The 71712-nt window shown below is 46.4% G+C and overlaps 1 protein-coding gene across 4 annotated transcripts; it reads right to left on the bottom strand.

The window, feature by feature from the left end:
- Positions 1-41942: 41942 nt before the first annotated feature.
- Positions 41943-69407, bottom strand: AXIN2 (axin 2). Of its 4 annotated transcripts, none has more exons than XM_090059552.1 (11): positions 69250-69406; positions 67932-68873; positions 61867-62007; positions 54249-54351; positions 52113-52253; positions 51331-51827; positions 50896-51078; positions 50354-50584; positions 49620-49718; positions 48064-48231; positions 41943-43699 (listed from the first exon to the last, which is right to left on the bottom strand). In XM_090059552.1, exons 2-11 carry the CDS (start codon positions 68753-68755, stop codon positions 43573-43575), a joined length of 2514 nt encoding a protein of 837 aa, XP_089915678.1. In that variant the 5' UTR covers positions 68756-68873; positions 69250-69406; the 3' UTR covers positions 41943-43572. The 4 variants fall into 4 exon arrangements, 3 of the variants coding, with proteins under 3 accessions (XP_089915678.1, XP_089915679.1, XP_089915680.1); XM_090059553.1 differs by having other exon boundaries at positions 50896-51075; XR_016443776.1 differs by having other exon boundaries at positions 43562-43699; positions 49620-49710; positions 69250-69407.
- Between the last annotated feature and the right edge of the window lie 2305 nt (positions 69408-71712).

Below are 71712 nucleotides of genomic sequence, written 5' to 3'. Positions count from 1 at the left end.
AGTGGTGCAGGCTCCTACCCTGGGGGTGTCTAAGAGGAGGTTAGATGAACATCTTGCTGGGGTCCTTTGACCCCAGTACTCTTTCCTGCCATGGCAGGGGGTCGGACTAGATAATCTGCTCAGGTCCCTTCCGACCCTAGAAACTATGAAACTATGAAACTAAGATGCCTATTGTTATACCCATCTGGATATAAAGCTACAGGTGGGGGAAAGTACAAATTAGGCTAGAAATTGTAAGGTCATTTCTAAACATTCAAGAAGTAAAGTTTTAGGACAATCTTATTTGTCCCTACAACCATAGTAGTGTGGAGCAAAAAATCCTCCTAGTTTCTAAGATGTTTCTTGATCAGTTTAGGAAAGGTTGCCTCTGATCACAGGCAACTGGACTCTGACTCAGTCCTGTTTTCCATCTAAAATAATAATAATCATAATACCTTGAAAACTTTCTTTAATTCCTACAATGAATGCATCTGCCTTTAAAGCCACGGGCTGTCATGGGATGTGATGCTTGTAAAACATCTTTAAATTCCAGCCGAAAAGACTATTTGATTATGGCTTCTCAAAAATATGTTAGACTAATCCAGTAACACAGGCCATTTTATAAATAGTAGCGATGTTTTATAATGAACATATAGCACACAGCAACAAATAGGGCATCTTAGACATCTCTAATAATTTACAGTGGTTCAGAGTCATCAGTAATAGACTTCAGGAAATAATGGCATTGCTGTATCAGCTCTCTTAATTCATGCTGTCAGATCCTATAAATCATAGAAAGGGGCTGAGACTGCTCAAGAAAGGCACTAGTATACAGTATGGCCAAGTCCCAGGATAGCTGATGCTTTTCTTAAAAATCCAGCTCCTGGAGTCATGTGATTAGGTTTTGTTGAAAAACTAACGTAAATGTCTAGCCTGTTGTCATGAACGATATTGTTTAGAGACACTCCCGAATTTAAAAGAGTTGGGAATTGGGGATTGTCTCTCAGCTTGGTAGTAGCTGGTTAGGTAGTTAGGGACAAAGGGTCGATAGAAGTTTTCCAGTGCTCCACTAATAAAGTGTATTGTTTAGTTCTTCTCATACTCATACTTGCTACGGGGGACGACCTAATCGGCGACCTAGTGATCGATGGGAAGCTGGGTGACAGCGACCACGAGCTGATCACCTTCACCATCCACCGTAAAGCTGGCAAGTCAGTCAGCAACACAGAAGTCCTTGACTTCAGAAAAGCCAACTTTGACAAGCTCAAGAGGCTTGTCGGTCAGGCCCTTAGGGACCATGACCCCAGGGAGATGGGAGTTCAAGAAGAGCGGTTGCTTCTCAAGGAAGTGATCCTCAATGCACAAGCTAAATCTATTCCAACACGGAGGAAAGGCAGCAAAAAGGCACAGCAGCCCTCCTGGCTCTCCAGGGACCTAGCGGACCTCCTACGGCTAAAAAGGAAAGCCTACAAAGGATGGAGGACGGGATTCACCTCCAAGGAGGATTATTCTGCGCTGGTCCAGTCCTGCAGGGAGCAAACCAGGAAAGCCAAGGCTGCAACTGAACTCCAACTAGCTTCAAGCATCAAGGACAACAAAAAGTCCTTTTTCAGATATGTGGGGAGCAGGAGGAAAAGCAAGGGCAACGTTGGACCCCTGCTAAACCAGATGGGGCAACTGACAACTGACGCCCAGGAAAAAGCCAACCTATTAAATAGGTACTTTGCGTCAGTCTTTCATCAGTCCCATGGGATGCCCACGCCTGCTATGGGACAGCGAGATCTGGGTGAGGGGGATCCCCTACCCTCCATCAATGCTGACCTCGTGAAGGAACACCTTGAGAAGCTGGATACCTTCAAGTCAGCTGGCCCTGACAACCTGCACCCCAGGGCACTCAAGGAGCTGGCGAGCGTCATAGCCCAGCCCCTGGCACGGGTCTTTGAAAACTCCTGGTGCTCTGGTGTAGTGCCCGAAGACTGGAAGAAGGCCAATGTGGTGCCAATCTTCAAGAAAGGGAGGAGAGTGGATCCGGCTAACTACAGGCCCATTAGCCTGACTTCTGTCCTGGGGAAGATCTTAGAAAAGTTTATTAAGGAGGCCATCCTTGATGGACTGGCCCAGGCTAACAGCCTAAGGGATAGCCAGCACGGGTTTGTTGCGGGTAGGTCTTGTTTGACCAATCTCATTTCCTTCTATGACCAGGTGACCTATCACCTGGACAAGGGAGAAGAGATTGATGTCATATATCTTGACTTCAAAAAAGCCTTTGATCTGGTATCCCACGATCACCTCTTGGCCAAACTGGCCAGTTGCAGCCTTGGCTCCACCACGATCTGCTGGCTGGGAAACTGGCTCCGTGGTCAGACCCAGAGGGTTGTAATAGATGGCAGTCACTCATCATGGTGCCCTGTGACCAGTGGGGTCCCTCAAGGCTCTGTCCTGGGACCCATACTGTTCAACATCTTCATTAATGATGTGGACATTGGAGTCAGGAGTGGACTGGCCAAGTTCGCCGATGACACCAAACTCTGGGGCAAAGCATCCACGCCAGAAGACAGGCGGGTGATCCAGGCTGACCTGGACAAGCTCAGCAAATGGGCAGACGAGAACCTGATGGTGTTTAACACCGAAAAATGCAAGGTTCTCCACCTTGGGAGGAAAAACCTGCAGCATCCTTATAGGCTCAGCAGTGCTATGTTGGATAGCACTACGGAAGAAAGAGACTTGGCAGTCATCATTGACCACAAGATGAACATGAGCCTCCAATGCGATGCTGTGGCTAGTAAAGCGACCAAAACGCTGGCTTGCATCCATAGATGCTTCTCGAGCAAATCCCGGGACGTCATTCTCCCCTTGTACTCGGCCTTGGTGAGGCCGCAGCTGGAGTACTGCGTCCAGTTTTGGGCTCCACAATTCAGGAAGGAAGTGGAGAAGCTTGAGAGAGTCCAGAGGAGAGCCACGCGCATGATCAGAGGTCAGGAAAACAGACCTTACGACGACAGGCTGAGAGCCATGGGACTCTTTAGCCTGGAAAAGCGCAGGCTCAGGGGTGATCTGATGGCCACCTATAAGTTTATCAGGGGTGACCACCAGGATCTGGGGGAACGTGTGTTCACCAGAGCGCCCCAAGGGATGACGAGGTCGAACGGTCACAAACTCCTGCAAGACCGTTTCAGGCTGGACATAAGGAAGAATTTCTTTACTGTCCGAGCCCCCAAGGTCTGGAACAGCCTGCCAGCGGAGGTGGTTCAAGCACCTACATTGAACACCTTCAAGAGTAAATTGGATGCTTATCTTGCTGGGATCCTATGACCCCAGCTGACTTCCTGCCCTTTGGGCAGGGGGACTTGACGATCTCTCGAGGTCCCTTCCAGCCCTGATGTCTATGAAATCTATGAAATCTATTTATATATGCCTGGATTTATTAAACCCAGTGACCACTTCATGGCCCTTAAGACTGGAGAGCAGTGCTTAAGAACGTGACCCAAAAGCTCGGAAACCAGAAATCAGAACAAATGATTGCAGTTTGTTTTTATTCTCGTGATTTGGGATGTTCCCCTTACGACCATCTGAATGCTTATCACTGATATTGCTACTTTGGCCCACTAATACCCTTCTCACTGGCTGACTTAACTGGGGAGTGGCATTACTCCAGCAGCAAAGGAGTTGCAGGGCAAAGATCTCACCCTCTGCGGTTGATGTTCTCTATAATTTTGTCTCCTTTTATTTCCTTCTCCTTATGGTTTCCTCCCCCCTGTTCTCTTGTTTTATCATTTTAGCCTTTTCCCCTTTTCCTTCCACTCCCTCCATGTCTCTCTCCTCCCCTGCCCTGCCACCCCTTTCCTTCTATTACTTCCTCTGTTGGTCCCCAGCCTCGGTTTTATCTGCCACCACTATAGAAAGTTGCAGTCTGCTGCTTCTTCTATTTAATACAATCAGGACTGGGCCCACAGTGCGACATAGAGATGCATAAACACACAGATTAATTCCATTGAATAATTTGAGGTGAATGCTACTAGGAAGCCTCATAAGCCTGCAATCTGGTTTGTGCCTTTTGCTTACCCATAGTACTTCCAAGCTCAGCTCTCTAGTAAAAGATGCTGTTAATGGTATGTGTTGAGTTCTAAGAAAGAAAGGATCTCAGTCTGCTCCTAGCTATGTGCCAGCACAGGGCATCTTTCTTGGACATCTCACTGCTTGTGTACTCCCAGTCAGCGACCTGATTTCAGCCCAGTTGCTATCTGTCCTTGGTTTGCTTTGGTTTGGTTTGGTTTGGTTCTCTTGTCTATCATACCAGGTCTTTGGAGGCAATGATGAGACAGTTTTCTGGAGCTCATAGCTCATGAAAGACACTGACCTTCCAGTTGTGCACAGTGAACACGTTCAAAATAAGTCCCTCTGAAATTCAGAATGAGCTCATCAACATTAATGCTGCATGAATTTGCAAGCAGATGGCTGGAAACATTCAGCTAGCTGGAATGTGCTCTATAATGGTAGACCATACTTGCATGTGGCAGACAGCTGAGCTTTGGCCTGAGGTAGGGTATACCACTCCCAACTTAACAGCCCATGAAGACTGTATTTACAGTCATGGCTATTACCAAACATGAGGGTACATTTAATATTAACATCTAATAATAAATACAGTATTTTACAACCATGCATAATAGCGTCGTTCATCTTAAAGGGCCCCAAATACTGTTACAATCTGTCTTGCTATATATAGTTTTATATTATAGTACACAGAGTATTATGGAGAAGTGCTTGTCATGCTTAGATAGGGTTGCAACCAGTTTCTGTGATCTAAAATAATCTAAGTCTCATCTCTCCTACTCTCCTACCTATAAGAATGCATTGGGAAACCAGGAAAGTGGGAAATTGTCATTTCTTCACTAAGAGAGAAGACCATTTTTACTTCAAAATTTAGGCAAATCTGTCAAGCCATTTTTAAGTTATTAGTCATTTTAGAAGTAATCTGATTTCAGTTGTTCACTATTATCTATTACTTAGTGTCTGTTTGTTTCCTTCTGGCTCAAAAATGACCTTTTCCCCTTCAAACTTCATGTACAATTAATTTTTTCATATAACTGTGTATTCAGAAAAAATAGGTTACAAATAAGTACAGTTGTGTAATGGTTTTTGTTGTGGGTGGTTTCGATGTCATTATGCTGAAACATTTGTTTACTTGTACTTGATAAAAATAATGTGTTTGTATTTATTATGGAGCCAGCACATCCTAACATCGCTTTTTTAAGTACTTGGGTTTTGTAAATCATCTATGAGGTAAATATATTGTTGCTTTTCAGTTGCTTTTTGCATTGATGGTGTTTGCTTTTGGAACGTATGTATATATGGTGAATTCCTCCCTGGTACCTACATGCAGGTAGATATATAGGTAGAGGGCAATATACAACTCTTACGTACCACTAATTGAAACCTTAATTGGATTAAGTCTTATTGAAAGTTAACTTGGATTTAAGTATTGGATAAAACTTACATATGGGTGAAGGTTGCCCGTACTGTATTCATTTGAACCTGACCAAGTAAACTCATGCAGAAGTGTAGTCACATCTAGGGATGAGCAGAACAACTATTTCTGCACAGCAGTTTAGGGCAGTGATGCTGCCTAAAGATGATTGTCCTGTTCTATGAAAACTGCTGCGGGAGCTGCCGACAGCGAGTTACTGCAGAGAGTTATCGTCATTTAACATTATATTATGGGACACACGGAGGCCTTGGCCAGGTGGGGTTCCCTTACGGTAGGCACTGTGCTTGCACAGCCATCTAATGCACTCCCATCTAATGCAGAACTGATCCTGCAATCTTTGATGGCAGAGAATATCTAGATAGTTGCTTTAGACGATCTAATTTTGAGCGCCAGCCAGCAGACTAGCTAGGGAGGAGCACAAATGGAGGACCCTTACCTACTGCACTGAATCCCTGACACCACTTTCCCTGGCCACCCATGGGATTGCATGGAAGTCTCCTATTCTCATGCCAGACAGGCATAAGGGCAGCTGCTCTAGGGAGAATGAGGTTAGGGACCTGCCTGGCTGATGCATAGCAACTGGAGAAGAGGAGCATGAGGCTGCATCTCCTTTGCTAGCCATCCCCTCCTTCACAGGGGACCTGAGGCTCATTTCCTTCTGTCAGCAAACTCCTCCACAAGTTCACTGTTAACCTCCCCTAAAAAACTGACAACTTGTCCATGCTTAGCCCCGTCACCCCCCTGCTTGACCCGTCTATATCAAACACATTCCAACCATGCCTGTCTACTTGTACAAAGAAGACCAGCTTAATAATTAATAGCATGGGGGCTTTGCAGTAATTAGCCACCAGGATGCTTGCAGTACATAAGGAGGCCCAAAAGCAGCTTCGGTGGGTCCCCACAGCTCCTCCCGGGTGGTCAGATACAACGGTAGTGGAAAGATCAAGGTGGAGCAGAGTAGCTACAGAAAGCGGCACGCCGGGGCCACAACCAACATGTGAATGCATTATAGAGGAATACAAGAGGGGCACAAGGATGTACCTCCGTTATTTCCTATCTCAAACCCAGCAGTAATTGGACCAGCTAGCTCCAGCCATGGCCCAGATTTTATTTCCAGTTTGGGCAGGGGGATTCCACTCCCCACAGTTCCCTCCCAGGCTCTGCAAGGCCTAGTACTTGGCAGTGCTTTGCCACCACAAGACTGTGTGCTATATTCTTATTCTTAATAGTAGTAACAGTATTTGTTGATTGTTTATGATGCCAGGTTTAGCACCCTACAGCTCTCAGCAAGTCATTTCCTGAGCCCAAATGCTTTTACTCCCACTGGCTAAAAACCAGGGATCCATGTTTTCTGTTTTCCACAGGAAAACATGGATATCCCCTTTTAACTGAGAAAAACATGGCTTTCTCATTTTAACAGAGAAATACATGGATTTTCCACTTCTGCAAAGAGCTCGCTGCAAGTTGGCAGAGTTTCAGCCTGCAAGGGGCTGGGGGGAGCAGGAGGAGGGGAGTCAGGCAGGGGTGACATGTACATGCACATGGCCCCAGACAGCCTGGAGAGCAGCTCCCATACATAAGTCTGGCGGTGGGGAAGGCATTAAAGCCCTGTAGGGAGAGAGGGAGCTAGGTGGTGCATGGGGCTTGGGGCCCAGGGCCAGACTGCGTGGCTCCAGGGCCCCAACAAGGAGCAAAATGTGGCTGCAGGTGACTCATCCTGGGGGTGGAGGGGACTGGCTCCCCACCACTGTGCATGCTTCTGGTGGATGCAGGGGGGGCACATGCCCCAGATCTGTGCGCAAGGCAGGGGAGGATGTGGGCTGCTCCCTGCGGGATCGGGCTTCCTGCCCTGCTGCAATAATATAGCTACATATGATCTCCCAGGACAGCAACCAGCTTCCCCACCCAGCCCCTCTCTGTTCTGTCCAAAGCTTCCAAATTGCATTAAAATTGTAAATATATCAGTAAAATATTGTGTTCAGTTGATACCTATATATATAGTGGCATTTCCTTTTAATTGTGGATTGGGGGTTTTTTAATCAGAGAATTTGTGATTTATAAATAGAGAAAACCAGGATCTCTGCTAATAACCAGGCAGACTTCATGTTTTGTTTTAAATCATTCTTGCAATAATTACCGTTACAGTGGGAGAAGAGCCCCAGATGCCATCAGCACAAGGCTCCTCTGACCAAAATCAGGACAAAAAATGGGGTTGCCAAGGAATCCTTACTTCAGACCTTAGCCTGTTTGAATCTGGCTGTGTGCATTTTCTCCATTGCTGTGTGCAGGTCCTCACCTGCTCTCTCTCAGATACAGTTGCACAGTGCACCCTCCACCCGCTATCCTATAAAACAAGAGAGCTAATCTCAGATCTCCATCAGCACTGAATAAGCACTGCATGGGAAACAGATGTACATATAAAGGAATTGCTCAGCCAGCTTCCTGTGATCTCAGTACCATATCGTATTCTTAAAATGGAATGCTCCATGTGGCTCTTAGAAGTAAATTCTCCATAGTGATTCTCTACCTGAGGACCTCCATGCATTTTGCAAGCACTCATTAATTAAGACTCACTACACTATTGGGAGGCAGGTAAATAATATACATGCATTTTATGTATGAGGAAGCTGAGAGATTTCATGATCTACTAAAGGAAACATAAGCATGTCTACAACCCAGGTACAGGGTTCTGGGCTTTCTAGGCAATATTGCATCTGAGAAAATGGATGCCCAGAAAAATCAGGGGCAAAATAAAACCAAAAACACCCCCAAAGCCAGGGAAGCCTCAGAGAAGGGAAAATAAAGTTTCAGAAAGCTGCACATTGAAGCAATTTTGAATAAAGCATTTGGAAACAAAGCACAGCACTTAGTTTAAAATTAAAATCTTCTGGCAGGGATGTGAAGACTAAGTTCTGGGGCCTGAAGTCTTAAACTAGGGTCAATGCTAGATTTAAAAAAAACCAGAAGGATTTTCAATGCAAAATGTAGTCACCGTACCTGGGATTAGACTGGAGAAAACATGGTAGAGGAGGAGGTGGGAAAAGGTCAACTGGAAAGACTGTCAACCTGTGGATTCCAAAATTGAATGCAGAATTTGTGGAAGGCTGAGACTCCGCCAGCCTTGCCTGGAAAACAGGCTTGGTTTAGTTAAGGCCAAACTGCAAGCAATCTCGAAGCTTCATAATATCACTAGCCCTATGCTGAGCTGTGAATAAGTCACTGCTGTGCCTGGCAAGGGTGATGTCTATGTTTCTGACTTTTAAGAAGCAAACAGTGAATCTAGCTTCAGTAAATGAATTCAGGCAGCATAGGCTTGGGCCAAGGCCATAAACACACCATCATGTTTACAGACAATAGAGAATTTCACCCAAGCCTCCTGCGATATTCTGAAAAGGACCAAACAAAAGACTTTGCTTGTCTTCCTTTCCTCACCTTTTCCCCTCCTTGATCTATCCAGCTAACTCCCTAGCAAGCCAAAAAACTAAAGGGAAAAATATGGTCTACCTATGAGACAGAGACCACTGGATATAACCAATCATTCTGATGATCAGGCATGGGCAACTCTTGAAACGGAAATCCATGGGTTGGATTTCTAACTGGCATTTCTTCACTGAGAGACTGAAAGTGTTGGGGTGGCTAGTGCCATGAGAAGAGGAGAAGGGAGTTGAAAAGTAAGTGGCATCATCCTATGTAAACGAAAGACAGCAGCAGTATTTTAGGACAGAGGGTAAGAACATGACAACTGGCAAACAGACCTGGAAAACTGAGTAGTCCTTCAGTCAGGGTGAGACAGTCATTAAAAATAAAAGGGGCTAGAGACAGACGTTACACATAAACCAGTTTGAGTGATCAGAATCTGGTTTAAACCTGCAACACAACAAAAGTTCAGTGCACGTAAACCAGTTTCAAAATGGCTGAAACTGGTTTAAGATAAACCTGGTAGAATGTGGTATCAGACTTAACTGCTTTGGATCAAACCTGTTTAAGCAATGTCTGTCCCAGACCCCTTGCTGGTTTAAGTAAAACCAGAGTCCCCTAGCATCCCAGATGCTTTGTAGCCATGGGCTGGGCTGTCTACTCCAGAGAACAGGTTGGTCCCAACCCTCTGCTCCCTAGCCAGAGCTCTGGGGCAGATTGCAGGCACAGCAGGGTCTGCCTGGCTTCCCTCGCTGCTCAAGCAGGGATTCCCACCCCCCATCCCTCCAATCTCCTACAGCACAGACCCCAGCCCCATGGACCCTAGGCTGTGGTATGCTAGCTAATGCTGAGAGGTGTCTGTGTGTGTGTGTCTCCAATTTCACTGGGACAGGCAGACCGAACAGCATCCGCTTAGGGCTTTTTGGAGCTAATCAACAGGTCAGATGGTAATGTCCCTCGGCTCCTTCCTTGGAAAAAGCTGTTTAAGAAGAGCTTGAACTAATCAGAGGGGCTTTTGTTTTGTTGTTGGGCTGATAAACACTATGTTATCAGCTCCCTGCTGGCTCCCTCACCTGTCAGGTTTGCAGACAGTATGAAGAAGCAGGAAGAGGGTGATTGAAAAATTCAGTATCATCAACAGATGCATGCACTGCACACCCCCCTTTGCTTCAGAGTGCTAGCCGGGGGTTGGGGGCTGGCAACACTCCTTCCCCTTGAGCAGTGAGTGGGGAAAAGCCTGGGAGGGTGGGGGTTTAAACCCTTCCCTAATCAGAGCATGCTGCCAAGGCCTGGCCATGCCCCCCCAGCTCAGAACTGTGGAAGGGAAGGGAGGACTGCTCTAGCATCCCCCCAGCTCTAGCCTGAGCCACTGCAGGCATGTGCTGGCATTTCCTCAGTCTAGAGGGAATGTCTGTGCAGTTGCAAACGGGTTCAACCTTGGCAAGTTAGACTAACCTGCAGAAATGGAATCAGTTCAGGCTCAGGCTTTTTGAATGTCTGTCCCTAACCCAGGAGATCAGATGCATAAGGGCAAGAAGTAAGAAGAGCTGGTTGGGCTTTGAGGTGAACCAGGGGGCTTCAGAGCAGAAGGAACAGGAACACATTGGACATACATTGAAGAAAGACACTAGCTAAAGAAAGTTAGCAGCCAATAGGCAACTAAAGCTCTATTTCAGGGCATTGCCTCTTAATTCCCTTACAGAGCTAGAGTGCACCAGACCACCAACATGTATGCTGGGTGAGCACTTAGACTTGGTTCAGGAACAGAGACTACCTTCTCTGGTCCACTACAAGCACTGTTTATTCACCTTGCAGAATCAAGACATGAGCCCCGTCCAAAACACAGATCTGAACACCGCTAAATTTTGGCAACTTGGGACCTGCCCCTACTTAAAGGAGACATGAAAAAAAATGAAGACATGAAAAGACAGTGAGCCCAGACAGTGTGAAATACCCTTAGGTAAGAAGAAGGGGTTGGGTGGAATGCCTGTCAAAAGCCAAGCAGATCCAGGTAACCTTGCTTCATTCATGCACCATTAAGCAGGACTGTGCATGCCCAGATACCAGTAAGCACTTGTCTAAATGTGACTGGTCTATTGACAGGTTTTTGCCTATTTCCCCTGTTTTGGCACCACTCAAAAACTCTGATGGGAGGGAATCGGCTTATTTCCAAGTGTAAGAACAATAATAACCAGCTTGTTGGTTTTTTTAAACTACTGACAGGCTATACTCATACAGGTATCACTCACGCTAACTTCCCTGAGTGTGCAAAACCAGGTTTTGGTCCTTTGGAATAAAGGCTGGGTACATAGCACTTCAACTGATGTTTTGAACTGAGGGGACATTGGAAATAGCCATGTACTGAATATGTGAGTGTTTGGAGGTGTATCAAAATGGTGATGCTAACTCATGCAGTGAATCCCTTACTAGCCTCTGTAATTATCATCATTTTCCACACTTAATTTACAACAATATGCTTTGACTTCAAATTACAACACCCCCCCCAGAACATATATGTACACCAAAAACCTACCAGTATATATGTATTGCAGGGGACTGTAGATAATTCATGCCCCATGGAAGATAGATTCCACTGACATTGTTCTGAAACGTTTCATTTCCTTAGCTAAAAAAGGAGGAAGAAAGCTATAATTGAAACTCGTGCCCATTTTAAATACCTTACATTGGAATCATAGAACTGAAGCTGTTTTTTCCACTGCAGAAATTATTTGGCCTTGAACCATACAGACCTCGCTTGCTATTCTGCAATTGAAAAGAGTCTTTTGTGAGGATTTTTTAAAAATAATTACTACAAAGCACTTCAAGTGGAATTCTGATTGTCGTCTATTTCTTATTTCATGCTTTCATGACATTTTTGTTCAAAGATGATCTTTATGAAATGTCTATTTTAGGTTAAACCCTCCAGAACCTTATTATATGCCTTTAAAAAAAATCCATCATAGGCAGGAGCTTATTCTTTAAGCTTGCCTATTAGTCTAACTAAATTCATCAGAGTAATACCACTATTCATGCAAAATAGGTGTCATCGTTCTTTATACCTCTTAGCAAGTGGTTAAACTGATTTCACCATGTATGAGGTTAGACTTCTGAAGTCTCTGAAAAGTGTGATGCTTCCCAAGCTGTGAATAGTACTATCTTGCTGGCTCTAACCATACATCTCTCTCCTGTACTTGGCCCCTTATAACACAAGACTCATGAAAATATATTCTGGGCCAAAAGAAGGAAAAAGTAACCCTCCAAGAATGCTCTTTTTCTGATACAAGCAAAGCTCTATGCTTTCCAGGTTCAGAGTGCCCTGCTTGGAAATAAAGGGTCAAAGTTACTCTTAGCTTCATGGGTGCAACTTCCAGTGGAGACATTAAGTCTCGCATATTCATATTCTTGCATATTTTAATGTAACCTGGGCGGTACTCCAAGAGGTATCCTCTCTCCAATTGAAGGGATCAAAGCAGGTGCACAAGCACTGTGGGAGGTGTAGGGACTCTCTTCCCCCATAGAGCAGAGCCAGACCACCAATGGGGACTTAACCATATACCATTTAATACTGGGAACATAACAGGCATAAATCAGAGGGCATGGTGGACACTACAATGCCCTAAGGGGGCAGGATTTAACAAAGGTTAGACACTTACAATCATTGACAAAAAACAGGGTTAACAAAATATAAAACACAAACAACAGAACAAACAATATGGGTTGGTGAAATATAAAAAGGCACAAAATGCAAAATGTCAAATGACAAGGAAATATAGGGCGCTGGTATCTGGAGGGGGAGAAAATACAGTGGCCCCTTTCCACTGCAAGAAGATTTTGCTTCTTGTTAGCTCACTCACCCCAAGTCACCTTCCTGGAGCACCAGCCTCATGTCAAGCTGCCTGGCCTCTGATTGCAGGAGCTGGGAACAGAGCTGGGAACCCCTCAGGTTGCTGCTCAGATCCTTCCTGGAGTTGGGGGAGCCTCTCCTGCTGACTGCAGCCTCCCCCAGGGGATCCTGGAACCCAGCGTGGAGCCTCTCCTGCCAGCCATGCGCCGCGCTGCTGAAGGTCCCACTGCTGCCTGCAGGTCCTGCTCTTTCAAGCTCTTCCGGGGCACTGCTCCTGCCCCGCTGGCTCAGCTCTTGCCAGCTCTGTGAAGCTCCTTCCTTGCTGTCCCTCACTGGTCTCCCCCTGAGTCAGCCCACGCTGTCCCTTCTATCCCCCTCCAGGTGACCCAAGGGGCCAATCGGGACATGGGGGGTGAGTCTCTGGGGCCTGATTGGTGCGGAAAGGGAATCCCAAGTCCTCCAATCATCTTTTGCCTTTTCAAAACCCCTGGGCTAAGTCACTTCCAGCTAGCCCGTCACATTAATATAGAATCAGCAAGATGAAAGATGGAAAAATGTATGAGATCATCTAGTTCATCCCTCCTAGTATATATTCTCCTATAAAGCTTTGTAGACAACATAAAAAGTTTGAATTATTTGTTTTTCTAAGTCAACTGCTGGCTTTTGAAATCCCACCCTAAATATTCATCCATTTTTTAATGCACCCTCTCAACCTCCACCCACTTTCAACAGTCATTTCACTGAATTAGCGTGTTTCATAGTTTCATAGTTTCTAGGGTCGGAAGAGACCTGAGCAGATCATCTAGTCCGACCCCCTGCCATGGCAGGAAAGAGTACTGGGGTCAAAGGACCCCAGCAAGATGTTCATCTAACCTCCTCTTAAACACCCCCAGGGTAGGAGCCTGCACCACTTCTCTTGGAAGCTGGTTCCAGACCCTAGCCACCCTGACCGTGAAGTAGTGCCTCCTGATATCTAACCTAACCCTACTCTCTGCCAGCTTGTGACCGTTATTCCTGGTCACTCCTGGTGGTGCTCGGGGGAACAGGGACTCCCCCAATGCCTGCTGATCCCCCCTCACTAGTTTATAACAGGCCACAAGATCCCCTCTCAGCCTCCTCTTTTGGAGGCTGAGCAGGTTCAGGTCCCGTAGTCTCTCCTTGTAGGGCCTGCCCTGCTGTCCCCTGATCATATGAGTGGCCTCCTCTGGACCCTCTCCATGCTGTCAACATCCCTCTTGTGTTATTGATCCTGATAGCAGCAGAAAGTGAATTTCAAAGAGGTGAGTTCAGCATGTTCATGGAAACTATTTTTTTTAAGTCACAGAAGTTTTCAAGACAAAAGTACTTGCAAGTTTATCCAATCAAAGAACTGAAACAATGCCATGTGACAACCATGGCAAATTACAACTAAGCAAGATGGAGCAAAGTCAGTATATTTACCATCAATCCATAGAGTAATACATTTGAAATGATGTTAAAAGATTAAATGCAGTATTCTAATTTGAGCAGAAGTTACTGGGTTACACACAGGAATCACTTGGTGAATTTTTACGGCATGAAGGCAGACTATATCCCATTGTTATGTTCCCTTGCAGCCTTAGAAATCCATTAATACATTCAAGAAGAGTGTGATCTGCTCAGTGAGACGCCATGAGCAGAAAGTAAACTGAATAAATTATTTGTTGTGGATCATTGACTTACCTTTCGTCTCCTGGTAAAGGATACGTTTCAGGTTCAACTGATACTGTGCTGTTCTTAACCAAAACGTTTTATGGATTAGTAGCATAAGAGCTTTTAGGCTCCATTGTATGCGAGTCCTACCGGGCTTCTTTTTTTTTTCATGCCTGTTTGGGTAGGGATCATCTTGAAAATGGAGCAATGCCTTCTGGTCAGTACTATAGTATACCCAAGAGGTCTATTTTAAATCTGCATATAGGTGCAAGCAGCAATGTTCATACCCCTCCTATTTCCCCTGAGTTTCAAGTCGTTAACATCTCATGGTTTGGCTTAGGTCATTGTACAGAAAATGTGCTGGGAGTGTATGGAAACGGTCATCACAAAGCTCAGATTTGGAGCCAAGTATGTTCAGAGACCAAGGGCACTTACCTCCACGGCTTTGGTTCAAATTCATAAACTTGCCTCCTGTGATACACCCCTCAACTTTAAAGAGTAAGCAGAGGGATATTTTAGCAGAAAAAAATTAGGGAGTAAATCAATACCTATATAGACCCCTTTCTATGCTTCTCTCCCATTTTGTCTCAATGGAAGATTACGCTGTATTTTGTATGAAATTGGACTAACATATAAAAGGAAAATATGCATGTTTGCAAGCCTGCATGTCAATTGGGACTCTTTAGTATGGAAAATTAAGATGTAAAGCTAAGCCATCCTCCATATGATATTTGGCCTATCTACAGCCAGTTTAAAAAACATTCACCTTTATTTGCTGGTATTTGATCCTTTATTTGCAGGATCAATAACATGCCAACGCTTAATATGTTATATCGATATAATATTAGTTTCCTTCCAGAAAAGTGAGATGTGTCCACTGCTTCAGTTCATTATAACAAATGACAAGATAATGACAATGTTTCCTTGTTTAGCTGTAAGGACAATGTAATAGCGTTGGAGAGCTGGTTGGTATAAATTTGGTTTAGTCTAGATGCCCTTTGAGAGATATATTCAGACCAGAATATAAATATGGCAATAGATGAGCTCATAGTCAAGAAGCATACATTTTGCTTGGTTTAAGTGCTTGCTATAAATCTAGGATTGTTTAGGGTTATTCTCTTTGTGATTATTTCATCCAACACTTAGAGCATGGCTGGAGAGGCGATTTGTCTGACGTTATGGAAGCAGTTCAATGCTTCAGCAGTTCAGCTGTGAGATAAATACTGGAATGGATTGGTCATAGGGCTGATGATTGTGTGCGCTGCACAAGAGATTATCTATTTGTAATACATTTGTATGGAACCCTATTCAGTGGGATCCCTGTCTGAGACTTAGGCTGTGGGCACACAAACAAGTTACCATGAGATTGGGGCGGGTACAGCTTTGTAGTGCATCAACTACTTCATCATAGTTACTGCCCATGGGGCTCATGAGCTTGTTCTCCAACAAAAGCATTCACATGCATACTCTTAGGTATCTAGAGATGACCAAATACAAAATAACAATAATGGCATGCATTTTGGTATGTTTGTGTTGTTTATAAATAGTAAAACTTGATTGATTTTTTTTTTTTTTTAGATATTGATGCCAGTTTTGGTACTTTTCCCCCCATATTTATTGAGTTGTTTCATGTCAGTGACAATTCCTCACAATTTTTTTTCCAATTTTTTTCACAAAAAAAATCTGTAGATCCTTTCTGTCAGATCTTGTCGTTAGAGATCAGCCCAGGCTTGAGAGAGCGGGGTTTCTTTTGGCAAGCGTTATAATTTAGCTATCCCTGCTTAGCTCGAAACTAAGCTAAAGGTGCTGAGTCTTCATGACTCCCCATGAACTAAAGGAGCTCATCACCCCTGACAAGGAGGTTATTTGTTAAGAATATCGACAAAAACCTGCCTGGAGTTCAGACCTTGATTTCTTCCAGGTCCAGGGTGCTTGCATGGGAGGCCTGACTCAGATTTATCTCCACTTTACAATGGTATTTTTAAAAGCCTGTGTGATTTACTTGTTAGATAGATCCAAATCCTCAGCTGACAGGGGCTGACATAGCTTCATTTTTTCCACAAACCCACACTGATCTGCATCAGCTGAAGGTGTAGCTGGGCCTTTGCACTTTGGAAGCCCAAGACTAGGTGTTATGTTGCAGGATGCACACTTCTGGGACCTAGTTTTGAAAAACGGTCTCCCTCTAGACACCTGCAAATGATGGGCTTTAAATGGTATTGTTTCCAGCTGTAGTTCATTGTGGGCCAGAGCCTGAGGGTTTGGCCCCATGCTTGCAAAATTGCATTGGCAAAAAAGGAGGCTAATTTTCAAAAGAAGGCTCCTAATATTACCTCGTAAAGCACCTTGGGGAAATGGTTTATTGTAATATGTCAACTCCTGGTCTTTCTGAAAGCACAGGGCATTGTTTGTCAGGCTTATGAGACGTATTTCACTGTTCACATTTGGCTCTATGGAGAAGCTCGAGAGTCGCTTGCAGCCACAGCTGAGGTTTGTCTGGCTTTGCACTGCCAAGATGTACCAGCAAAAGGCAGCGAGTGCAGAGATGAGCGTGTTCACTACACTCTGAATCTTTAGTGACCAGCTCGTGACAGCGCTAATTAGGGATCAGACGACTCTCGTTCACTGTGGAAATGCTGTCAGCAGGCAAAGGGAGAAATGCATTGCCATTGGTAGACAGTTGGTTAGAAGGACAACTGCTGGACAAAAAACAGGGGGAGAGCACAAAGCCCACAGCCTGCTTCTTTACATAAAATGAGACATGGATCTTTGAAATGTAAAAGTTCCTTCTGCAACAAGGAGAGGGAAAAACCTCCTTAAGAACAGAACTAAATCACACTTCCCTGATTTTCTCAGGCTGTTTAAGGATCTTTTGATCTCACCAAGGGATTTATTATCACAGACTATTTGTTACAAATGGTGGCCTCGTTGAGAGCCAAAGTGAATTAACTTTGTATTGGAAGCAGCTAGCTGTATAACAGAAAGCCTTGGGGTTTTATACCACATAGTGCCTTGGAGCGCACTCTCTCCTCAGAAGGGGTAAGAAAGGAAACAGGACTATAAACGGGGGGAGAGTCACACCTTCTCACAATGCATCAGAAGAGCCCGGTGCCCAAACAGGACAGCTTTGGTGAATCCATTTATAAAGGTGTAATCAGCACATTAGGTTTTGGTGCCAAACCCAGCATGGCCTCTTTGAAACACTGCTACTTAGCTCTTGACTGTAATTGGATTTTCTCCATCCCTATTTTCACACATTCATCCCATCCCTTGGCAGCCCACCACAGACCCACGCTAAAACTGTGGACTGGTGTGGCTCTGCCAATAGGCTGCCTATCAGGGAGCGAGCACAGGATGCCTGGCTTAATGAACTGGATGCACACGCACGCATGCACACACACACATTCCTAAATGTGTTTGAGTTCACTTGGATATCTTCCATCCATTTTGTGGGCAGCTCCATCCTTCCCCGCCATATACACATCCCAGTGACAGTTTTGGAGTGACAGCAGCCGTATGTCCTGTGGACTAGAGGGGGTATAGGGCACAGGAAACACAGCAGGGAAGACACCTGCTTAGCCGTGTCAAGCCTATGCCAGGTGCAGGGCGATCCATGCTTATAGGAGGCAGGGCGATCCTGGCCTCCTATATCTCACCCTCATCGATGTCCAGTGGACCACCTTCAAGAGGATGGCTGTGAAGTCTTCTAGGTAATGCATTGCTTAGCCCCTGGGCTAATGGTTAATGCGCTTTGCTGGGAAATGCAGGTTTAAACCCCCTGTGAGTGGGTGGGGGCACCAACCCCACTTCTCTCATTCCCTGGGGAGGTGCCCTACGCACCAGGCTCTTGGGTGGAAAGGTGGCAGGGCTGCCCTCTTCCTCTCTGCACAGTTATTAGTTGCCGCTTTGTAGTTTGGGGACTTACCCAGGGTTATGTGTGTACCTGGGCCACCGCTGCTCCACCTCAGAGTCTTTGTGTCCTGTGCAAAAAGAAAGCACAGGGCAAGTTTATCTACACAGGTGGAAAACAAAACTACGTGCCAAACATGGCACTTACACACCTCTGTCACCACCACTGGGAAGTGGGACAGTACAGCAAAGTTTGGTCCTAGTGCATCTACATGTTGTCTGTCTGCATGCTCTTCGTGGCAGCAACTGTCTTGCCCCATGAGTGCATACAGTGCCTAGCACAGAAGCCTCCAGGTGCTGATGTAGAAATGATAATCCTGTACAGCACACAGATCTCAGAGGAATCTGTTCTGTGCTATTGATTCCTTCCAGATTTGATTCCTGTGCTCAGCACACTAATTAATAAAGGTTGGTCCAGAGTCAGTTCTCATTTGTACTAGCCTACATCTGGCATGCCTCCAGTGGCCTATATGGAGTTATTCCAGGTTTATAGCTGAGTAGACTCTTACTCATCACTTCTTTTATTTGGACCTTAAATGCAAAAGCTGTCCCCTGATCTGACTAGAGGGGGCCCCTCAGCTTTCTTTCAATGGCACAGGCACAACTGCATGCTTTGCATTTTTTCATGTAGTTTACAACACATTTTTATGAGAATCGTGGTTATTTCTTAATGCCCATCTCAGTGTTGTGAAATGTAACGCAATTGCATATTTGCCCTTGCCAATTATGCAGTAGCATCTTACATGATTCAGATTTGCTGCATGCTGCTATGTTAGAAGGAGGAACAATACTCGTGGGAGCAACGGCTCTAGTAGCCAAGGGCTGACCTCTCTATAGAGCAAAGAAGAGATTTGCAAGGGAGTTGACGGAAGTCAGGCACTTAGGTGCAGATCCTCAAAGGGTCCATACAGAGTTAGGTGTCTTTGATCCGGGCCTTGGGTGAAGCACGTGAAACAGTGCTTAAACATCTTCAAAAGTTTAGGCCTTCATCACCTTGGGAATCACAACCCAAATGCAGAGTCTTAGAAGTTTCCTAATGATAAATCCCAGAGGTACATAAATGCACTGTGTTGCTGCTCATGATAACCGCTGGCTATGTGTGTTTAGGGACTGGCCCAGTGAAGACTCCCACACATGCACTTATACTGAGTACTAGTACTGCCTTTCTTAGTAAGGCTTCCCTTTGAGAAGAAGAGGCACAAATTCCCCATTGAGCTTTCTGGACCAGCGTACTTCTCCAGAGTAGCCAGCCAACACTGGTAGCTGGGACATAGAGGAGGGTGAGCTATTGCTCTGCAAATTTCCTCGCTATCAACTTCTTCAGCTAGTCAGTCCCAAAATGAACATCTAGAGTGCAACCTTTTTGATTGCTTCCTCAGATACCGGGGACATGGTTTGAACCACAAAAGGGTCATGAAGTCTCAAACCACCTATATTCCCACATTAGACAAGGCCCCAATGTACTCGTGTGTTTTGCAGGATCAAGCCCTTAGTATAAGTGGAGCTGGAGATCTGTTTGGACTTGGATCTCCTTGTATAGCAATAAAAATGAGTATGTCATGCTTGTAATATGCAGAGAATGAAATGACCTCTGAACATATTTAAAGAGGTTATAATTGAGGTTTATAGGAGTCTGATTCTGGAAACTCTTACTTATTCATTAACTGGTGTGAAGTTAGTGGATACTCCCCTTAGCAAGGGGTGTGGGATCAAGCCCCAGGCTGCTAAACAACTGAAGTTAATCAGAGTAAAAAGATTGTTTTAATTAACTTTGCAATGATACTGCTCCACTGGTGAAATTTCACCTGGAATATCCATTCTCTGAGTACCTAAATAGCAGAACAATGTCAACAAATTGGACAGGATTCAGAGAAGAGCAATAAAAATGATGAAAGGGCTGGATTGATTTATGAGGAAAGATTAAAAGAGCTACACATGTTTAGCTTGGCTAAGCGATGACTAAGGGTGGGATATGGTAACTGTATGTGAAGGGTGTAAACACCAAAGGAGGAAAGGAATTATGTAGCCTGGTCCAAGAGGATAAGAGGGTATAGTGAGGAGTAAAGGGATTAAATGAAAGAAAAGATCTTCATGCTTCAATAGTAGGAGAAAATTCCTCATGGTTGGAATGTTTTTCACTTGGGAATAATCTCCCAAGACAAGCGGTGGGAGCCTGTCCCTTGAGGCATTGCAAACTACTCAGGAGGACATAGCAGGGAGCAGACACCAGGGTTTCCAGCTCTGATTTCTCCGATGCCAGCCATGACATAAAAGAACGTGTCAACCGTTTGTACCCAGTAATTAAACAACACTTTGATGGGGCGGGGGGGAAGCAATCATATTTGTACAAATTATCTACATATAAATATAGGAACAAAAGAACTGCAAACCATTAAATGAGGCTTCCCAAAAGAATGTCATTACTCGAACTATCAAAGATCATTATGAAATCCCTCCTCGAATGCCTGGAGCACGGAGCATGATACAGCTGACCTTGTGCATCTGATACTGCTTATCCGTCTCATCCTCTAGTTCCTTCACAGCTAACAGTAGCTCGGGATTTAGCAGGACTCAAAACAGAGCAATTAGCAGTTTTCTTGTTACCCTAATAGCCCCTTATTTGTTCTGCACTTTCTCTGACAATAACTGTATGAAAAGTTTTCTCCACCATAACTGCGAAAGGAAAAAAAAAGTCATAGTAATAATATGAAGAGAGCAGCTCCATGTTACAAACAAGAACCATATGTTGACTTATCATGGGAAATATGTAAATACAAGCCCGAGCTGATCTGGAGCACATATTGTTAGTCATGAAGCAGCTATTTAAAATTCCATGGCTGGATCATTAACTTCACAGTATCCTTTATAGAAGACAACAGAGGGCAAGTAATAAGAGTAGCACTGCTAATATTCTCTTCTGAAGACAGTTCAGTTAACTTGAGTTTCATAGGAAGGCCTTTGTGATCCATTGACTGAGTCAGACTGAGGTCTCCTCTGAACAGATTAGCGACACCAGTTTCAGACCTTCTGAGCCAAAGAGTAAGAATGAATGTCCTGGCCTTGCAAACCGCATTGCATCCCAGTGATTCGATTTCGAAGACTGGTCCATTCCATTTGCGTGTGTAATTGCAGACCAGGATAGCTCAGGGAATTGGTGGTAGAACTTTTGCCTCGACCTCATCCTTTCATACCTAGCTTGTGAGAAACGCTGTGGTTACTGAATACAGGTCGAGAGTCCAGGGCTTTACACAGTCTGCTCTGGCAATGTTTTCCTCCATGACCCTAGGCAAGTCACTTGGGTCCAGCTCCAAAACAGACCAGGAGGGCCTGGAACCCTGATCTCTGCTTTCTTGAGCAACTTACCTCTACACTATTAGGCAAAAGGTAGGTATGACTATCTTCTGCTCCGGCTTCAGTGTTTTCCATTGAGCCGTATGCATGCTCTTGGCATGAAATAATTGCTAGGCGTGGTCTGGCCTTGCCTAAGGAATCAGGGAGCTCCCAGCACCTGCATGGATTGCAATAGAGTTTAGGCATAAGTTCAGTGCTTAGGTAACATGTCTGTACCACAGTAGTCCATGTCTAGGTGCCTAGGAATCATTTCAGGCCAAAGTGGAAGCACCTCAATAGTTTAAATAGCTTTGCAGCCACTGAACAGGATCAATTTGAATTGGTTTATGTCCTGTTTAAGCATCTGCAAAGATCCATTTGGATTTGAACTAGTGGCATGACAGAGTGGAGCAATCCTTCTTTGCAACATCTAAATCCCCTTTGTGGGTCAAACCCTTTTCAGATCCTGAAAGCAGTCTTGATCCTACATCCAGTGTCCAACAAGAGTAAGTCACGGAAGAAGTTGATATGTGGCTGGAGGTGACAGATTTTTTGTATTATTTTTTAAATCATATTTTTAGTTTTCAAATCTTTTCACCTAGTCCAAACGTGAATGCCAATCTGTGATGATCTGAGGACTCTGCCTATAAAAAGCATCTGAATTTTAGTTGGTGTTATAAATCTGCTATATCATGAATGCCTCAATGTAGGTGGGATTTACTATTTGCTGTCAGAGCTGTATTATGAGACCTGTCTTAACGCCTTCCGCATCTGGACCGGGGTCAAACAAGGTTGCATGGCTGCCCCCACCCTGTTCACCATCTACCTGACCATCATTATCCACCACATCCAAGATGATCTACCATCCGGCATCAATATCTAGTATTAACTGGATGGGAAGCTGTTCAATCTTGGGCGCTTCTGGGCAAAAATGAAACTCACCACCAAGGACATCCACGACCTTTAGTTTGCAGACGATCGCTGCATGATGGCTCACTCTGCACAGGTTGTGCAAGCGACCTTAGTTCTCTTCAACTCTTCAAAATAGAGACTTGGCCTGTCCTTGAACGTTGCCAAGACAAAGGTTCTCCACCAACCCTCCCCAGGTCAGCTGAGCATCCCTCGCATTATCTACGTAGACAGGGAGGCTCTGGAGCACGTGGAGCATTTTCCGTACCTCGGTAGCCACCTCTCTCAAGGGGCTACCATCAGTGAAGAAGTCCAGCACCAGGTCAGCTGCAATTGTGCCACTTTCTTCAAGCTGCAACAACGTGTCTTTGAAAATAGAGACCTTTGGAAGTCAGCAGCGGTCTTGGTTTACAAAGCTGTTGTGATGACCACCTTCCTCTACTGCAGTGAAACCTGGACCATCTACTGATGCCACATTAAGACACTCAAGAGATTTCACTAGCGGTGCTTGTGTTGAATCCTGGGGATCAAATGGGAGGTCCGCCAGACCAGTGCAAGCGTCCTCCATGAAGCTGCGTCCACCAGCATCAAAGCCTTGCTCTTGAGAAATCAACTCCAATGGATGGGCCACTGCATCTGGATGTCTGAAAGCTGTCTCCCTCACCAGATTCACTTTTCCCAGCTCTCCGTTGGCCAACGCTCAAAGGGCAACCAAAGGAAACGGTACAAAGACACACTCAAGGCCACCCACATGCATGGAGGCATCGACACCAATGGCTGGGAGGAGCAAGCTGCTGACCGGTTGGCACAGCACCACCTGGTCCACCAAGGCATGCACCACTTCGAGGCCCAATGACTCGATATTGAGGCGGAACAGCGATAGCAGAGGAAGGAGAAGGAAACCAGCCTGGGGCTGTGAATCCCATTGCCCCATGCAACAACATGTGCCCATTGCCAGAGAATGTGTGTATCCAGAATTGGGCTCCTCAGTCACCTGAGGACCCATCAAGCCTGATGGACGTCATCCTCGACTCTGAGAGACTATCGATGACGTTGAGATTTTTGCAAAGAAATCTGTGTGGTTGCTAACCTAGCACAGAGATTCACACGATGATTTCAAGTTCTCTAAAGACTTTTAACATACAGAGACTTAATTTTATACCTGTTTTGCAATATTTGGAGTGGAAGAGGGATTTATCAGGCCCACTTTTCCTTCTTATCTAGGGCAACAGTTACCTGTCCTTATGCTATAGCCTTCTGCTGTATGAATGTCACCTGATTAAAGCATTGCAAATGCCAATGAAAAGTGTGAGGATGCTCCTTATTGTCTAAGCTAATAAGGAGGAGCCCCCATACAAAGCAACTTTGCTGATATCTTGGGATGGAGGAAGAGAGCCAGTGAATTGCTGTGAACCAGACTGGAATTCTTGCTAGATAATGCCTGTCTTACATAATCATCTTCTCCAACCCCAAAGAAGAAATTTTATTACTATAGGGTCTAATGATCATAGAAGTGAAGAGGTGCTGAAATGTAACAGTTCTGGAGGGTTATCATTTGAAGCCAAGCTTATCATCAGAAGTTCATTATTCTCTTTGCATTGTGTGATTTTGAGTTCTACAACTGACCACTTTCTGTCCTGATAATTGGTACCATGTGGGACATGTACCGCCAGGATTTTCATATTTATCTCAGATATTAAGAAATGCAGATAAAGGATTTTCCCTTTGCTTTGTTCTCAGTCCCTTGCGTAAGCTGGCCTTAAAACATCATCAGCCAAATTAATTCCTTCTATCCTTGTTGGCCACAAGTGGGTTACACCAGGGACAAATTTGGCCAATTCACTGAAGTTTTCAAGTGGAAGGCTTGAACAGAAAGACAAGGCAGAATCTGATTCTACATCAGCCAGCTCATCTCCACATGTTTTAAAACTTTGGGGGCCAGAGCCCCGGCTGGACTAAACTGACATGATTGCGTCAGTTTTGGCGATGTTGTCTTGCCCCTGCTGAGGTTCCTGCTGTGTGCATATGGGGCTTGAAAAGGATCAACGAGTATCCTTTACCCCTTATCGAAGTCTCCATATCATGGGCATCACCTAAGTAAGAATCACTCTGGAAAGAGCTTGCACATACAAAGACTTGCACATGAATGTATGCAGAGGAAGTATCAGCTGCTTTCAGCTGGCCCTTGACCAGCCATGTGTTATAGGCATTCATCCCATCTCCATCTCTTTGCAGGAATGGGTGTGGAGGCAGCGTGGGGAATAGCAGCCCCAATGGACTAGCTCAGAGAGGGTGTCTGTGCTGAAAAAAAATAGTAAAATGTTCCAGGTTGAGTGTGAGGCATTCCTGGCCAATTTTGTCATGGATCTAGTGGAGTGGGGTGGGGTTAGTCATGTTATGACGCTGTTTAAATAGTTATTGCAACCAAAGGACAGTGGTGATAGACCGTGTGTGCCTGCTGCTGCTTGTGTGTAGCGCTAACGGCCTGCTCGGCAACATACAAGATACGGGATGCCATTTACTACGCAGTCTGAACAGAGAATAGATCATCAGATTCGCACGCCACTGTCCAGGGTGAGTTCACAGCGTTCTGCTCGGAGACCTCCCCTAATTTAAGCACGTTCCCTGCTGTCCGTGGGATGTCTGTTCACTTGGCATTTCTTACAGTGGGTCTGCCTGCGGTTGTGGTTCAACGGTAGAATCCTTGTCTGCCACGTGGGAGATCCAGATTCAATTTCCAGACATGCATAACGTATAACTGCAGCCATCAAAGCACTGAACGTCTGGACTCTGTCTGGCCTTTGGTTTCTGTTTCAATGGTCTAAAGCAGGGTGGAAGGTCTGTGCAGCCCCTGCTCCATCATATTCCTGCCAAGGTGTACATGTCAAAGGTCTGGGTGACCTCTCAAGGATGCACCATGATCCAGACGGATCAGCAGTGGCTTACTACAGTGGATCTATGCAAACCTATATGTTGCCAATGGGAAAGGAGACTTTAACAAAGAGGTGAGCCTTGCAAGATGCCAGGGCTATTTCTAGGTGATAGCGTCCATAGGTGTCCTGGAAGAGAAACGCTTTTTGGGTTTCCATTCTGTGACCAGAGGAGGTGAACGACTGAAGCAAATGGGAATGGGAGAATGAGGCCTGGCATCTTTAACCCAGTGCTGCTTGTTCTGGCAACATGTAAAAAGGGACGGAAGACAGCAATCCCTGGGAAAGCAGCATTTCTTAGATTTCAGCTGCAGTTTTAGCATCTTCATGCAGATGTTTGAGGCCTAGGTGAACCTTCGCCTGGCTAGCTATAGCAAACACCTTCAGAAAAGAGTCACAGGATATTGTATCAACGTGCTCAAATTAGCACTTTAAAAATTCCTTAAGATGCTTGAACTCCATGGGGATGAGCACGAGCTAGCTAGGAAAAGCAGCCTTTGATTTGCTAGATGCATACAAGGAGATATATTTCATATCTCAAGTCCCATGGATCGTCTTTTCCCATAGTGTGACTCCCCTGCCATCTAGCCTATGTGTAGGTGGACCTCCCTCTCATTCAGTAATTCAAAAGGCAGTTTCATTGCATCCGATCCACAAAGCCAAGGGGAATCTTTCCATTCAGCTCAGCGGGTTTTGGATCAAGCCCTCATCGTTCTCGTACTTTCCTGTTAGCTGATTTTCCTGCCATCGTTCTCTCCTCCTTTCCTCAGCATAAGCTGTGCTTATGTCCACCCACAAGATGCCAAGCCAGCCTACCACTTATATTCCTTTTCTGACTAGGCGGTGGGTGACAGGTAGCTCGACTCACAGCACCGCTGAGTTGGATCCCTCAAAACCACCTTTCGACAGGTTGTTTGAATCCCATGTTTGTCGGGGATAACTTTTTAGATTTCACAGAGCGAGATACAACCCTAAAACCTAGAGAAACTGGGAGTAGAACAGCTGAACTGCCATTCAATTTTTATATCTTAGCCCCTCGCTGCTTTAAGAGAAGGAAGGAACTAAGATTATGAATGTGGTTTTCATATTTTTGTCTTGCTAGTCAGCCTAGACATTTATTGCAGATCTTGTCTATAGCTTTGTAGTGTTGCCGGTAAAATAATTTTATAGATCCTTAGAACACAGGTTAAGTCTGTTTTAAAAGGGGGGAAAAAAAAGATAGCGTAAGGTTGGTATAATAGTTGGTTAGTCTGACAAGCTCCTCTTAAAAATGTTGTAATTCTGTAAAAGGCTACGTGAGACCATCAAAGTACGGGAGCTGCTACCAGCCTCTGCTACAATTGGGACCCACTTGCTAATTCTGAACTGGCTTGATGACGCCTGTGTACGCTTTCATTATTTTTTAGTGTAATTTTGCTCTGAAAAGCAGAAAATACAGTACTAAAGGAAGTGAAAGTCAGGCAGGGATATCAAACTAGCAAAAATAAATAATCTAACTATACCCTTAATTTGAGCAGACAGAATAGTGCCTCTACGCTATGGCTCCATGTGGCCTAAAGCAATACTGCCTCGAGCTTTGAAAATCAGATCTGAAGAGCAAATGAGGTAGGTGTGGCCAGTACTTGGATGAGAGAGTCTCAAGGGGAAGCTCTGAAGACAGCATGGGTGACTCAGTAGTTGTTTTTCTGTCTCAGCACTGACCCAGGTATGGTTTGTCCCAGAGGCACTGTGTTACATGAGTTAAGTGCAATGCTGTAAGACAGCCGCCCATATTCATATATAAAACACTGCTCAGTTGGCCTCCAGCTTCATCTCCTGTCTTCTGAGTTGAGCGGGCATGATCTCCTCCCCCATTGTCTTTGCCAGTAGCTCTACTATGCACATGCCTGTACATGAGCCTCCAGATGTCTTGATATCAGCTGCAGCCAAACAGAAACTGTAAAGATTATTAACAAATTCTCTTTTATCTCTTGATGACGGAGAAAAACTTCCGACAAACCTGGAGAAGAATGTCTTGCATTGGAAAGCTCATCCAACTCTGTCTCAACCACACAGTGGGTCCAATAAAAGATACCGCCCAAGGCAATCCTTGCCTCTTGCATAATACCTGGACCGTCATGGCTACAATGTCGATCTAACACTACCATAACATGGAGGGTCTCAAAAGATGCCACTTACAATGAAAAACCCACAACAGTCAGACCTGAAGAAGAGTGCCTCGGGTTTGAAAGCTTGTATTACTCTATCCCAGCTCGAGTTATTTTATTGGGTTGGTCCAATAAAAGATATCAACATAAGAAATCCTTGCTTCTCTCACCTTTAAACTTTCATGATTTTATTGAGGGAAAACAGCATCGGTTCTTTTTCTTTCTTCTGTTTGATAGTTGCATGTCACCAGGGCATTTTATGTGGAATTTTTTTTTTTATTATTTTACTACTGGGTTCATTTGCATTTTAAACACGGACAATAAAACCTAAAAGCTCCCTGTGCAGCAAGCTCTGCATTGCCTGCCATCCGGTCCCACTGCCACTGAACGGCTGGGGGAAATTGGCTTGTACAAAGAAGCAGAATTGAACCCTCAGTGAAAAGTGACTCATTTTCCTGCCTTTTGAACTATTAGGAAAGAGAAACCAAACAATGTTGAGCAGAAGTTAAATGTGGTTCATCTTCTGTATGTGGGAGAGTGTGGGTAGGCGATATAGATTTTATTTATTTTTTTGAAGGGAGCAGTATTGGAGGCGGTAAGAAGCAGAGCTCTTTATCACACGGTGCTTTTTCTAGGCTCTGACATGCACGCATCTCTGACAAACTGAGCTTCAACCACAAAATAGATAAAATAAGTCAAAGCTGGGTACAAATGAAAGACACCCCTTCTGCTCCAGCAGCACTGCTTTGTGTCCTGTCTACAAGAATACTGCCACTGTTTGTTTTACTCTGAAAAGAAATATCTCGTATGCTTTCCCATTTGATGATTAAGTTTGTTAAATCTTGAAAAACAAAAATGCCCATCTACATAACAGAAAAGCCTCCGGGGAAATACCTTGAAACGCTCCTCTCCATCACTCTGGCATTTGAGAGCTGCTGCCATCTGACGTGATAGCAAAACAAAGGGAGAGGGTTTAAACCGTGCAATTAGCATGCATCTGCCTTGTTTACTGATTTACCTTATGCTGCTCCTGTTTCCGAGCTGAGACTCTTGCAGCGATTAGGAAGAGGAGATTGGGGGGGAGTGGAAAGCAGCGTCTCCCCTGATGGGTGCACAGAGACGCACTTTCAACCTTCAGCCTCTTTTGTGGTGAGATGACTAGGCCTGTGTTTTGCAGGTATATGTACCTCCACGATCACCATTTAAGTCGTCTAGCACGTGACTCTTGAGGAAAAGCATTGTTTGACCCTGCAGTCCCACTGGGACCAGTGAATTTTGCATGCGTCCTACAAATGCTGCAGCTCACCTGCATGCCAGCACCTGAGTGCGAGACAGTGTGCACAAGTGTTTGAATCTGAACAGGTGTTTGTGCCCGGGAGATGTGGGTGCTTGTTTGTGCGCATGGTGCAAGCACTTGATCCGGGCCAGGCAGTCAGCCTGCAGCTGGGCATCTTCCCAATTTGAAACAGGCCTGTCCAGAGTGATAGTCTCTTTCCCATAGAAACTATTAAAACAAAGTAGCTAAAACTTTCATAATACAGAAAATAAGGCAGCTCAAATTGTATCCAGAAAAAATCCCTGATTTTTATTAAACCATCGTTTTCCCCTCCTGATTGATATTTAAGGGGATCAGAAGCAAGATTTCAAGGCGGCATTTAAAATCAGCCAGGCTGCTAGCTTAATATATTAGTGCACCTGTGTTTCTCATCAAATGTGCTACCAAAAGGGCTGGTTAAAGTGCTTTGATCTGACTTTAAATATCCCCAAACATCAGGAACTGGAGGTATTTTAATCTGATTTTACTGGAACTGCGCCGTTTAGGGAAAACAGAACTCAAAATTAAGTTCATATTTTTCCATCAATCCCTGGAGTTCATGCAGACCCCTTTTTGGGGGGAGTGGGAGGGGGGAGGAGGAGGATTGATGTGGGAGTGACAGGGAGATCAAGCCCAAGTCTGCACTGTAGTTAACAATGAGGATGAGCATCATTGGGAAATAGTTGTGCCATTAGCTTTTTGGCTCAGAATACTGATTTTAATACTAGCTTCTTCTGTCTCTTCTTAGTCTTTCTTTTCTGTCCAGATTATAAATGCAGTGGTGAAGGAAACCTGTACGGCCGTACTACACCTCACACATTTTTGTACGCAATCTTTCTCTTTACCCAGATTTCTGTATAAAGACATAATATTGATCATTGTAACTAATCATTGGATAGCATTCAGCCACCCTCAGACATTCCTCCAGTGCAAGTTTTAAGTACCATTTTAAATGCTTCTGCTCTGATCTCGCTTGTACCAATCTTTCTGTATTATATTTCCACTGGCTTTGGCCAAATTATTTCTGATTTACACTGATGTCAAAGAGAACAACATTTGGCTTCATTTTGTTTCTTTTTTCTCAACTTACTTAAATGGTGGGCAGATCTGCACAAAAAGATGGATGTCTCTTCAACAACACCCTTGACTTACCAACTGTATTCATAATGCTATCTCGAAGAGCTGAGCCCTGTCTGAGTCAAACACAAACCTGTTTCCTTGTTTCTGTCCTATTCTCTCATCTCTTTGTTAAGTTTGCAAAAAGGAAGGCTGGTTGTTTGATCCTGCATTATTATTAGCCTTTTCTCCTACAAGTTCAGAGAACAACAGGGCAACAATCTTAACTGGTGTCAACTGGAATAGTGACTGTGGGCTGAGGATTTAGCCGGGAGAACAGACCTCCATTTCCTGATGTTCTTTCGCTAGCCGTTCAGCAGCTGCTTCTGTCGGCTTACTCTCGACTTCATTCTTAAAACACCTTTTCAGTCTCTCCTGCTGACATTTTCTAGGCCTCTAGTGGTGTCAGTAGCTGCTTCTGCTGCAGTCAAGACTTGGGCAACTTTGAGCTTCCAACCTATCTAGTTAGACTTGAGAATGATATGAAAACTGTAAGCTCGTTTCCCAGGACAGTTTTCAAAGTGGTCCCATTGCCTCCAGTGCTCAGATCCTGCAGTGAAAGGTAGAGGCTCGCTCTCACTGGTGACGTGCCTCCATTGACCACCTGGTTAAACCACTGCAACTTTCTTACCTTGGACCTCAGCATAACCACCACGTAGGACGTCCAGTTGATACCACTCTCACAGACCTAGCTTTTAAGAAGCCGAACGAATCTGATCATCGTATAATGGGGCAACGCAAATGCCATTTCTCCCTGTTTTATTTCCTAGCTGAAAGAAACTCCCCCATAATGTATGTCTGTTCAAGTGAATCAGGTTGACCAAAGCAGCAGAAAGAGGAAAGCGTCGCCTTAATAATACAGTGATGGACTTGTTACAAATGCACAAGATAGGAACACGATACAGTGAGAAATCACCAGAAACATTGCCATTTTTATTTTTCCCAGTGGCCAGCCCTTTCACTGGACATTGGCAGTTTTGCTTTCAGGAAACAGGCTAGAATAGCTTGGGGTGACAAAACATTACCTGCAGTATTGTACTGCTGAACTGCCAGGTTGTTATTGAGGGCAATGCTGTTGAGATCCAGCTCGGTGGCATTTGAGCATCTGGAATAAGTGATTAAAGTGTGTTTATTAAACAATTAATGTAGGGAGGGGTGGAGGGACCTCTATTTCAGGCCAGTTCACCTCCAGAAACCTTAGTCAGCCTTCTCCTGGCGATCGCGCCATGCTTTTGAATGTGATCCAAAAAAATGAAAGATAAAACATATAGGTAGAAATCAATGGAGCTTTTAAACATTGTGAGTGAAAAAAGGCTGACTTTTCTGTTGTCTTTCTGAATCCTGTGCAATGCTGGGAAACTGTTTTTAATAAACAAGAGTTCAAACAGTGGGGCTCCGTAGCCAACAGTCACGCCTTAAACTCTAAACTTTACATGAAAACTCTCAGATCCCTTTGAACTTTTTTTTTCCTCTCTGGCAGAGGATTCCAGTGTTTATGCATTTTTTTGAGATTGCTGGCGGGATCATGAGGAGGGTTTTAATATTTTTTTAAACAATCTCCTGCCTTCAGAAACCATTAATGCCCACTAAGAAACATCAAGGCATTGCTTTGAAGTGCCTTCTGGCTACAGCCCTCTTACACTCTTTGGTTACTGTGCAATCAAATAATTAAATGGAGTCTAAAAAAAAAATTCTTTTACCTGGTAATTAAACACCCCATGTTGGACAGTTGCAAGGGTTTTAAAAGGCATTGCAAATCTACAAAGACTTGAAACACAAAAGCCCTACATGCTACTAAAATCAGTGACAAGTCACTTTCTCCTGACTTTGGCAGCTTATCACATAAGCAGGTAAGTCTCAAACGATTTCCCCTCCAATCCCCGTGTTGACCAGTTCAGCATAATGACTCTTTAAGGACAGACTTGAGGACTAGATAAATATACTGACTGAGAAGTCAAAAGTTATAAATTAAGCAAGCAAAATTTTTCAAACATTTTTCGTTTGTTTGTTTGTTTTGGAATAAACAGCAAAGAAGAAAAAGTTGGAAATGCTATTTGGCTACTTCATCAAATGCTGAATTATGGGCCTAAGCCCATCTCAAAAGGCCACGAATTACAGATTTGAACATGAGCTGTCTCCAAAGGGTTAGGGCATTTGGCTCAGCACCTTGCAGAACTATCAGGACAGCCTGGATCTGAATGTCACAAAAGTTTGGGGGTGATGGGATACAGACTCCGCTCTTCCTGGCCAGGCATGAAAGAACTGGAAGGGAGTTCAGGGCAGCTTTCAAAGACACTGTCAGATATCTTCTTGAGGCCTCTTGTTATCTACATAGCATCCAGTAATAGTTCTCTTTCTGGGGGAGACTCCCCGCCCCTCCACTCCCGCAGCAATGTTGTAGCCTCAGTTTCCCTTTTAGGTAAGTTGGTGGTTTCGCTTCCCAAGGGTTTGCTGGAACCAGAGAAAAAGTCCTCAGTCTAAATTTGCCCTCATCTCCTCCGGTTCTGCTTGGAGCAGCAGGCTCAATTCTCAATGCAGAACTCAGTCAAACCGTTGTTGCACCAGCTTTGCATAGAAACGACGTGTGTTGCACAGTTTAACCCTGTTCATTTATATTCTGAATAACCTCTCTGTATAGCCAGTTCCACCCATGGCCTTTTATTATCTTCACTCTCTTCTAGGCACCTACCAGTTTTGCCATATCCTTCCTGTGAAACATCCATCTATCATACGCTGCCAGAATTTTCTCCGTTGTTTTGTGCTCTTTTCTCCTTGCTGTACATCCCTGTGACCTATATACGCTCGGTTACGTTCAGAAACTAAATGGAGGGCTGTAAATGTTAAGAGCTGCCAGAAGAAGCCATTCAAATTGTACAATAACTTTCCTGCTATGTTACCTTTTCTTGGGGGTCACATATGCAGGTAGAGAGCACTCCTTTTACAGCAGGTCTCCTTCCATCGCATGTTGTCATTTAGTGACCCGCTTCTTTTTTTGTGAATCATTCCCCTTTCACTTTGCCCTGTTTCCTAAATTAAAGTGATAGGAAAATGCAAAAGAAAGGGAAGTTACATAGCCTCCCAGTCCTTTCTAGAGCATTTGAAGAGGAAGAAGGATTCAAAAGGGCTTGGGCATTTATATGGATAACAAGAACCTCCAGAGTTATAACAGAAAGGATTTTTGAAAGACAAGTGCTTGTTTGAATTTTTTAGATCTAAATCCTCATGCTCTAAGACATAAACCACCCCACAAGTGTTTGGGGTTAAGAAGAAATGGGACAAGTTACTGAATAACCAGCTACTGCCAGGTATGGTCTTCTGAGGCATCCAGTATTGATCACTGTCAGAGATAGGCCACTGGGGCAACTAGACCTGGGGTTTGATATACCGCGGTAATTTCTACATTCCCCAACCAAGCAGGCAATGGGAATGGCCTGAAAAGCTCTGCTCAACTAGCGGAAATCTAGGTGCTTTAATAAGTGCTGCAGCTGATCTCCTGCGTTGGCAGTACTGGAGCAGAAAGGCAATTTTCACGGCAGGGCTGGCACGTGCCATTTCTTGCTTCGCCAGTCAGTCTCTACATTGCACCCAGGAGCAGTGGGGAGGCCAGGGCAGCCCTTGGAGGCTCAGGCTAATGCTGCCATAGACTCCAAGAAGCTCCTGTTGCAGACAGGTGGGCAGTGGCTCTCTGCCCCACTGCTCTCTTCCAAGCTAGCTCCATGCAGATCCAGCCTTAAGCACACAAAAGTGAGGCTGGCTGCAACATGGTCTCCTTCCCGAGGAATGGTAACATGCCACTGGGGGTTTAAGAAGTAACTAAGGAGACAAGGGTCCCCCAAAGTGTGAATCTCTTCTGCACAACAGTGAGGAAAGGCTGCCTGTCTACCCAGGCCATCAAGGTTTTTCCCCATTCCCCACCTCACCTCTGTGTACCCTGAACCAAGCTCCTGTTAGCCTGCAGTCCTATTCTGATCAAGCATAGGCATAAAAGTACACACCATGCCACTAGGTGAGATGTTAACTGGAGACAAATAACCAAAATCAAGATTTAGTTTCTTTAGCCTTGGTTCCTCCTTAATTCAGCATTGGTTTAAGGAGACTGGCTCTCCTTCTTTCCTTCCACCAAAAATGGGCCCAGACCTTGCCTGACTTTGCTAGTTATGAGGAGCTTTTGTCCAACTCTCCTAACACTTATTACAGATTCACAAGATTGCAGGCCTGGAAGGAACCTCAGGACTAGGGACAGAAGTTGCATATAACCCAGTTTAAGTGATCAGAAACTGGTTTAAACCTGTAACAGACTAGAAGTTCAGTGCACATAGACCAGTTTCAAAATGGCTGAAACTGGTTTAAGATAAGCCTGGTTGAATGTAGTATCAGACTTAACTGATTGAGGTCAAACTGATCTATGAATATTTGATTTCATATCCCTTCCTGGTTCAAGTTAAATCAGAGTCCCCCCAGCATGTTGCAGCCCTGGGCTGGGCTGTCTGCTCCAGAGAACAGGGCTGGCTCTGCCCCTCTGCTCCCTAGCTGGAGCAGTGAGGACTGGCTTCACTGGGTGGCTCACTGCTCCCCCCAGGCAAACCCCTGCTGGGGCTTGGGAGGTGGAGTTAAACTTCCCTTCCCCCAAGTCTGGAATTGCCCAGCCCTGCCCTGCCAGCTGGCTTACTTACTGCTGGCTCTGACTGTGGACTACAAATCCCAGAGACACCTGGAAGCAGGAAGAGGAAGTGATGAGCAACCCTGCAGAGTCCTGGTGCTGTGATTGTGGACTACAAATCCCAGAGACCTCGGGGGCAGCAGGAAGAGGAAGTGAACACACAGCCCATGCTGGCTACATGTCAGAGAGCCCTGCTGTAGCACCTCCTGGTGATTGGCTTGGGCCACTGCAGGCATGTGGCTGCATTTCCTGAATCACAAGTGAAAGTCCATTCATTGCTTATTGGTTGAAACTTTACAGCTTAGATCAACCCCAAAGACTGAATCAATTCAGCCTCGGGCTTCTTGGCTGTCTGTACTTAGCCCAACAGATCACCTGATGCATCTCCCTGCACTGAGGCAGGGTCAAGTCTCCCTGACAGATGTATGTCCTTGAAAACTTTCACAGAGATCCCATTTTCCTCATAGGAAGCCTGTTCCAGAAACACTTAAATTAAAAATGTTTGTAACTCTGCATCTCATTCAGCCAAAGATGGTGCATATAGAAAGATCTACCCCCAAAGGCAGCTGGTCTGATCAGACTCTAACAACCTTTGTCCCCCAAATAGACAGAAAGGTGTGCCTGTGAGAGACAGACCATAGTGTCCAAATTCTCCACTGCTTAGAAGAAGGCTGCTGGCAAGTCCTTTGCTGGCTGTGCAGTTTGAGGACTTTATCTATATTCCCCATGCCCCAGTCAGTTGAACCCAGAACCCATCTGCCCCCTTTAGTCCCTAACCTACTTCCCATGTGTGTATACTGAGTCTCTAGCCTACTTCCCATGTATACTGAGGCTATGTGGGAGGCTATGTACACACTCTAAGTGCCCCATATTAGTAGATGAGGCCAAACGATTATCACAGTGTCCTACAAGGTCTCTAAAAAGAGTGAGTCCTTCCTCTGTTGTACGTCTTACCTCAAAGGAATCAGAAATCAACTTGGGTTCATTAACCCTCTTGGATGGAGCAAGGCTAAGAGAAGAGAGCGACGATTCTCTCCCTTAACCAAAAAAAGATGCCCAGGACCTTGTTATAGGAGAAATAAAAACTGTAAGTGAGCTAGTAAGGTCCTCTTGCTATTTGTGGAAGCAGAGGGGTAAAAACTAGGAGTCTGCTCTGACTGCAGATTAGAAGACTAGTGGCAGCATGTGCATTATGAGTGAACATGTGGCTCTCTCAAAGAAGAATGAACTGTAGGGATCAGAGGCATTCCAGCCTCCTGCAGGGCCCAAGACAAATGCTGAAAGCCAGAAATCCCGAGGGGCTTTCTGTTTTCTAAAAAATTTCTTCCTGTCAAATCTTATCAAGTGGAAGCAGTGAATTATGGAAGGTGAGAGTTAATGGGCTGCCTTCCCTATAAATAGATTTGCTCATGAAAGGGAAGAGGGGCAATGCCCATGAAGGTCAGCAGAGATTGTCTTAAATGGTACAGCCACCTAGACTGGGTGTCCGAAATTAGCCTCCGCTCTTGCTCCGTGGCTTCAAAGACCCCTGAAGACTAAATACATCAGAGTTCATGTGATCTAATGGGGGAGTCGATAGATTTTCTGGCAAACCCTTATTTAAAAGTTTGGAAATGCAGATCAGAGCATTAATAATAATGTTCTAATGAAATAAAAGGTGTGCTGAGGACTGCAGTCCTGTCTTCAGAGGTTTAGGAAAGGGAGCAGTCAATGCCTGCACAAAAGCTCTCAGAAATCAGGGGCGTAGTCCTGTCATATTCAAATAACCAGCGCTGGGGTGATTTCAATGCCCCCATTTGGATCTGTCTTTGCTGGGGGGGTGGGGGGGAAAGCCAATCTGGGAGAAAGGAAAAAGATTTCCTTTTAATAATTCTTCAGCCAGTCAGCTCTTCCTCTGTGTGGGTGTTTCCTGGGCTGTGTGATTAATAGAGAAAACGGTTGAGCGCGCTGGAATAAGATTCTGAGTTTAAAGACACAATATCCCTGTTTCTTTTCTTTTTCTTTTTTTTTTTTATATAACAATTCTGCGGGCTTCTTCTATAGTGAAGTGGATGGATGAGCGTGGTTTGATTTTATTTCATTAATGTGATGTTAATGGAAAGTGAAAGAACAGGGAAAAAATGAAGCTCTGCTACAAGCCAAGCAAAACGGGAGCACAATAGACTGCTCAGACTCATCCAGGGAGACAACTGAATCATCGCTGGAACAGGATAAACTTCTTTGGGGAAGATCTCGGTGAAGGCCAGAAGAAGACGAGCAGGGAGGAGTGGGTGGAGCTGCAGCATTACCGGGCAGGGGAGGGGAGCTGAAGCATCGATAATTGTTGCAACGGCCCAAGCCTGGGTTGCCCCAGGAACACGTATACAAACTAAGCTGCACATTCATAGGGCCATTTAATACCCCCCCACCCCCAAATCTGAGAAGTAGGAACATAAAGGTGGAAGCCCCGTTTCTTCGGATGTCTCGATAAGGAGAAGGCTGCTCTTGTGTATGAAGAGCTGGGAAGTCTTGGTGTTTCTGTTCAGTTGTGGGAATTGAATAGTGAACCACCATGTGCTGCAGGTACGCACGATCCTGTTTTACTTACCGCACAAGAAACTGTTGTGAAGCTTAAATCAAGGTATTTTGCACTCTTCTCATACACGCCCTTTGGGAAAGTGCTAGACCCGTGATGCTCGGTGGTCTCTGTCAGCCAAAAAAGCCACAGCAGCATACTGGGGCATCACACGCTCCAGGAGGTTATTGCATTTGTTGGGTTAGTGTACTCGCAGCACTCATGATTTCAGGACAGGCATTCCCAGTGCATTTGTATAAGGCTCACTGCAGAGGGCGATGGATGAGCTGAAGTCCTGCTTGTGACATAGCAGGGGCAGTCGGGAGTCCCTTGACTAGATACTGTGGGGTATAACCAGGCGTGCTCTGGCAGGGAAGTGGGGCAGTGTGGGACTCTTATCCTTTTGCTTTGGTCTGCTTTAGGATTAACGCTTTGATAGCCCGTGTAGTCATCTTTGGGAAGAGGCTGAGCATCTGCAGGCCCCCCTGACCTCTGCAGAGATTTTATGGGGCTCAAAACCTGCATTTTTTCTGACACAGAGCATTGGAGCCCCTGCTTCCAGTCTCCTGCAGAGCTGTCCGAGGGCTGCCTGCCCCACCTCTATGGAAAGAAGAGCTGCAGGAGTTAGGCAGAGCTCCCCCGCTTCCCCTTGGGAGCCCAGGGCATATTTTGGGTAAAGAGGATGGAGAAGAGCACTTTCCTCCTCTCTTTTCTATCTCAGACCTGGCAAAGGGAGGAAGAAGATCCCCTGCAGAAGCTGCCGCCTTGTTGAGGCCTTGAATGGAAGAGGGGTTAAAGGCCTTGACACCCACAGAAGGAAGCACCTGGGGCAAGGGGTAAAAGTGTGTCTGGAAGAGCAGGCGATGCAGGGCTGAGGGACGGGCAAATGTTGAGTTAGTGCCTGGGCAACAGGTGAGTGTGGGGTGGAGGCACCAGCATTGATGTGCAGCAGAGGAATGAGGGGTGTGCAACACCAATTGGCATTTGGGGAGGGACAAAGAGCTGCTAGGAGCCCTCTGCACAACAGGCAGCATGTGATAACTGCATGATATCAGGCAAATGTGGGTTAGCCGAACGCTGGTTGCATCTTCCAGCATGAGCTCGTGCAGCGAGAGGTCAGCATTGCGTTCACGAGCGTGCATTTGCAAGAGCAGCACGCACAACCCCAGGAGGTTCAGAAGTTCAGAAATCAAAAGGCAAACCAATTGTGATTTAATATATTTTGTAAAATCTTGTGATTTTTTTTTTGGGGTCAGTCTCTTGAATTTTTGGGATCCGGCTCAAGAATTTTGAACTGTTGAGCTTGGCAGTGCTAAAGATTTAATCCCTCACAAGCAAGGAACGCATGTTTCAAAAGCACCCAGGTCAACCCAAAGTATGTGTGTCAATAAGAGCACTGGCTTCCTTTTAGCCTTATTGGTTTGACAGTCCAGTCAATGAGGTGGCTGATTCGTGTTCCTCCTCTCCCAAAGGCAGACCTAAACCATGGATGAGCAGGACAGTGCTTCAGAGACCACTTACATGAAGGCAAGAGATCAGACTTTGCTTCCTTGCAGCAGGAATGATGGTGAGTGCACTGCCCAGACTCCTTAACACCTTCTGCTTAAAAGTGCATGCTGTTTGAACAAATACACACCCGGTTCATCTGCTCAACACCTCTTCGAGCTCAAAGGAAAGGAAGAGTAGCTTCCAAAACACTGTCCCTCCCAATCTAATGTCTGTACTTCACATTCTCAAACCAGACTCGGGCCCCTGTCTGGGGTTGCTATGTTTGCAGCAATCGTGTAATGTTATTGCTTAGTATCATCTGCTGATGCATTTCTACTTCAAAGAAACCTCTGTGCCTCACACAATGACTATTTTGTGGCTCTCCGTTCTGCCCTGCCAGGAAAAGTTTTTCTTCTCTTCTCCACTTCCTGCTTACTTGCAAGAGGAGGAGATGATGGCATCGCTGCTACATTTTCTGTTTCCTGCCCTGCCTCATGTAAGGGTACCTCGCAAGAGTATGACACTTGCCCTATTTATTCTCTGGAGCCACAAGATAACCAGTTGTTGTCTGGTGCAAGGGGCATGTCAGAGCTGCTGGGATACCCGTCCTATTTCTAGTTAACCAATTGGTTACTGCTGGAGATAGCACTGGTATGCACCTGAAGCAGCGAGCTCTGGGTGGCATCGCACCATTAGGCTGGACATGACACCACCATCAGATGGCATCTCCTCACTAGGACTTCAACCAAGCCAAAGGGCAAGGCAACAGCATGGTTAAAATGTGTCGTGTAAACAAGATTTAGATGCATTGCATTTCCAGACGAAAGTCAAAGCTATGACCAGGGCTTTAGCTCAAGTCAGGGAGATTAAGGGTCCGTCTACACGTTTTCATTGTGTTGCAACCAGGTCATTTATTTCTCTTGGAACGTGATCCAGCCCTTGCAGCTGTAACACAAACAGCTCCCTTTTGAAGTGCTGTTGACCGGGAGACTGTCGTGAGCTCTGTCCACACAACCAATTATAAACCAGGCTGTAGCTTACCACATGCATTTCTGCCTACCTCACTGCCGGGGTCGTGAGGCTTAGCAAATGTCTCTAGCATGCTTTGAAGGTGAAAAATGCTCTAAGTTTTAAGTGCGAGTATGATTTAAGTGCATAGAGTGGCTATATCTAGATCACACGTGTACTGCTGGAGACCTGCGTGGGGGTTGTTCTCCAAAAAGTGCCTCTCGCTCTTCACTGCCACCTGGCAAGGTAAGGTGTCTGCACCAACATCCATTTCTTCAACCTGCATCAGGGGCGTTACTCTCCAAATCTGTTTAGCACCTCACTTGGACAGGACTTCAGAGGGCACTTGTGGTCTGCTGGCCAGACAAATACCTTTGTAAGACTAAGGGGGTCTCTCGACTAAAAAGAAAAAAAAAAAGATGAAAAGTAGGAAAGCCATAATTTAAACTGACATTGTTAAACTGCAAAAGGCTGTTAGATACTCATTTCAGTCCAAGCACCTTCCTGAGGTTTAGTTAAAACTGCTTCCTAATAAACTTATGCCCAAGTAAGACTATTGAGGTGGCCAGTTTCCACCAGTTTAAAAAGATTGGTTTATATTCATACCTTCAATTATAATAGTGCAACTTTCTCATGCTGGCTTCTTGTTTCACGGTTACAATTCTGGCGAAGTTATCCAAGAGCTTTACCCTGAGACAGGCTAAAACAATGTTTCTGATATAGTCAAGGTAGCAGAACACTTTCAAAGTGTCACATTAAGGTGGTGTCTAATGATCTCCATGTCCCACTTATAATTGAAACAGAAGAGAGTATTCACTTTTCATTCATTTTTAAAAGACTATTCAAATACCCTTTCATCTCTGCTAAACAGCCTGCCATGTATTTGAAGCCATTTTATTTTTTGTTTCTACAGACATCCAAAAAACAGAGGTGAGTATTTTGGAACATTGATATAAAGATGCAAAGGCTTGTGTGGCAGTGAATGACTTCAAGCAGCCTCAAACACATTTATCTTCCCAAGAAGAATTAGGCACAGTATGATTCATTTTAATAGCAGAAGAAAAATAATACTACTGTGTAGTGCTAAGTTCCTAACCTTTGATGGTAGAATAAAAAAAATCTTTCTTCCCCCATGTTGTTGAAGTCTCCCTACACCCATCCGTTATGTCCAGCTTATCAATTAAGATGAACCCCATGAACTTCAGAAGGTGTTTAAAACAAGACACCATCCATTTAAATGTGTAAAACCGCCTGCAGCTTTTTTTTAACTGAAGGATTCAGTTCTGAGTCCTGTGTACTCGGTATGAAGTTGAGCCCTTTGATACAAGTTTTACTGATGTTTTAAATGAAGTCTTCTCATACACACAAAATAACCCAGATACTTTCAACTACATGGAAAAGAGGGTGGGGAAAAAAGCAATAGGTGCCATTGGTATAACAAAAAGAAAGGGTTAGCTTCAGTTACTAACGACAGACTACGAACATTTCTATGAGTTTGTTCCTGGGCTCCTTGGGCAAGGGATGGAGGCGCATGGGTGATGCAGTCATCCTTACTGTAACTTCACTGAAGCCGGTAATCTCGACCAGGCATGGACGTGGGTCTTGCTCAGACATCAAGGGAGTTTCTGCATCATGCACACTGGAAGGAGGATGAATGTATGCTTAAGGCATTTAAGAGACCAGGGTTGAAGTCTTTGCTCTGTCAAACTTCCTGCGTCACCAAGGGAAGCCATCGAGGTGCTTTTGAAGAAGTGACTTGGGCATTTCAGTTTCATCGACTTTCCATGACTTAGCAGCCTAAACGACTGCGCTCTTTTGAACGTAGGGCCTCTATTTATGACCCGTGTTTTAGAGACAAGGCACAGCAAGCGTAATGCAGGACTGAAATTTTCAAAGCCACTGCTCCACTATGCTGCAGGCGCACGCGCTACAGTGCAGCACAGAGATGCACCCAGGGTAGATTTGAAGGCTTCGGGTACCTGGGCTGGTTTGTTCACCGCCTGCCTGGCTATCTGTGCACTACCTTGCACTGCAGCTCTATCCTTGCTCTTGTCTGCTGGTGGCAAGACCTTCTTGGTTTGGATACCGCAGGGATGAGATCTTGATTGTTGCTCTGTGAATGAGTGCAATAGAAAAAAAATACCCACCTCTACATACCAAAACTCAGACAATATTAATTTGAAAAATATAAAATTTTAATAAAGGCTACATCTCTTAATTACAATAATTATTGTACCAAGTAATTTTCTTTAAATGAAACTCTTTATAATGCATAATTTACAGTATAAGTAGAACAAAATGCCATGGCAAAAGTCATGAGTACAGGACTTGTAATAAAAGGCATAAAATATATTTGTACATAAACCCCTTAAACAAACAAGGGAAAGCTTGAACCCTGAATATAGGGCAAAACATGGCATAGTAAAACCATGCAGGCACAGGTACTGTACTGATTAAATTTTAAAAACACTAGAGATAGTGTATTAATATTTTCACCATACACTTTCTACAATATATACAGACTTATACAAAGTAGCAATGGCAAACAATGCACAGATTAACTTAATCAACATAAAACCCAAATGTAGAAATGGAAGGTCTTCCTTGGAAAAGGGTTGGTTTGTCCCAACAGTGTACACACGCACACACACTCACGCACAGAGGAAGAGGAAGCTATTCAAAGTGTAGCATAGAGCCTTAGCACAACTCCCATTGGCTCAAATGGGTGCTATGTAGAGAAGATACATGTCTGAAAACCCACCCCACTGCATTTGCATGTGGTCTTAAATACAAGATGTGCTAACGCTGAAGTAGAAAGATAGCTATTTTTCCTAGCCAATGTAGAATACACATCTGGATTATAATCTGGTTTTGCAATGCGTCCTTTTGGCGTGTTAACATGGAAATGAGAACTGGCTAGCTGCTTGTTCAGCTCTCTTCCTAGATCTGCATTTGCTATAGGCTGCCTTGGCATAGACAGACCCCGGACACAACTTGGAGTCCCACACAATGAAAGCAACAATAGAAAGCCTCACGCCACAGAAACCCCTAGACAAAAACCAATCGCCATTGCCGTGTTGCATTGAACATGTAGAATGCTTAAGACCTTTATTTTGAATCAGAGCAGCATAGATTAAAATGCACCCATCTCTAGACAAGTGAATGGTAGGGTTATTTTCTTTGCTTTTCTTTTTTCAGTCAAGGTTCCCCCCGCACCAACTTTTCTTTAGAGCTTTTATCTTCACTTGGAGAAGTGCCGGGCACAACATGTTTCCTTTCTTTGTAAAAGGAAAGAAATTATTAATGAACTTGGAGCTGAACTTTTAGATAGTGGGAACAACACACAAAAAATATATACCCTCCTCCCATATCCCCTCTCTTCTCCATTGTTAAAGCAGCATATCCATAAACTGGACTTAAGGGAAAAATCAGACTGTTCAATAAATATCAATAAGGATTACTGTTAAGGTAAGCTATACACAGTTTCTCTTAGTCCATAGATTTCAGATCCCCAGGAAGTCATATATTATGTATGGAAGTCTCTCAAACATGGTCTGCATCTCCAATAGCCAACAGTGGTCATGTTTTTAATAAATAGTTCAGGGTTTTTATCATCTCGGTACCCAACTCATGAATAATAAATGCCATTTTTTCCTCTAAGGCTAATTCAGCAAAGTCTTCATAGACCTCGCTTTTTTTTTCTTCATTGGTTCAAAACTTTCCTTCAGAGTTGTTTTTCCCCCTTGTCACTACTGTGTGTCCAGAGACATCTCTAGCTTAGGATTTCTAAAAGGAACACCAATGCCATCAATCAATCCTCTCTACTTTTCCAAGAATCCTTCCTTCGTACATGGGCAGAACCGTGTCATCTTCCCAAATTTCTTCAAAAACTGCACCACAGTCAAATTCATCACTTGCTTTTTTAAAGTAATACCTGGAGTGGGAAAAATACAGTAGGGTTAAACAAAATGAAGACAAAGGATACCTTGCAATTATTTAAGATCACATGCATTATTTTCCTGCAAAGAGCCCAATTTTTCCTCTCAAATGAGACTCTCCACTGGCTTTAATGGGGTTACTAGGATTACAGAGGCAAGACAGATCCTGTAATATGGAAAGCCTCCATGAGTCAGAAATGTTGAGTTTGGATTATATGCCAAGTCTACTTGATTCAAGATAGATGCAATTGCAGTCAGCCAAACACAGCTAAAACATAAGCGTTTGAGGAACAAGGGCAAAGGAAAAGAATACACTACTTAATAAATAAAAGACGCCTCCGGGATGGTGCCTTATATATGTTGGCAGCAGATATTTTCAGCAAGAAGGAAAATTAAAGAGTGTAGCAATTCCTGGCCAAGCATTTTATTTAAAGAAATAAAATTCAAACAAAAACATTCTTTGAGTTTTTTCCTTGTTGCTTTCATGCGTTTCTTCCTTCAAATTCTGGAGCACAACACTGCAATTATAAAATTTTATTAAAGGACCTTTTTAGAAATAGAAGTTAGCCTCAGCTCAAAATCTGCAACGTGCTTTCTGCAAAGGAAAGACTAACTGTGTGGCATTGGCCCCATGATAAAGCTCAGGGCCTTGCGTTTATACACAGGCACACAAATTGAGCCTCCGCTCTTACGTTAGAGAAGCTGCTGTGTTTGTTCTCAGCTGCTTCCTAATGGTCACATGCAAAGAGCAATCTTGGTCTGGCTTGCAATATTTGACACTGGAAGGTCAAGTAGTAGTGTCCTGCATTCCTTCTCTTTTGCTCTGGGTCGTTAGATCATGAAGCCAGCGCTCACACGGACAAAAAGTGCCCCCACCCCTCCTGTGTCAAACAGTAAGGACCCCTCTATTATCCTGAATTAGACCGTTCAGCTTCTTGATTAAAGGTTCCTTTTATCCCTTTTCTAGCATTCTTCCTTCTAAGGCTGCTTAATTGCATATGCACAAATGAAGGGCTTCCATTCAGAAGGTTAGCATTTAAGGAGCCTACCCGTCTGCTGCCACACACCTTCGATCTGCCCTGCTCTCGCCTGCTTTGAAAAGCACTTTCCCATCTGATCACCAGCAAGAGAAAATCTTCATCAGAGAGATCAGAAACTTCACCTCTGCACTGTCACTTTCAGACAGCAGAAGATGGAGAGGTGTTTGCTAGGAGCAAGAAAAGGTCACACAACTTTTGCAGGAGGGGGAGGACAAAGCCCTCAGCTTAAGATTTTTTCACTTATAATAATTAACAGTCTTAGGTAGTAGGTAGTGGTTTTTGAAAGTCCCCTAAGAGGAACAATTTTGCTATAAAATACTTCAAAATGGAATAACCAGTAATAATAGGATATAATTTTTTTAAAGGGAAAGCAAAAGTCTTTGGTAGGTAGGGGGAGCAGGTCCTTTAGCTACAAAGGGAGAGTTGAAAAGCTATATTTAGTCAAGATACGTTTAACATATTACTTTTTTTTTTAAGCCATTCCCAGTTGAATTGATGCACAGAATTGTCTCTTTAGTGGTTCAGCAATGAAACAGCTTATTTAAGTTCTTCATATAGACCTTGAGCCTATGCTTATTGAAGTCGGTGGCAAAGTTCCCACTGACTTTAATGGTGCAGGTCAGGACTATAATTCCCCAAGCCAGTAGGCTCAAAACAAAACCAAAATGCAAAAAAGCTTGAATGAGTTACAAAGACTTTCCCCTTGCCTGCCCCTCCTGCAGATAACAGCCAGCCTTCCCAAGAACTTCCTCCACAAGCCGAAACTCTGGTGGTGTTTACAAAATTTTTATTTGAGAAAACACGCTATGACCTTTTACATAATTACAACCTTATTTCACAGAGAAAGGAAAGGGGAAAAAAAAAAGTAAGAAAAAGAAAAGCAAAGCAATATCCTCCCCCACATCATCTTCAAACAAGTCGCTCTGCACTTACTTGCTCACAGAAATGGGCTTTCCATTGAAACATGTTTTATGTGGCAAGCTTTGCTTTTTTTTTTTTTCTCTCATTTTTTTTGACATCTGGCACCAATAGAGTCTAGCAGGCCTGGTGCTACAGCTCTGTTTTGAACTCCTGCCATGTTAAGAGTACTTGACACCACCCGTGTGTGTGTGTGTGTACACATGTGTGTGTGTGTGTACACACACATCACTATCGGTATTAAATCACTGCTTAATACCCCCCACACCTTTTTTTAAAGAAAGAAACACCACACACTCAGCATATACCCTGCTGGACACACGACTTTGGCACTGAAAAGGAGCAGGAACAGAGCCTTAGGTACCCATGTTGCAAACTGATTCAATCAATAAAGAATTTTGAGAGTCGACCATTTATGCATGTCTTTGTGCATTAAATGAAAGGCAAAGGCTTCAAAGACATGCTTATTAAGTGTGCCTTAAAAAGAAATCAATGCCAGATGTGACCAAGGCAGCTAGTTAGTGCTCCCTCTCATACACACACTACTCTGGGCAGTACGGCCTTCTTCCCTGAAGGTCACCCGCCGTTTCACTCAAAGTCCAGCCAAAAGTCAAAGCTTAGATCAAAATGATTCCCTGGAGGTACACACATTTGTGTAATTAGTTTCACCTTGTGTCTGTGCAAGATAAAATACTGGGCACGTACCCAAGTTCCTTTTATAAATTTCTGCATTGTCTTTACCCAGGTGTAAAGGGGAGAGATCTAAGCAAAACATTGTTTCATCCTTGTCAGTCACTTTAAAACATTTTCTAGAGTAATTACAGTCTGACAAGGCACAAATAATTGCACCTGGAGGGGCTTAAAGGCCACAGAGGTTTTAATATCATATTCAAGCACCCGAGCATCACAAGACAGAATTGGTAGGAAACAAAAAACAGGCTGTTCTAGAGGCTGAATGAGGCCACCCTTTTCACCTCCCAGCCACTGGTTCACATCCAGCCCAAGTTGGTTATCACTGGAAATTGTTGCCATCTGATGACAGCCGAGCGGCCTGCGAGAGAGAATTTAGGAGGGACATGGCGCATCTCAGGCAACGAGAAGGCCACCAGCTCAGCACAGCCTCGCAGGAGTGATGGTCCTCAACCGAGAGGGATTGCCAAAAACAACGGCAGCCAGGTCCCAAAAGCTCACAAGGGGGCTAGTCTCACCTGTGCAGGTGGGTCTTTCAAAACTAGTGCAGGTTCCCTGGTAGGGCAACCTGGGAGGGCTGTGCTACTGCCAGCGCAGTGCCCGTTCTGGGTCTCACCCAGGGACTTCCGATACTACGGCACGTCCTCTGGCACCTCGGTGGACCGGTGAATTCAGCACGAATGTAAAATATTTACACCTGGCTCTTTAACACTTAAAGCTGAAGAAAGGAAACAGCCTAGACAACCTTTATGACCTGAACATTTCATTACTGATCAGAGCCATTTAGCCAGTACTGTAAAAATAACCAAGGGAAAAAAAGCCTCCGCCATCGGAGTTGTGACGAGGTGGCGGCAAACTATAGAAATGACATATCCCACAGAAACCAGACACACAGACTTGGCCTTTGCAAACTCCTTCTACCCAGATGGGAAGCTGCCAGGTTTTTGTTGTCATTTCTAAAAGGGATCTCAGTGCAACTCCTTGGAATTGGCCCTGGAGACTGGGGTGTTCGCGAGAATATGCACGTGTTTAAAGGACCCACGGGTATCTGCAGCAAATCAACCACACCAAAAAAAGTCCTGCAAGTGTCATCTCCATCTGTGCCCACCTAACACTGCACCTACCTTGATCACTTATGGCCTCCATTAGTGCTGCACTCAAACGCTTCACAGATTAATGCCCCTGTTAGGCCAAAAAGCATCATTACCCCGACTTTACAGGTAGGGGAGCTGAGGCTCAGAGAAATTAAGTGACCCAGTTAAGATCCAGAAGGGACTCGGTGACAGAGCTGGGAACTGAACTCACCTCCGAGTTCCCCTTTTAGCACTTGCCCCATAAGGACAGTCCTCTTCTGCCCAATACTCTGCTATTCTGGCAAAAGCTGTCCATGGGCGGCCTGTCAGCATTATTTTTGGCTATAGGACATGAGCCAAGTTGACTATACTCGCTCAAGTTGACAGACAAAGTCACCCCCTAGTCTGATGGCTATCATACCTGAGCCGTGAAGGAGCCTCACTAAGCCCCCCGTGGTTTGGTGGTGGCGAGACCCACATTGCTCAGCAAGACAGCACAGCCAACCTCCAAAAGGTGCCGTAAGTTTTTCCTTGTGGGCGGGTTTGCAGAAATATATTTGTTGATTATTTTGGCTCATGGTCCCAGCAGACCAAAGGAGGAGGAGGAGGAGGAGGAGGAACAAACCACACGATTCTTACCTATAATTTCCCTTTTTGCTCAGCTGCTCTTTAAAGTGCCCAAGTGTCAGGCTCTGGGCCTTTAACATCCTCCTGTAGGGAATTTCTTCTCCACAGAAAAAATATGTGACAACCAACTCGCTAGACTGGGAGGTGTGAGCGACTGGGAGTTTCTTTGGCTCTTTGTGACTGAAATGAAACAAAAATATAGAGCATGGTTCTCATTAAGAAACAGATTTTGTTGCAATCCAACCACATACGTTCAATGACATACAGCATTGGTCAGCTGTACTGGGCGCAACAAAAGTCAGAGAATCACAGAAAATGACGGCTGAAGGGACCTCAGGGGGTCACATCTAGTCCAACCCCCTGCTCAAAGCAGGACCAGCCCCAACTACATCATCCCAGCCAGGGGCTGGGCTTGAAGAATACTTTGCACTTTGCTTGGTGCTGTACAAACCCCCAAACACAGTGGGGTCCCGGTGCACCACTAGGGTCCTTAGGTACACCGTTGCAAAACGTCTGAGAAAAGTGAGTGAACTGAACCTTAGGAATTGTTCCCATTTTGTGGCTAGGGAAACTGAGGGACAGAAGTTTGAGTCTCAACAGGATGTCTAAGGTTGAAGTCAGTGGTAAAGCTGGGATTCAAAACCTCAGTATATGGTGCTCCAACCATTATGGTAGGGGCCTAAGCCTTGAACCACACTAACTATTGTTAGTCGGCTTCTGGAAGGTCACGGACAACTTGCATTATGTGCACTAATGCAAACTGCGGGGCAAGGAATTTAGCTCCTTGGCAGATATTGCTAGTTGTTACTGGCATTTTAAAGCTTGCTTGTTTGCAAACACTGCAACAGGATGATTTGCCCCCAGGTGCACAGGTAACCCCTTAATAACTGGGCAAAAATAGACTTGAACTTGTTCCTTATTTCAAATGATGCTTTTTAGAGAATAATAGTAATTAAAAAAATACCATGTAACAAAATGGCAACAGTGTAGTGAATACCACCTAACTAAATCTAGAACTACTTCTGAGGCAATGTATACTTGGTGTGTCAAAAGGTCACAAAGTGTTAGTCCACAGTAATTTAGTCTTCCTAATTTGTTCTAAGTCTTTGTAGAGTGGCTTCAGAAAAAAAAAAGCTCCTAGCAAAGACAGCTGGTGGACTTAAGGTCAACCAATTAAAAATGAAAGGCTCTAGTCAGGTGGCTTAGTCTGGACTTCAAACATTACTCATTGCTTAAGATGAAGAGGGTAAGAAAGAGAACTTTAATTATTTAGGCCATTTTAGACCTCTCTGTAGCAGATTTCTTGTTAAAAGAACCATCCTGTAATTAGACTAATCCAATCTTTGTCCACTTTACAAGAATGCAAGTTAAAAAGAACCAGAGACAAGATTTAAAAATGTTTTGTTCTCTGTTTAAAAAGTAGGTTTGAAAGACCAAACTTCAAATATCAAACATTTCCTATATTTTCAAAGCACCATCCATTTAATGAAAGTCTAATTTTATGTATATAATGAAAGTGCAATTAGATATGTGTTTCTATACCGTCTTTATTGCACAGGCATACTCACTCTTCTGTAGTTAGACTTGCATTGCAAAAGGGAGCATTTCCTCCCTGGATGGCAGCTGAGTGATTTCGATCCCCCCTCTGTTGATTTGAGGCTGAGCATCTGAAGTTGGGTGTGGGTGGGGGGGGGAGAGGAAGGGGAAAGAATAAAAAACCTATTAAGTGAAAATATATTTTCTTAATTGAAGTCTCCTGTGGGCCGTTAAGTTCAAGTTCTCTCTTTGCATCAATCCTCACATGCTGTAAACAATCAAAGGAAGAATTAAGATGCTCTGGGCTAATTTATCCTCCCTACCCCAATGAATGATAACCAGCCCAATTCACCACTTGGTACGTTAGCTAAATAGGCAAATCACATCCCATAAGCCAAATGCATTAGGCCCCTGGCTCACCTGTGGGTCTCAAGTCTGGGGTGCCGCCCCTTCCTCCCACTGCAAACCCCACGCTGGAAAGTGAGGCTCTGCGCATGCTATGTGACCGTCTCCTGTTACCTCGCTTCGGCCGCCTGCCTGACAGCCAGCGGGCTGGGGGAGAGCTAACAGCACATCTGACAGCTGGGAAGGGAAAGCCAGGAGCCTGCAAGGCAGCTTCCCACATTACTCGCTTGCAGAAAGCCATATTGATGACTCAAGCCCGTCCCCGGCAGGGGGCACCTGCCTATTGCAAAGAGCTCATCAAACGAGGCCCGTGGGCTTGAACTCTAGCTACCCCACGTCATCCCCCTTTGTAGCTACCCACCGTTGTTTCTGGGGCTTGGACACCTCCGCGAGCCTGCGACACGCTTCCTCCAGCTGTGCAAGGGTGTTGGGTGGGGTCAGAGGGGGCATGGCAGGATCCTGGATGAACGGGTGGGCGGGCTGCGCCCCGCGCGGGTGGCTGTTGTTGCCCCACAGGTGGTGGCGGCCTGGGCGCTCGCCGGGAGCTCCCCTGACGAACTCCGAATTGTAGGCCTTCTTTGTGCTTTGTGTGCTGGGGAAGGGGCGCGGGGTGGTGGGGGGAGAAGAGAATAAGGGAAGGAGCCGGGTTATAAAAGCTGGAAAATATGACTTAAATAGCAGCTCCCATTCTGCTCGCTTCCCTCTCCAAAGTCTGTCATAACATGAAAGGAGGTTTATTGCCAAAAACATGACATTTTTGTGGTTTTTCTGGTTCTGCGGTACGGCTTTTATATTAAACCAGAGGAGCAAAGAGTCTCATTTGTTTTTAGTGATTGTAAAAATAGACAGCCCATGTAATATATTTACCGGGAGCAATACTGCTGTAGACAGCTGTATATTTACCTATGGGGCTTGTGCTTATTTTGTCTCTCGCTCTCCAACATCCATTGCCAGACATTCTGCGACCGGTCCGCGTCGCCTCCAGGTAACTGGAGCCCCGGCGTTACGGGGAGCCCTCCTTCCCCAGCTGGCAGGGCTACACCGTCCATTATCTTGCCGTTCCTCTTCGTCAGCGTGCCCGCCCTGCTGAGGAGGAGAGAGAAGGGAACAGGATTCCCCGTCCCCCCCAAACACGGTGAATATCCTGCGTCGTGCGACTGCCGCACTTTTGTCAGGAACCTCCCCCCGCCCCCCAGCACACACATCCGACCCACCACCCGGCCGCCCTGCTTTCACGAAGTGACTCCATCTGGTTTTCTAATCAATTCCACCTTCCTTTCCCCAAGAAATCATTAAAACTTCCAGCTCACATCCTATTAAGAAATGCTCGCAACTTACCCAAACTGATCCAGCTGAGCCAGAGGTAGGTCCGTGCCTTTCAAGTGGCTCTTGCATTTGGAGTAGCAGTAGTAGTCACTGCCCCCAGCACAGAAGCACTGGACGCGCTGCGCCGCCTCGGCTTCAATCTGCTCTTTCGTCTTGGGGATGGTGTGGTGGTGGATGTAGTGGTGGTGGACATGCTTCGTGGTCTGCTTGGTGATAAATCCTTTGCTGATGAGGGTGCAAGCAGCTGGCAAGGCCGCGCCCTGCTGTTGCTTGCTGCCCGGGAGGCGGTCTGGGGAGCGGGAGCGAGGGGTGTGCCGCCCCATGCCAGGCGACTGGCAGCCAGGGGTCTTCAGCACTCGCGACAGATGGTCATCTAGGATCGCCTGCGGGTCTTCCTCGTAGCTGCCGGATGGTAGGAGAGCGAGCGGGTGCTGCTGATGCTGGGTGCTTGCTGCCTCCCGATTGGTCTGCGTGTTGACAGGGAGCTCTGTTCCCTCCTTCTCTTCATCCTTGCAGGGGTAACATTAATAAGAAATAAAGAAAAGCACGAGGTGACACCTGCACTCGAGCTGGGGCTCCTTCCACCGAGCTGGCAGGGAGCAGCCTGCATTGCTACGGGGCAGATCCTCGAACCCGGGACACACAGCTCGGAAAGAGAAACAGGAGCGCTCTCCCCCCTACGTGACATGCAGACAAACCCTGCCACTTCTGCAGCCCCCCTTCCACCTCCCAGACAGACGCTGAACAGCATGCTGCAAGCACTGCCCCAGCAGCCAGGGGGTTAATCCTCCTACCTCTTTGATTTGCTGTAGCCTCTCCTCCAGACTATCCATGGTTTCTTGCTCTTGCTTTAGCTTTTCCAACCGGGAGATGAGTTCAGCAGCGAAGGTAGCTGGTTCGACAGGGGTCATTTCCTTAGGAAGACGGTGGGTTCTCTACACAGAGCGGGGACAAAAGGGATAAGCCATATTTAGCAGGCAGTGCAAGCTGCAGAAGCTTAGCCGGAGCAGCATTTCTGGCCCCGCTATGCTTGTTGTGTCTCCATGTTTGGATGAAAAGACGACCGCAACTAGGCATGGTCTGCTCTGGATTTTTATGAGCTAGTGCTGTGGCCTCATGGAGTGACATCCTTCCCACTAGCGTTTGCCTTCGGCAGGAGCAGTTGGTCGCACTCCGAGGAACCCCGCTTGTTCTCTCTGTAGTACAACCAGCCCATCAGTAGCTACTCTGAAGTAGAAAATCTTCAAAGACTGTTGTCAAACATCAAATAAAAAAAAAAAAAAAAACTCTGAGGTGGGAGGGAGAGACTTTAACTCAAGGAATAAAGTGAGCATAAACAGAAAGGAGTTGGAAATTAAAAAAAATAAGATGGGGGAGAAAAAGGGAAAAAAAAAAGAAAAAAAAGAAGAAGAAGTCAAACGGTTGCAGATCAGAGAAGTGCTGGTAATTTATTTCCTGGCTACACACTGGGCACCTTTGAGGTAGTGTTGTCTCAACAGTGTCCTAGATCTCTCTCTTTTTTTCCCCCCCATCTCTTTGTACAGAAAATGAAGAAAGCTGCTGCAGGCTAGTAGTGGTACACTGCTGAGCTTGGCTGCCTCAAGCAGATCTATCAAGGGAAAAAGGGAACATCTCCAAATCAAGTGCAGAATATAAAAAGGCAAACGAGAATTTCTGCCAAAAGCAGCAAACATGGAAGAGGGGAAAAAACCCACCCACCAGTACCCTCCCCTCCTCCCTGTCCTCTCCCCCACAAACACCCCACTTCTCCCTCACCCCAACTTTCTCCCCCCCACTTTTTTTTTTTAAAGCTGAAAGCTGAACTGCCAACTCTTTCACATACTACCCACCAGATGAGGTGGGGCCTCTCTCTGGCAACCACTTAGCTCCAGAAATGATGTGAGGCTAGAAAAAGGCCACTCTGCTGGAAATTGTCACTCTTACACAAGCTGGCTCTATTCAGTCCCTGATCAAAGCACTGCCTTACAGAGAAAGTCGATTTGCACGCCCTGGGACAAAATAATCTAATTTACAAGCTCAGGCTACAGAACTTTCTTTATGGAGGAGAGGAAAAAAAATACGAAAAGAAAGAAGAGAAAAGAAAAGAAAAGAAGAAGGAAAGAAAGAAAAACACATCACACAGGCACCCTCCCACACCACCAGAAATATCATCTCAGCTTTCTGGCTGTTTAAGTCAGAAGAAAGAAGAATCTGGGGATATTCATCACAAGACAAGTTAAGTTTGTGTCTGTCTGTGTAAACAATTTATTTGCTGCAGGAACCGGCAGCACTTTCCTGAAGCCTGCACTGAATTAGCAAGTCAATGAGTTAATAATTTCCAAGAGCAATACACCTCGATGAACAGGATTCCCTCAAAAGCAAGACAGAAAGTTTTTAAAAGGCATGTGCAGCATTGCAGACATTTCTCAGTGGGCAGGCTGGTCAGTCCTGCTTCCTGCCCGCCTCCAAACCATGAGCCCAAAAGCTCCAGCGAGAGGCAAAAGCCACACACAGGGCCCAACCACAGACCAACACCAAACCAACTCCACCTAGAATGCTTCACAAGAGCTCTAGGAACCATCTGACATAGGCTTGACAGCGGGACCCAAAAAACTCCTGGCTTCCTGCCCCTGGGGCAAGGGGCTGGACCCGATGATCTTACCAGGTCCCTTCCAGCCCTAACGTCTATGAAATCTGTGAACTCAAGCCAGTGACGGTCAGACCAGATTGTCTCCCGGCTTGTTGAAACTCCAGCAGAAGCTCTGACCCAATGGAGCTTGCAGGGATGGTATTTGGAAACAGAGGATGCAACATGCTGGTGAGATTAAGCTCTCTCAGCCTCTGACCCTGGTGCTTCAGGGCCTACGCTCACTAGAAGGCTTTTTCTCTGGCAGTTAGACCTGGGCTCTGCAGCGAACACTTGTACTTACTGGAAAATGAGGTAGAGAAACTTGACCATTAGCCTTAACGCTCCGATGCATCTCCCTCTGGAGCTGCTTCTTGCTCCCAAGTCTATAAGGAGGGATTCCATCTCTGCAAATGAAACACAAGTCACAGTCAACCAGGATTTCAAGGTTGATTTGTTTTAAATTATAATGCAGTAAAAAGCCAACTCCTTTCCAACACAGTAGCTAAAATCCAAATATGACTATAGTTTAATGCAATCATCTCGCGGTGCCAGTTAGGCCACCTCCATGTTCTCCAATTTGCTTGAGGTCTGAGCACTCAGGACTGCAGCTGAAACATCCATTGGTCCTATGAACGTAATGACTCGAGGAGGCTCTCAGTCACCGCATGCATAGTAGGCAGGTCTTAATAAGCAAGAGCTGCCAAGCGAGCTATGCCCCAGTCCTGGAGGCAGCTCCACAGGGGCGAACCCCTGCAGCTTTGCAGAGTCCAACTGGCTTCTCCAGGCTTTTGCCAGCACGCAGCCACTCTCCAAATGCAGCTTCCACAACAGGCGGTTTCCATGCACTGAATACGTTAGCACGCTCCCTGGCACAGAAACTCTATCTTCCCAGGTCTAAGGTTTTTGGTTGTAGCCACGTTGGTCTAAAGACATAGGCAGGCAAGGGTCTTTGGGTAGATGTGATCTCTTTTATCAGACTGAGTAGTTGGAAAAAAGTCCTTAGCAAGCTTTCAGGTGCAATCACCCGTCTTCAGGCATAGGAAGTCTCTGGTGATCCGAGACTCCAGGTCTAAGGCACTTCATCGGTTGTCAGCACTCTACGTGTAAGGAGAGACCGATCTTGTTCGGTCACTAAGAGCTGGGCTTTTTCTAAGGGGAATCCAAGTTGTCTTTTTGGTCTTTGAGGTTGGCAGCTATAGCTTAGGGAGGTCACTTTAAGGTGCAGCAAGAGGACATGTGCCAGGACTCCAGGGTTGTGACACTTTTTCCACTTGGCCGCATCAACCCATTGTGGTGAAGCCATCAAATGGACAGGGCAAGCGTAAAGGAGCTATGAAGTAAAATTGCCTGCAAACAGAGCCAACCCCAGGTGGGGGGTGCAACCGGGGCAAATCAGCCTGTGCAGGGCCCCTTAACACTGTGCAGGACCATGGGACCCCTGCAAAGGGGGGGGGGGGAAGTCCTCTGTGCTTCTGCTGTGGCGCAGGACTGAGCCGCCAGCTCCAGGCGGGTCCCACAGGAGGGGCCACGGCCGCTCCATCCGGCTCTGTGGGACCCCCCAAAGCACAAGGCCCAGGGCAGCTGCCCCGATTCACCATACCCTAGGGATGGTTCTGCCTCCAGAGAGCAGGAGCAGTGATCTTTCTCTAGCAATGGGACTGGCTGTCAGCTAGCCAACCAGGTACGGATCTACCCACTACAGTATTAAAGAGCTTTGTCCAGTGGTAGAAAAGCAGCTGAGCATCATGCCTTTCTGTTCCCAGGTTTGCCCACAGACTTGCTCAGTAGCCTCAGGACCCGGACAAACAATGCCATCTATACCAGTGTAAACTACCTTCCCACCAATGCCAGGAGTGGATGCATGAGTGCACGTCCACATTGGGGTAACATACTAGTCTGGTGTAGGGGCACCTTAGGTAAAAACAGGCAGTGAGAATACACCAGTGTGTATGACACCAAGAATACACCACGTGGCTAGGGCTCCATGCAAGCAGGCTGCTACTTACTCCTCTACCACCCAGTGGTAAGACACTAATATTGCCTCCTAGAGCAGCTGCCCCAGGAGATCTTGGGTAGCAGGATTTGGATGCTCTTTTTGCTATGACGTTCAGGAAATAGACAAGCAAGGTTATTTTTGGTGATCAAGAGGAGAGAGAGAGAAAGAGAGAGAAAACTCTCTAATTTCTCCCAGCTCCCAATGTCATCTCCGTAGTTATATAAGAGCAACACCAATTACACCAGTGTTCATGGGTCCACGCTGTTGCTCTCTGTGCTCCAATCTCTCCACCGCTTATCCGATGGGGACAACAGCTCTGTATTGAAAAGGGCACGGTGAAATTATTAGAGTATTAATGGTTGTAGAGTGCAGTGAAGTCCTTGGCTAGAAGGCCCTGCAGTTCAGCTGAGAAGCAACATTCATAATAGAGGGGAAATTAAATTCTAGAGTGTTACTATATACCTCTCTTCCCCCCCATATTTGCTCATCTCTCCCCCAAAATCCATTTCACACCTTCAGACACATGCACATCATTTTCAAATTCATCACCTTTATGGTAGACTTGCATTTCCTATTGCTACAGTGGCAAGGGGACCAAGGACAACATTTTCTAAAATGCCCAGGGGCTCTTTCATGAGCAGAAGGGCATGTACGAGCCTCAACCTTTAGCTGCCAGACTGGAGACTACCTGAAATACATTAATTTTTATTTAAAAAGTGCCCTGCATCCTCTTGGTTGAGAGAAGAAACCACTTTATGGCACTTCAAGTTTGGCACCCGAAGCTTGAAGAACACAATCACCGGACACATGCAGAGACTGTGGCCGAGCTCCAACTTTCCATTGAAGGCGACTGAATTTGCAGCAAGGTGGAGGAGCAAGAAAAGAGGCAAAAACTTTTTAAAGTTATTATTTATTTAAAATTTAAAACTTGGAAAATTGGAAGTAAAATACAGTGCCACAGCAAGAGGGGAAATGCCTGATGTGTGGTCTACTGGGGGGGGGGGCAAAGGGAGACCAAGTGCCCAGATCTAAGAGAGATCACAGGTGAAGCAAGTTGCAGGTACTCGTTTCAGTTCCTAATGAATATCTGGCTCCAGAGAATGATTTCAGCCTCTGTTAACCATCTGCAGGGGAGCTACAGCTCACAAATAAAGCTTCACCAGAGAGTGCTGTGTTGGGAAAGCTGCCCTGCACCTGTCTGCACTGTACCTTCCTGTGGCCAGGGTTAGCATTCATTGCCAGAAGCACTAAACACTGAAAGTCCGTGATGAAACAAGGGTCAGTAGACATGCGAGGAAGAATGCAGTATATCCGAGCTGGCATGGAGGCTCTGCCCTCTCTTAGCAACAGGCAACAAGTATGTGTTGGATTGCCTCCAGCATTAAAGCTCCCTCAAATAGTTATGTGGGTTTGAGTCGGGGGGGGGGGAGGAAAGTTGGGAGACTGTAATCCCAAGTTAAATGCACATCCCAGGGATCTCAGGAGAGACATCTTTGAGGTTTACCAAAACCTCAAATGAGGAGGAGTTAAAGTGTCTCGTGCATTCTTCCTGAAAAGACAGGAAAAAAAAAAGGCAGCGGGGGGTGTCCACTTTCATACGTCTGGCTAGAAGTTCACCTCTGGCAGCGTGCAGGAATCCACACGCGAGGGAGAAGAATCAAGGTACCGGCTACAACGCCCGTGCACAAGGGAGGCGTCCCCTGCGCAGAACGGCAGCCGGAAGAGGTCCGAGCGGGAGGGAGCGAGGCAGCGCAGAAGATAAGCTCAGTGCCAGGGGGATCAGGCTCCAACCTGAAGAGGCACAGTGCCACGATACGGGACATCGCCTCCCTCCACGCACACTTGAAGGTGCTGACCCTAGTCCTATGCACTGTGGCAAGGGACAAAAATAAGTGAGAGGTCCTATCCTGCATAAGGGATCCCAGCAAACGTGCAGGGGAGCTCCATGAGGCTGCACTCCAGCTCCACCCCCAGAGCCAACAATAGGGCGATGCTACGGAAAGCAAGTTGTAGCTCCTAGGATTCCCCGTGGGGAACCAGGGTCACTTGGCTCATGCTGAAAGTCTCATCTCCAAGAAGACGGGCTTGCACGCTTTAGGGCGGAGCTTCCATCTCCCTTGAGGACTTCCCCATCAGGTTAGTTTAGACTCCGCCCCTTTCACATCACATCGAGTTGGGCCCGCTTTCAGCCAATGAGAAGCAAGACTTGTTCAGGCATGTTGCCCTGGCTGGTCAAGACCCACTCGGGCGGCCATCAGCCCGAAGAAGAGCAGACTGACACACCGCTAGCTGCTCCTCGCAGCGACCGGCACCTCCATCTGCACCCAGCCGACAAGGGAACTGGGAAGGGGGACGTCGGCGTAAAACTGGGCCCGTTTCCCCATCTCTGCTCCACAGCGTTACACAGGAAGAGTCTCGGATCTGCTCCTTGCTCACTTCTGAAAGCCTGTCTCATCAGGAGTGTTTTACAACATGGAACAAAGCACAGGAAAGACGTTTCATGGAGATGGGAAGAGCACTTAGTAGCTCGAGAGAGTCCTTCTAAAGAGGGAAGAGAATTTTATAGTGGGTTTGATGTCTGCTTTTTAAATCTAGGCCTTCCACATAAAGTGAGGAAGGAGAATAATGCCAGGCTGAGGAGAAGACAAGAATGGGTTATCACCTCTTACAGGCGAGGCAGGCAGCTGGAGCTGGAGTTTACAGCCAGCCTGGGTACAATAAGTAAAAAGATATTAGGGGGGAAAAAAAATAAAAAAATAAAAAAAAAAAAATCTGAAGCTGAAATGCGTGTAGGTCACACTAACAACTAGAAAGAGCCTTTAAAAAAGAAAAGGCTTGGGCTTTGCCAGAGGTTTCCATACATAGTGCAGGATTACTATTAAAGAAGGGGATGGGGGGGGGGGAAAAAAAAAACCAAAAAAACCTAGAGGCAGCATTCCTCAAATAGGTCATTTCAAGCTAACCTTCTCCCCTTTCTCCCGCAGTAAACATTTGCACTCACTTTCTTGGCTACTAAAAGCTGTGGGCTGAAGAGCTACAGAGTTTAGGCACTAAGTAGTAGAGTTTAATTATAAACATTTCAGCTAACCAGTCTGGGGCTAAGCCAATCTGTTTCTGGGGGAAACACTAGTTTGAAGTCTTCTTTCCAGTCAGCTGCCATTTAAGCTGAGCCAATTATCTTAGCCTTTTGACTCAGATGTGCCTGACCTAACCTGAATGTAGTTTTACTGCTGCTTTGAAATATCAGACTCATGCGCGTATGCATTCACTCCCATCTTCATTTGGCAACGGCTCTGAAACAAGCCTCTGATCTTGCCAACATCAAAAGCCTGGTTTGTAAGATAAGGTAATATTTGAAGTTCTCTCAGCAGCATTCCCCTGTGTCCAAAGTAAATCCATAAATAAGATATAAGCAAATAAAATAAAAAAAAATCCCTTTTCCTCTTTCCCCTCCCCCCCAATCAAGAAATGGAAATAGGAATTTGCATGATGCTTTGTGACTACTACCCCCCCCCCCACACACACACACTAAACTGGTCCTTGGCATCAGAGGGAAGAAAACCTTGTGCATCATTTGGCAACTCTACCTACAGTCATAATACAACAAAGTTTTGGGGTTTTTTCTTAATTAATACCTCACTTCCCTGCTATGTGTGGTGTGAGTTCACTGGGATCATTTCTGCTCTTCACTGCACACTAGCACGAAGTGGGAGTGACTCCAGGAGGATGGATTTGCATCTCCACTGGTGCTACAGAGCAAGCTGGTGCTCTTTATTACAAAGAAGGACACGCTCGCAGTGAGATGAGCACCACGACCAGGGGAGCGGCCATGGGGCAGAGCTCCTCAGACGCTCTAGCAAACCTATCTCCCACATAATCCACAGCACAGAAGGAAGTCAACCCCAAGCATCGCATGCACGCGTTGCAATGCAACACTGGCAGTCACCAACGTTTCTGGAAAGGAAGTTTTGCAAGCCTCAGCTTTGGCAAGTCTCTGGGTTCGGTGATATTTCCCTCCTTCCCACCCCCACGTTGCTCCCACCAGTCCCCTCCCCCCCCCCACACCAATTCTTGCACACTCAGGCCCATCCCCACCCCATAAACCAGCTGCATCTCACCGCTTTCAAAGGTTCAGGGGACTGGCTCAGTTCGTAGCAGGAACCATTTCTTTTCTAGGGTTGTGTCTCAAGATGCAAACCTTTTGCGTCCTATTGAAATCCACACATGCCCCCTCCATCCCCCCCCAAACTTGAAGCTCCCAGCAGTTTAATCAGCCAAGCTTCCCCAAGCTCCTCACAGCCTGCACTGGCTATTGTTATGGCAGGAAAAAACAGCCAGGCTCCTTTCATGCGCTGCTTTATGGGGAGCTCCTATTCACTTGTTCAAGTAAATTTCAAAGCGGCCTGCTACCCTCTTATCCCCTCTAAGCTCCCCTAGACTAACAATAGGCTGAAAGCGATTCAGTTAAGCCTTTCATCCACCATGCACTTTATTTCTCACTCAGTGCTCTCATCTGTATAAGGCCCACAATTGGCATTGCTGTGAAGAGAGGGTATAATCCTAGCCCTGTGAATCCCAAGTGACCCTACACTGGTCCAGAAATGACTAACCCAATGAATGCTCTGTTGACACATGATCACATAAAACTAGAGCCAGTAAAGAAGAAATAAAGAAGTCACCCTATGATTCAGCTCTTTCATTTAATGCCAATATTGTTCAATCAAGGAATCCAGTGGGACAAACAAACTATTTTTCCACAATATCAGTTCAAAACACACATGAACAAATAAAAATGCTTTTTTTTTTTTTAAATGTACATCTGCTTTGTTTGTGTTTTTTGTTTTTTTTCCAAAAAACCCTGTTTCCCATTGTGCATCCTCATACAGTAGATTGCCAACTTGAAAAACACCAGGATGCAAATCTTGGGCAAGGACATGTAGTAATCACTGCACATATCTGAGACACTAAAAAGCTGCGTTCAGGAGATTAAGGCCTTGAATGCCTCATTTAATTGAATAAATTACCTTTCTGAAGGGCCTGCTCCCATTTCTAAGGTATGCCCTACACTTAAACATTGCCTTCCATCCCAGGATCAAAAAGTGCTTTACAGCTAATAGTGAATTAAGTCTTGCTTTACCCCTTGAGGCAAGAAAGTATCATTATCCCTTTAGAGGTACGGCAGCCAAGGAAGCAAGGTTAAGCAGCTTGTTGCACAGAAAGTCTAGGCCAGAGCCAGAAGAGACCCCAGATCTGTCCTTTCCCAAGCTTGGTCTTTGGCCACAGGGCCACGCTCCTAAAACACTTGAGACTTTAATCCATGAGGTTTCAGTCAAACAATTCTCCACAAGCCCCAGCTCATGGAGCACCCAGTACTTGCAACCTCCCATCAGCGGCATTACTGGCAAACTTTAATCCTAGAAAGCACTTCCTATAAGAAGTAATCTCTTTCTTTTATGACTGATAAATACTAAAGGAGGCCAGGCCTGAAGGAGACAGAAATGCACACACCATGAGCAAGAATTTTTTTTTGCTACCAATTTAGTTGGTCTCATAAAAGAGATCGCCTCTGAATCAAGAGCTTTGTGCATGAGCAAGTTAAGTGTTTCAGTTCACACCTGGGAGAACAAATCTGCTCAGCCAAAGATGAGCGAAATGGCAAGAGGGACCCCTCGCTGCTACTGCATCTAGTATCTGAGACAACCGAGTCAACAGTAGCACCCCCAGCAATACTGCTGAATTGCACAATCTATTTTGCAGCTTGCCTGGTGGTATCCAGTTCAGCAGACCTCAAGTCAAATCAAAAGCTGAAGTGAACCAAAACCCAGCAGAGTCATCATTTGCGCAAGTCACTGTGGGTCACTGGCCCGGGGTGGCTGCAAACGGTACCGCTTCAAAAAGGATTTGGTGAAGGCGAAGTACTTACACGCTGCTGTCTGTCATTGACATGGAGTCATCAGTCAAGGCATCGCTAGATATTTCGCTATCATTTGCGCTAGTTGCTGGGGCAAAAACATAGCCAGAATTCACATGGTATGGGTTAACAGGATCATTCCTCTTGAAGGACCTAAGGGACAAGCAAAACAGGCTTCTAGTTATTCCAACACGTGGGGGGGGGGGAAAAAAAAAAAAAAAAAAAAGCACAGAAGTTTAATGCGAATGTCCCTGGGAAGTGTGCACACACACAGACACCCTGAACCTCGTTAGTATTGGCCATCCACACCTTTATGCCCAAACCGCAAGGTGTGTGCGGGCCGCCACAACACAAGTGTCCTCCCCTGACCCAAGTCACAGCACAGCACAGACACCAGCACTCTCTCAGGCTGGTGACTGTGCATCTGGACAGCTTTCAAAGCCATCCACATGTGTCCCCAAGCCATTTTTAGGAATTTCTAAGGCACGCTCTAGACATACCAGCCAAGCAGCTTCTCCAGGGGCTTAAATACCATTAAAGGTTTGGCTCCTAGACCCTTATTCTGCACCACGGGCCGTGGGAATAGGCTTGAACCCTGTGTATCAAGTTCCATGGAAAACTGGTAGGACTTGGGCTTCTGAATGTCTCGGGCATTTCTGAAAGTGGATCTTCAGTTCTTTTGGAAAATTCACCGCCTCTTCTTTCCCGACTGCCAACGCTGACATCAGACCGCACAACAAAACTAAATGATTAATTCGGCACTTATACTGCACTGTTCAAACCCTTTCTACCAAAAGGCGAGTGCCACTGTACATATAGAGAAAGTAAAGGAGGTCCAGTTTTTTCAGTGACCCGGGGAGGCTGGGGGTGGGGGGAGCCTTGACGTACCAAGGAACAAAATGTTAAAGGATTGGCAGGTTCTCAGCGCCCATTCAAAGTTCATGCACCTTTAAAGGACAGAGGAAGTAGCACAGCTTTAGGGCATCGAGCGATGGTGCCAAGAACGGAGACATGGAGAATTGAGTTCATGGCCATTTCTTAAAACAACAGTTTGCAGGTCTGAGGTCAGAGAGTTGCAGAGCAAGGACAGCCCCCCCCCCGACCCGTACGCCAGCTGCAGGACAATGCTCCAATCAAATGGATGCCAAAAATTTAAGAGTCTAGATTCAGGCCACAGATCTGTGCATGCGTGAGAAGTGCGCGGAGGGGTTTTTAAATGCTCATTTCAAGATGCTCATTTGTTTATATGCAAGGGTACGGTTGGGCTGCAGAGCTTGTATATCAAAGCAGCGTCTTCTAATCTGCTAAGGTCTGCTGACTGTATTAATTAGGGTCACTTACCCAGAACTGGGGGCCTCAGCAATGTGACAGCACGCTCTTCAGGGGTTGTTTTTTTGGGTTTTTTTTAAATGGGCTTTCAAACTCCCCGCCCCCACCCCAGCACTTCTGGGATTGGAGGAGACGCAGCTTGATTTAAGTGAGCAGCACAGCTGCCTTAATGGAAAGCAGCACTTCCCCTCCTGCTAGTATCTCCAGCCCCTTTGTCTCGTTTGCCCTGGTTACCCACTTTCGACCTCTTCCCTGTTCTTTCCTCAGCTCTCTCGCAAACAACAAGTTACCCCTGCTCCCCCGTCGTGCTGCATTCCTCCGTTTCAGCAGCGAGAGGAAAACATGCACTTTTGCAAAAGCTTAAGCAAAGAAAGGTGTGCACGCGGGGAGGGGGGGAAGGTTTTCAAAGAGATGGGCCTCTCTGGTATGAGAGGCCTAGTGCAAACAGTGACTGAAGTCCTAGGCCCCCCGTTTCAGACGCAAGCAATGCAGGAGGCCTCGCTGCCAAGTCAGGTATTTAAGCACAGCTGGGATTACATTCTTTTCCAGAGCATGCCAAGACATTTCAATGGGAAGATCAAGACATTAAAATAAAAAAAAAATAATAATAATAAAAGATAGTAAGGAATGCCACTGGAAAGGAATCAAATCTTAGAAGATAAATTAGTTCCACATGCTGATGAAAGCTCTGCCATAAAAAAACGGGACTTTTAAAATACTGCAGTTCAGTCTGCAAGGTCCCAAGGACACTGCATGGGCCACTGGTGCGTTTTGGGGAGGGTGGAAAGGCTGCAGCGCTTTACAGTTTATCGTTCTGTTTGAAGACGTTTCATGGCTCGCGCCCACAAAACCCAGGCCTGTTAGAGGCCGACTGCTCGAAAGTATTTGGTTTCAAGAACCAGCCTGCTTTTAAGTGGGTCTTAAGTACCTTGCCCTTCTTGTGTGTTCAGTGTGGCTCCTTAATCACTCTATTAGCGTGGCCATCAATCATTCAGAGAGTTTGGGCTGCGACTAGGCAAAGAGCTACCACCACTTCTTCACAAGATGCCTAGTAGGTTTGTAAGACACCCACTTCCCCTCTTGAACGCTTCAGCTTTTAAGCCACCACATTTGAACAAAGCTTGACACCTTCAAAACCACGCTTTGAACAAAGCCTGGCACGCTCCACAACTCGCCTTGCTCCCCAGCACGGGTACTGGACCACAGTGCTAGTAGCTCTTTTGTCAAAACTTGTTGACTGGGGGGAAGTGGGGGGAACAAATCAAAACCCTCCCCTTTGTCTTTAATCATCTCATTAAAAAAAAAAAAAAGTTGTAACCTCTGTAGAGAGATCCCCACATACTTTAAGAAAACTGATTTGGGCTGTTTCCTTACCATTACTATATATTTTTTTTTTTTTAATTTGACCACACTACTATAGTAATTGCACCCAGATGCATCAAGTTGCCTGCAAGGATTTTAAATTCCTGTGGAAAGTGGTGGTCTCCTGATGCAGACTCTGCGCGCACACAAAAATCTTCCAACTCCGTATGCAAAGTGCTTTCAGCTGTCAGGTAGCAGTTGCTCTGGAGCATCAAGGAGAATGCCTGATGTTTCTCAGACTATTCTTATCTTGGTGTGCTGATACACAGCATGCAGTTCCCTCTATGCTGTGTTAGGCAATAGGCATATCAGAGGCATTACAATGCCACTAAAATTTCAGGGGCTCTCTCTTGGATCCCCTATTATAACAGTGCAGTTTAGGAGCATTTTGCAGGGTGGTGGTATATATAAATTTTACTGCCAACCTATGGTATTCTTTCTGAGAACCGTTCTGGAAGCTTAAACAAGCTTACACACACACAGGAGGGAACCTAAAAGCTTTATTTTTGGAGGCAAAAGTTGAAATCTCATTAAATATTTTCTTGGGAGACAAGCATCATTGGGCAATCAAGGGTGTCGTGCATACACGCACACAGAAAAGAGTACCTTTTAGCAAAACTATGTTAATCACAGCTTCCATGCCCTAATTGTGGAACACTGCTTCAAACATAGCTTTACAATGGCATCATTTACTTTGATAATTGAAGCCAAACTTGGTTTCAATAACTTGACACAAAACGAGCTCCATCAGCCAGTTCTTTCAAAGGACAGGAAGCACTTTGAGCCGGTAGAGGGCCATCTGCTAGCCCCAACTTACTTAAAGCAAGACCAGCCTCACTGATGTTAAGAAGAGAAAACTTAATGGGAGGCAGATGAATTCACCTTGGGCAGAATAAAGCCATAGTTCACTTGAATAAAGGCAAAAGCACTGCTCCACATAAATGGACTTCTGCAGGGCCCATTCAGAAACCACACGTACATAATGCAGGGAATCCCGCCTAGATGCGGCCATGTCCAACACAAACTCGGTAGTCTGAGGGGCCCAGCTTCATCATCATCATGCATCAACACATATTTAACACAAAGAATAGTGTGAAGGAGCCAAAATACAGCTCAAGATCTCTCTCTCTTTCACAGAAGCCTGTATATGGACATCAGTAGTTAACAATTCAATCCACCGCCAATTCCTGCCTTGTCAGACCCAACACCTGCATTTTTATCCTACTACTATTGCCCCTGCATTAACACCTGTGAAGGAGATGATGGCAAATGCAAGCGGTTTGCAAAGTGCCTGAAATATTTCAAGTCTGGTGCAAATGCTGAGTTGGACTCCTCTGTGACACACCAGGATGGAGGTGTGGTTTGGCCACTAATCAGAGGCGACTGTGTCACCACGAAGATCTAATCTCAAGTTCAGTGAGCACAGCAACATCCGTGCACTCAGCATCTGCAACCTCCCACAAAAAGTGACTTCAGCCATACTGGGCCAGAAGGAGAAACTTAGGTTCACTCCTTGGACTGGACAGCACCGCAGTCCGCCTCACCTCCGCACTTCCCGAGGAACCAAAATAACTGGATGCAAAAGCTGTTGGAAATGCAAGAGCCACTGATCAAAGCACAAGGCACCGCTTACCTTCTAGGAACAGAGCTGATACTTGAGCAATCAAAAGAAGCATATGGGTGGCCACCATGCCCCAAGTAGAGAGTTAGCCTATAAGGTGCAAATCTACCTTCCCTCCATCCAAACCCCTGTCCTCAGAAGACAGCAATAGTCAAACAAGGAGCCATCCTCCTTCAAAAGCTCTCTTGGGCCAGCAACAGCCAAGCTTGTGAAGTACCCACAGCAATGAGCTGCCTCAACTAGCGGAGCATTAAAACCCATCCTTCCGGCACTGAATTACAGCACCTGGAAAAATAACATCCTGCAACCCTCTGCCTGGTTGCAGGACAGCAGCAGGAGTACAATTCTGCAGAGCGGTAGCTCTTAAAGTAGTGACACTCATGTAGGAGAGGAGGAAGGCAGCACTAAACCCTCCGCGCTCTGGCTGACAGTTAGGGCCTTGGACCTGCAAAGTCCCCCAAGGGGGACAGCGCTAGAGGCCACCTCCATACGCACAAGCCACAACCTCGCGATTCCACTCCCAAAGTTGGTCTCGAGTACAAGCAAGGCGAGGAAAAAAGAAACTTGTGTCAATTAAACCAGTGTACGATTCAAAAGGAACTTCATACATGGCATGGGAGCTACTCCTAATTTATCCCGGTGTACAGGGCCAGTCCCAGAGCCCCTGGAAGCTCTCATGGCTGGAGCCCATCTGGTGGGTAGGAGAGGGAGAGAGCTATGCACTACAACAACCCTCCTCTAAGAGGCAGAGCACAACTGAAAGAGAAGCCTGAAATGCTTTGATGTCCATGAATCACAGAAACAAGCTCGACATTCCTGTAAACCAGATGTCAAACACTTACCATATTGAAAAACAAACTCCTCGCGTCTGCGCTAGCAGACCGAACGTAGCTGAGAGCAGATCACCCCACCCAAGACCCTTAGTCCACAGCCCCCTTCATGGGCAGGACAATACGTTTTCAGAGGTTTTTGTTTAGACATTAAAAATAGGATTGAAAAAGAGAGATGGAGGACTGGCATGTTATGAGAAACTACAAGCCTCCCCCCCACCCTGCCTTTTCCTCAAGGTAGACAACAAAAGGAAGGGCTTAGTATCACAGAGATGCCACCATGCAGGCGCTGTCCCCACTCACCCAGAGCACACAGTGCACGCTCCGGATCTGGCGGAAGACACAGAACCAAATCTCAATACATTTAAATTTCAAGCACGTGACCACCAGAAAGATGCCAGATCTACTCTTACTCCGCACCTGAAACGCCTGCTTCACCCTCAAGCACTAGATGCGACTACCCTAGGCTCCAGGCGCACACAGGCACCATCCCTCTGTTGAACGCGACGACAGACTCCCTCACGCAAACATTAAAGAACAAAGTAAAACGTGGGCGAGTGGCAGAGTTTACTGCAGTAGGTGCAGGACCCCACACCTACTCCTCACGCAACCCAGACACTTAACCGCTGTCTGCTGGCGCTGCGATGCCCTCTTCCACTGCACTGAACCAGTTTACAAGTGGAATCAATAATTAATGCATGACAGAAAGACACAGCAGCTGTGAAGTTTTCTGACGTACAAAAAAGTGCGCGACCGATGAAGGTGCCGAGAAGCATCTATGTCACGGCTAGATTTAACTAACAGGATTGCTAGACCGTTTTTAAGCAAGTCTCTACCAGACGTTGCCAGCGCTCAAGACTGGCGAGGACCATGCCCACTTGACAAGCTGCTTAAAGAGCATTACAACAAGGTGGGATTCCCGGGACTTTCCTTACCTGTATCCGTTCTCGACAGTTTCCGTAGCTCTGACATTGGCTGTAACCCTCAAAGTCTTGCTAGACAACCCAACGACAGATGGCAAGATTTTGCTTTTAAAGTCCGCGCAGCTCCACTCCTCTTCTTCGTTCAAGGTCGGGAGGTAGCCACAGACCACTTTTAAGCTCCCCAGTCCGTTGCCGTGCACGTAAGCAGGATTCTCTCCCCCACTCCTTACGTACTCGAGGTATATATCAGAAGTTAAAAACATCTGGTAAGCATTTTCCTCCATCACAGTCTGAATCTCAGTCTGTGCCTGATCAAACATCACTGAATCTATCTGCTGCTTCTTGATGCTATCCCGTATGTAGGTTTTCGTGGCCGGCTTGAGCTGCTTGGAGACGATGCTGTTGTTCTCGATGTACCGTTTGTATATAGCTTTGGCTACTCGCAAAGTTTTGGTATCCTTAAGGTCCATCTGCCTGAAGCCATTGCAGGCGAACCAGAAGTCTAAAGTATCCACGCATTTTTCCCGTTCCAGGAAGGTCCGAAAGAGATAGGCACCATCTTGATCCCCCAACAAAGAGTGCAGGGACTTGGTCCATCTGGCCAGAGGGGAGTCCGGGGACGCGCTGCCTTCCGGCTCTCCCAAGCCATCCTCGTTCCTCCTGGGGGCCGAGGACACCGGCACGGCCTCGAAGCTTTGGCTTTTCATGGCGAAGGCGCAGGCAGGCTGCGGGCATGGTGCCTCCCCTTCCTCCCCTGGCACCGGGGGGCGCGGGGCGTCTTCCCTGAAGCTGGGGCTGGGGTCCGGGAGGTGAGTCAGCAGCACGGCGCTGCTCATGGCTCCGGCGTCCTCCTCCGGCTCCCGCACGGTCTGCCTGGCTGCCAGGGTGGGAGCCTGCGCCTGGCTGGCTGCAGCGCCGCTCTCGAGTCAGCAGGGGATCCTCGGAGCCTCCTCTCTAGCCGGGGAAAGGGGGGGAGGAAAGGAAAGAAAAGAGTATTGATCTAATCAAAACCAGATCCGCCCAACATCAAAGACCAAAAGTAAACAGGCTTTTCAGCTGCTCGCGCTCAGGAGGCAGCAGCGATCTGCAGGAGCACAGCGGCTCCACTTCCCACGTCGGGGGGGGAGCGCTGACCCCCCACCCGGGACAGCATCGGCTCGCGGGGAAGGAGCCATGTGGTTCCCATCGCCGCCCCGCACGTGCGCTGGCCCCCGGGGGAGCAAAACTGCTGCAGCAATGGCGACGAGCGGGGGGGGGGGGGGGGGGGGGCAGAAAAAGTCCCGAGCTACTTGGTGCCGCAGGGCAGGGCAGGGCAGGGCAGGGCACTCACCGCGCTGCGGCCGGAGCGGATGCCGAGCCCCCTGCGCCCGGCCCTCGCGCAGCATCGGCGGGCACGGCAGGGCAGGGCAGGGGCGCTCCCGCTGCCCCCAGCCCCGCCGGGGAGGACGCGAAGGGCGAAGAAATACAAAGCCGGAGCCGCCCCGCCCCGCTCCCTGCACGCAGGTCCCCGGGCTCCCGCACCGCCCCGAGCTGCGGCTCCAGCCGCGCACATCAAAGCCGCGCGGTCCTGCCAGGGCGGTAGCGCCGCCCGCGCCCGCGCCCGCCCCCGCGCCCGCCCCCGGAGCGCCCCGGCCGCCGCACGTCTGCGCGCCCCGCCGCGCCGCGCCGCGCCCCGCCCCCCCGCCGCGGCCCCCCCGCCGCGCCCCCGCGCCGCCCGCGCCGCCGAGTTGCTACAAAGTTGCCAGGACCTCATCAAAGCGCCGCGTCACCGCGCCTTAAAGGGGCAGCGCGCCCCCCGCCTTAACCCCCGCGGCGCCGGGGACACGGCGGTTTCTGCCCCGGGGAGGGGACGGGCTGGCCGGGAGCACGACCGGCCCGCGGGCGCGCGCGGTGCTTCCCGACTCCGCGCGAAAGGTTTGAAGGAGAGGGGGGACCCGAAACCGGGGCTCCGGGCCCCGCGCGCCGGGTCCGCTCCTTCCCGGGGCCGGGGCCGTGGGCAGAGCCAGGACCGCCTGGCTGCGCGCGCAGGCCGCGCCGACGGACACGAGCCCACCCGCGCCCCGACGGCGCGAAGACGACGCATCTTCCCACCGGCTCTGCAGCGTTACGCCGAGGCCCGGAGCAGCTCCACGGCTGGGGAGGGGTCAAACCCAAGCCCTCCCCCGGGCGGCGATGCTAAGAGGCCCCCGCCCCGCAGGCCGGCTGTGTGTGCAAAAGCCTCCCTGCTTTCCACTGTCAGCGCCGGGGTGGCCCAACCGGATGGGGCAAGCCGCTGATGAGCCTTTTGCATCTGAGTATTTTCAGTATCTCAAATAAATGAGTTTGGTACCTTGGCCTGTGGTTTCCGGATCCCACCATGACTCCTCCCGCTTGCCCCCAGCCACTGCCCCCAGGAAGTCAGCAGATGAGTCACCAAAATGTCCCTGCAAGGAGAGCAAGCAGCCCTAGGCCTAAGCTAGAGGCCCAGGGTACCTTGCGTGGCTATCCACCCCACAGCGGCTGAATTCTGGGCAAAAGAGGAGACTTTTGCACCTGTGGATAGCGCAGGATGCTTTTGGGGCGGGGACCTCAATCTAAGACAAAAGATGTAAATTATAGCTGGAGAAAAGTGCCAGAGTTTTAGCTCTGGAAAAAGAAATTCCTTTATAGACAAGTCAGCAACAGCAAGCCTGGCTGTGGGCTTTAACTGAGCTGGAGGCACTGTCTCTAGGAGTGGCAGGGCATAACAATGACTAAATAAATCAGTGACTACTGCCTAGGATCAAGACCCTGTTATGCCAAGCTCTGCACAAAGCACTTGCAACCTGGTTGGCAGTGCTGAGATTTTTTGATGGAGAAAGAGTAAAACCACCAAAGTAGCAGCTTCTAAATCCTGGCCTGGTCCTGCCGCACCAGAAAAGTCCTGGTCCTGCTCTGGACTAGAAGTTTAGACGTGAAAAGCTCTCTTCTCCCATGCTCTCATTTTTGGTGTTAAATCATTCACTGAGGAAGAACTGGAGCGTTAAAACAGCACATAGGCGACATCTGATCTATATCATCTAGTCCAACCGGCTGCAACACCATCCTACGGTTTATAAGAAGTTTCTTCTACCGAAAGGAAAAGCAGCACAAAACGGGCTAAGACGAGACAACTCCTACTGAAGAAACTCTCCTGACATCACTGATAGTGCACACAAGCGTCATTTAAGAAATAGCAGCTGTTTTGCTGCCATACTGTAATGGCACTGCCAGGTGATGCAGCACAGGAGCCAATACACGATAACGTGGCTTTGGTACCATTTATACATCACTTGGCATGAATTGTCTCCCGAAACAGTCACGGGAGCCCAGGTGTTCAGCTTGCTGAACTTGCCTGTGTGAGGGTCCAAGCTCTTCCAAGCTGGGACTGTGCTATAGAGACCAGCCAGCCGTTACACTTAAAAAATATCCTCGTTTCACTGCCCCTTTCCTCCCTACGCAGGGGTAGTTGCACTCCTGGTACTGAGGGTAGCCTGGTGCTAAAGACAATTCTGAGCAGCAAATACAGGGATCTTATTTGGATCATCCTACATCGCTCACCCGGGGCTTTGCCCTCACGAGTACCATGCAACCTGGGACCAGGAAAAGCTTTGCAACGCACAACCGGTTCTCTTTCCGCATCTGTGGTACGTCCACACAAAGATGCACGTGCTGCTGGGCTCACTGGGAGCTATGCCGATGAACTGGAATGACTGACCTTTCACAGTTTACTTCACCTCTACCAATGTCCAGCATTGACCGTCCTTGGATTAGGCCCACAGGGAATTCCCTTTGC

The sequence above is a fragment of the Crocodylus siamensis genome, chromosome 8, assembly GCF_052110815.1.
Source record: "Crocodylus siamensis isolate JL-2025a chromosome 8, ASM5211081v1, whole genome shotgun sequence".
Classification (NCBI taxonomy): domain Eukaryota; kingdom Metazoa; phylum Chordata; order Crocodylia; family Crocodylidae; genus Crocodylus; species Crocodylus siamensis.
Note: the sequence above shows the minus strand (reverse complement) of the source record. Positions and strands in the feature narration are given on the sequence as shown.

Coding starts and splice junctions, on each gene's coding strand:
- AXIN2 (XM_090059552.1), bottom strand. CDS start 68,755: ATGAGCAGCGCCGTGCTGCTGACTCACCTCCCGGACCCCAGCCCCAGC. Junction 62,008..67,931: donor ACTGTCGAGAACGGATACAG/GTAAGGAAAGTC, acceptor CTTGTCCCTTAG/GTCCTTCAAGAGGAATGATC. Junction 43,700..48,063: donor AGCAAAAAGGGAAATTATAG/GTAAGAATCGTG, acceptor TTCCCACTCCAG/GTATTACTTTAAAAAAGCAA.